The 60948-nt window shown below is 50.6% G+C and overlaps 1 protein-coding gene and 1 pseudogene across 3 annotated transcripts; one reads left to right on the forward strand and one right to left on the reverse strand.

Moving 5' to 3' along the window:
• Positions 1-16271: 16271 nt before the first annotated feature.
• On the reverse strand, positions 16272-20865 carry LOC132231824 (tropomodulin-2-like; annotated as a pseudogene).
• Positions 20790-60439, forward strand: B3GALT5 (beta-1,3-galactosyltransferase 5). Of its 3 annotated transcripts, none has more exons than XM_059686488.1 (3): positions 20790-21055; positions 49635-49791; positions 50884-60439. In XM_059686488.1, the coding sequence occupies exon 3, from the start codon at positions 50884-50886 to the stop codon at positions 51817-51819; it is 936 nt and encodes a 311-aa protein (XP_059542471.1). In that variant the 5' UTR covers positions 20790-21055; positions 49635-49791; the 3' UTR covers positions 51820-60439. The 3 variants fall into 3 exon arrangements, with proteins under 3 accessions (XP_059542471.1, XP_059542472.1, XP_059542473.1); XM_059686489.1 differs by lacking the exon at positions 20790-21055 and adding an exon at positions 36873-37133; XM_059686490.1 differs by lacking the exon at positions 20790-21055 and adding an exon at positions 49218-49393.
• Positions 60440-60948: the final 509 nt, after the last annotated feature.

Raw genomic sequence — 60948 nt, forward strand, 5'->3', positions numbered from 1 at the left:
CCCTGCCACCTTAGCTGGTTGTGCCCTCAGCTCCCTCCTCAGAAATGAAGTGGGGTGAAAAGGAGCACCTTTTTGGATGTTGAGATCAGATGATATGTATCTGAGGTTCCTTTACTTCTATGCATTTATTTTTCTTCCTGTGATTTGTTTGGCTAGGGAGAAGGCTGGTTTATCTTGCACAGCTTCCCTCTGTCTGGAGTGTCCTGTCTTTCTGTGTAGTCCTAGAAAAGTTCAACTAGCCCTAACTGGTTTGGCTCAGTGGATAGAGCGTCGGCCTGCGGACTGAAGGGTCCCAGGTTCGATTCCGGTCAAGGGCATGTACCTTGGTTGCAGGCACATCCCCAGTAGGGGGTTTGCAGGAGGCAGCTGATCGATGTTTCTTACTCTCTATTCCTCTCCCTTCCTCTCTGTAAAAAAATCAATAAAATATATTTTTTAAAAAAGTTTAACTATATTTCCTTTACATTTACTCAGTTTTGTGAGTTCTGAAGAATAAATTTTTGATTTTAATTTTTTGTTTCAGTCAATATTACCCTCTCTAACAGATATATCTATATCTATATCATATCTATATCTATATATCTATATGTGCACACACACATATATAAGACTTTATTTCAGTATATATGAGTTGTACACGTAGGGTTCATGCACTTTGCTGTTTGTATGTTATCCCTCAATAAACAGCAGTAAAAAATGATTGCCATCCATAAAGCCTCTCAGATCTGCCCATATAAAATTTCCTAACCAATTAAAGAAAAGTAGCACCTTTTTCATGATGCAATTTCCAAGGTTGTCCACTTTAGTCACAAGATTTATGGTGTTTATTGCCAACGAAGGTAATCTGTGTGTTACAAATTGAGGAGAAAATCGATTGCAAGTTAATGAAGTGTTCGGGATGGGGAGTGTTGAGCCTGAGCAGAGGTGTGTTTTGCACCCTAAGGACCGGAGTGCTTCACTTGGCAATCTTGGTGACAGTAAGATGTGTCTGAATTTTAGTTCACATTGATGTAGGACAATGACTGTGTCGGAAGTTATAATGGTAAAATCCTAGGCTTTGTGGTTGGATCTTGGTTTTCCTTTTTTTTTTTTGTATGTGTGTGTTTTTGTTGTTGTTGTTCATCCTCACACGAGGATATGGAAAAACCAAGGAGTTTTCAGAGAGAGTGGAAGGGAGGAAGTGTGTGTGTGGGGAGGGGAGAGAAACATCAATGTGAGAGAAACACATTGATTGGTTGCCTCCTGCATGTGGGGAGGGAACTACAAACCAGGTACATGCCCTTGACTGGAAATTGAACCCATGACCCTTCCCTGTGTGGGCTGACACTCTAACCACTGATCAACACTGGTCAGGGAAATGTGGGTTTTCTTATTTTTCAGGAGTGAGATTTTGGGTGAATTATTGAACCTCTTTTTAGGCGACTCTTGAGTTCTAAAATGGGGGTAAAAGTCACCCCCTGCCCCTGAATGCTGTAAGCAGTGACTGGGAGAATCCATGTGCTGTGCTTGGTACTGTGACTGTAGGGTTCAACACTGTTCATGACATCGGCGCAGGCTGAACGGCTCAGTTATAGCTAAGTTTGTCAGGTCATGGTGTATGTTTCTGGAAACTGTTAGGGTTTAGCATCTGGAATTTGCATAAATATGAAATAATAAAAGTATAGAATGCAGTGACAGAAGGGGACAATGAAAGTTGGCCTAATTCTTGGCTTGTGTTTGAACTTATTCAAGACATTGGCTTCAACTTCTGGACCTCATGAACCCCTGTAGGATAGGCTATGGGATGGGAAACCCATGGGGTCCAGTCTGGAAAGGGGACACTAAGGGAATGCCAAGGACAGGGAACTGCAAACCAGGGTCTTGTCTCATCTCCTCCTCAGAGCCTTGACCTGCGGCTATGAAAATCTGACAGCAGAGCACCCTATGGATCTTAGGCTCTGGGATAAAGAGTTGAAGGTCTGACTGGGTCTTCCATGGGGTGGCTTGGGTTTGGGGTCTTAGAGTCAGAGGCTGCTTGTGAGGTCACGGGCCTGGTCCAAGTGGGTCCGTTTATCATGTAGTGGGCAGATCACACCTAGAGAATTGTATGTATTTGTCTGGGTGACATTTTCAGAAAGAATGTCCAGTTGGACCTGACGGCCATTGGAAGCCATCACTATTCAGAACTGGTTAAAGGAATGAAGCACATTGAACTGAGGTGGAGACATTTGGAGGTGAGCTTGTTGCCAGAACGGCACCCCAGATCTGTGCCGGCCCATGAATGCAAATCCGCATGCAAATCCATGGAGGGATCAGAAAAACCGAGGACTCCCAGGACCCAACCGAAGGTCCTGGCCGCCCGCTTACGGGGCTGTTACAAGACAAGGGAGAAGTGTTTTCACAGGTCGTCGTTTAGAACAGGTATAACCCTTACGCGTATTTCTGCGGAGGACTCGCAGGGGCCCAGGTGGGAGAGGTGGAGGAAGCAGAGGGACTCAACTAGAAAAACCAAATCAACGAACAACCGGGTCCAGTGGCCCCAGGTGTGATGCGTGGATAGCCTTCCTCTGCCCTGGAGGCGTGGAGGCGGAGCTTGGATTACTGCGGTGCAATTAGGACAATTCCAGATTGGCTTGAAGCTTCTTTCATTCATTCAACAAATGTTTCAAGAGCACACAGTACAAGACACAGGGCTGGAGAAGAGCAGGCCATGCCTTCTCGGAGCTCACATTCTATGATTTAATGATTCCAGCAAAGCCCACACTTGGAGAATGCCAAAGTTGGAGGTGGAAATTACACGGAGGCCTGGCCGGAGTGGTTAAGTGGTTGAGCATCGACCTATGAACCAGGAGGTCAGGGTTCGATTCCCGGTCAGGGAACAATATGTCTAGGTTGCAAGCTCGATCCCTAGTGTGGGGCATGCAGGAGGCAGCTAATCAATGATTCTCTCTCATCATTGATGTTTCTCTCTCTCCCTTCCTCTCTGAAATCAATCTCTCTCTCTCTCTCTCTCTCTCTCTCTCTCTCTCTCTCTATATATATATATATATATATATATATATATATATGAAATTACATGGAGAAAAGTTAGATATGGATGCATTCCCATTTTCCCAGCAGAGAGTTCAGTTGAAAGAAAAGAAATAGGGAAAATGGAGTTTGAGTATGAATTTAGACCCAAACTGTTGGCAAGTATATTAACATTGATGTACATTTAATGAAATGAAATTATGATGCTTAATTAGCTCACAGATGGCAGATGGGCAGGTTGGTGGTCCTGGAAGTGAAACACATGGTCTGCTACTCACTGGCCTTGGTCGGGGGTTTCTGCAGGCTGTTACGTGTTTGGGAAAAGGATGCTGGCTCAGTGAGGGTTTTGGGCTTCCTTAGCGTGTCACTCAGAGGAAATTTAAATACAAACATTCCCTTGTTTCAATGATTAGCTTAGCGTTGTTATAAGAATAATTCAAATGCTATGATTTAAATAAGTAGCTCATGTCTCTAAAGAGCTCTTTGGTATTATTTTTGAATTTAATGTTAAATTTAAAACACTTTTAAAAATGCTCAGGTCAGGACTTGCGCTTCTGTCCCAGATGTGTTCCACATACACTGAAAACCCTCCTTCTGTTTAAACAGCTCTAGAAATAGTGGATAACACGCAACAGAGGTCCTTCTCAGTGCCAGGGTAAGCTCACAAGAAAGAGAGGTGATATCAAAGAAGTAATGGCTGAGAATTTTCTGATATCATGGAAGGACACAAATCCTCAGATTCAGGAAGCCTGAAGAAACCTAACTAGGACAAGTAAAAATAAATAACAGCCAGATACATGGAAATGAAACTGGAAAACACCAAAAACAAAGACCCTAAAGGTAACCAGGGAGCAAAGTCAGTCACATATAAATTAGATGCCATCAGATGTTCAACCACAGCAGTAATTTGAAGACAGTATGGTAACAATAAAATCATAGCTCATGTAGATGGCATTATTGTGTTGTAAGTGCTTTATATTCACCGTCTTACTCAGTCTTTTCAGCACTCTGTAAGGTAGGACTGGAGCTGTCCCCACGTCTCTGCCCACGAGGGAGCTGGGCCCAGAGTCTCCGAGTGACGGGCAAAGCCAGGACTGCACCCCAGGGGTTCTGAACACAGAGCCATGCCCACACCACACAGGGGCATTTCACATGGCTGAGAGCAAACAGCCTCAGCGTAGAATTCTACACCAGCCAGGAGTCATTGAAGACTGAGTGCAAAATGAGACATTGTCACACATATAAACTGGAGAAATTGGGTACACCCTCCCTGAAGAGGACTCCTAAAAATAAAGCACGAAATGAAAGAAAAGGAACGATGACTAGTGTGGGCTGTAAAAAAAGGGAAGGTGGGAAGCAGGATGACGTTGCCGTGCGGCCCGGGCCGGGGACTGGACCCTCTTGCCAGGTCTCCCTGCACTGTGGGAACAGAGAGCTGGTTACCTTTGGTCTTAGGTCAGGTATGCCTAGTCTAACTGTACGCTTCACCCCCAAAGCATAGGAAGAGAGAGCACAGTTTCCAAACTACAGTTGACGCTCAAACAATGCAGGTTTAGGGGGCTGCCCCCCACATAGTCAAAACTCCGCATTTAGCGTTGGTCTCCCCCAAACTTTACTAATAATCTACCTCCTGTGGACCAGAAGCCTTACCCATAACATAAGCAGTCAACACATATTTGGTATGTTATGTATATTCTTTACAGCATTTTTACAATAAAGTAAGCTAAAGAAAAAGAAATGTTATTAAGGAATCCATAAGAAAGAAAAAATACATTTGCTGTATTTATTGAAAAAAAAATCCACATATAAGTGAACCCATAGAGTTTAAACCAGTGTTCGTCAAGGGTCGACTGGATAGACAAAAAGGAATAGAGAAAACTCGACTTATCTCGATATAAAATATTCAGAGTCATACTGATCCTGCTTTGGGTTTTTGTTATTGGGTATGAATCTAAACGAGACTCCCAGGTTGGGAGGAAGGACACTAACTAACCTGCATTGAGTGACTGCTGTATGCTGGGTGTTTTGCTTACGTTGTCCGAGTTGATTTTCACAGTAAACCCAAAAGGGAATGAGGATTGCCCCCAATTTACAGATACAGAAACCAAGGCTCAGAGAGTTTATGTAACTCGCTCATGATTACAAGAAAGAGCTTTTGTGATAGTTTTGACTTAAGATCTGGAGATCTTAATATAACAAACAAACTCAGCTGTTTTTGTTGTATCTCCTTTCAGAAGGGGAAGGAGCCAATATTTGTGTTTGGCTGTCCAGGGAACCCAAAAGATATTTTAGGTGCCAAAGCCATCTTAGCAGCTTCATGGTGCTAAATTTGGGAAAACAATATTAAAATGACTTCTCAGAAAAGACTAGCCACAAAACAAAACATAGTTGTTGACATCCTCATTAGTAAAAGTGAAAATATGGCATTTAAAATGAACATGGGGCCGAAACCAGTTTGGCTCAGTGGATAGAGCGTCGGCCTGTGGACTGAAAGGTCCCGGGTTCGATTCCGGTCAAGGGCATGTACCTTGGTTGCGGGCACATCCCCAGTGGGAGATGTGCAAGAGGCAGCTGGTCAATGTTTCTCTCTCATCGATGTTTCTAACTCTCTATCTCTCTCTCTTCCTCTCTGTGAAAAATCAATAAAATATATTAAAAAAAAGTCACTTAAAAAAAATAAATAAAATGAACATGGGGAAACCAAGATGGCAGCATAGGTAAACACTGGAGTTTGCTGCCTCGAACAACCACTTCAAAAATACAACTAAAAGATGGAACGGACATCATCTAGAACCACAGGAAGGCTGGCTGAGTGGAAATTCTACAACTGGAAGGAAAGAGAAAAGCATACCGAGACTCAGAGGAGGTGCAGTGCAGAAGTAAAATACTAAGGTACAGAGGCGCACACGAGCGGGCTGGCGGCTGAGGGCACGGTTGTCTTTTTCAATCGGGAGGGAGTCTCAGGCTCTGAGCTCCAGTTCCAGGCGAGTCTCTGGGGACCCAGACTCATACAGAAGAAGCGGGACTGTCTGGCAGCGGTCGGAAATCGAGGGCAGCTTTCTCTCGGAGGGGTTTGCAGCGGTTGCCGAAACACTGAGAAGTGGAGCCTCTGAGAGCAGCCATAACTGCTAGCCCCGCACTGTTGATCCGTGGGACCCGCCCCACCCAAGCCCTGCAGGGAGGCTTTTGCTGGATAGCCTCAGGCAGAGGCTAGATTAGCACCTCCCTAGTGATCCAGGAGCCAGTGTACCCAGAGGTCAGAGTGGGACCATCCAGTTTACAGCTCCGTGGAACCATAAAGGACACACTCAGGGGTTAGACTCAGTGAGCACCAAAGCCCCATTGAAGCAAGTCTTGCCCCAGAGGGGTGTCTCCAGCACAGAAGTTCTCCCACTTCAGACACAGCTGATTCTCACAGCCAATTGGCCTGGAGGTCAATTCCTCCCAGTGATACCTACAACAATCAAGGCTTAACTACAACAAGACTGTGCACAAAGCCCACAAGGGGGTGCATCAAGAGTGTCCACCTCAGGTAATTGGGGAGGCTGAACCACTGGGCCCTAGAAGACACTTAGCACAGAAAACCACTTTTTCAACACAGGGAAGCATAAAAAATGCAGAGACAAAGAAAAAGGACACAAATGACAGAAATGGAGGAAAGCAAACTACTGGATATAGAGTTCAAAACCACACTTTTAAGGTTTTTCAAGAATTTTCTAGAAACTGCCGATAAACTTAATGAGACCTACAAGAAATCTAATGAGACCCTTGAGGTTGTGATAAAGGACTAGAAATTAAGCATACACTGACTGAAATAAAGAATATTATACAGACTCCCAACAGCAGACCAGAGGATCGCAAGAATCAAGTCAACGATTTGAAATACGAAGAAGCAAAAAACACCCAACTGGAAAAGCAAAATAAAAAAAGAATCCAAAAATACGAAGATAGTGTAAAGAGCCTCTGGGACAACTTCAAGCATACCAACATCCGAATTATAGGGGTGCCAGAAGAAGAGAGAGAGCAAGATATTGAAAACCTATTTGAAGAAATAATGACAGAAAACTTCCCCTACCTGGTGAAAGAAATAGACTTACAAGTCCAGGAAGCGCAGAGAACCCCAAACAAAAGGAATCCAAAGAGGACCACACCAAGATACAGCAGAATTAAAATGCCAAGAGCAAAAGACAAAGAGAGAATCTTAAAAGCAGCAAGAGAAAGAAAGTCAGTCACCTACAAGGGAGTACCCATACGACTGTCGGCTGATTTCTCAACAGAAACTTTGCAGGCCAGAAGGGAGTGGCAAGAAATATTCAAAGTGATGAATGCCAAGAACCTACAACCAAGATTACTTTATCCAGCAAAGCTATCATTCAGAATTGAAGGTCAGATAAAGAGCTTCACAGATAAGGAAAAGCTAAAGGAGTTCATCACCACCAAACCAGTATTATATGAAATGCTCAAAGGTATCCTTTAGGAAGAGGAAGAAGAAGAAAAAGGTAAAGATACAAATTATGAACAACAAATACACATCTATCAACAAGTGAATCTGAAAATCAAGTGAATAATCTGATGAACAGAATGAACTGGTGATTATAATAGAATCAGGGGCATAGAAAGGGAGTAGACTGACTATTCTTGGGGGGAAAGGGATGAGGGGGATGCGGGAAGAGACTGGACAAAAATCATGCACCTATGGATGAGGACAGTGGGTGGGGAGTGAGGGAGGAGGGTGGGGTGGGAACTGGGTGGAGGGGAGTTATGGGGGGAAAAAAGAGGAACAAATGTAATAATCTGAACAATAAAGATTTAATTAATAAAAAAATAAAATAAAATGAACATGGGGCGTGGGGGGAGCTAACATCCCAATAATTAAGAGTATTAATCCTTCCGAAGGAAGATTCCATATTGCTTCATCTAAAATGATGCCCGGCCGGCGTGGCTCAGTGGTTGAATGTTGACCTATGAACCAGGAGGTCACGGTTCGATTCCCGGTCAAGGGCACATGCCCGGGTGGCAGGCTTGATCCCCAGTGTGGAGTGTGCAGGAGGCAGCTGATCAATGATTCTCTCTCACTGATATTTCTATCTCTCTCTCCCTCTCCCTTCCTCTCTGAAATCAATACAAATGTATTTAAAAAAATTAAAGGACCTGAGACACCCACTTCTGGAGCTGGCCAGCCGGGAGTCAGCTTTTCTCGACCACAGACTGTGGCTAAAAATTCTGCCCAGAACACAGACAGCAATTACCGGGTGCCCCTGGGAAGTCAAATAAAGGCAGGTCCCGGGGAGGGGTCACAGCGCAGCCCACAGGGGTGAGCTTCCTGTTTGCTTTTTCTCCCATCCTTTCCTCTTCCAGCGTTGCCTGTGGGTTGTCCTAGTTGTGAAACTATGTAGTGAGTGTGGGCAGCAGGAACCTGAAGAGAAGCCCCATTCTTCTCATGTCTAGCGCTGCACCCGGCCCCAGTGCCTCCCTGTGGGTGGGTGTTGAGCGAAGGAACCAAGAAAAGAACCGCTTTCCGGTTTATGATTTTTATTTAAAATGCAGTTTGAGGGAACGACTGGCTGAGATGGCAAAGCCAGGAGGCACTTGTAGGGGGGATTTTAACACTCAGTTTGTTTTCAGCAGGGGCAGGTGACCTGGGGTGGGAGCTGAGTGACTGCAGAGGATGCCCAATGCGTTCAAAAGAAATGTTTTGAAGAGCTGTTGGGCAGGGCAGGCGGGAAGGCTGTGAGGGAGGTGGCCCTGTCCTTGTTTGTAGCACCTCCCAGGAAGGCCTGGCCTTGTAACTCGCCGAGTAGAAACTTCTTTTACCAACAGGGAGCTTTTCCAACGTCAGATCAGCTATTATTACCATTGAAAACATAGAAGGCAAGCCCGGCTGGTGGCTCAGTTGGTTGGAGCATTGTCTTGTGCACCAAAAGGTTTTGGGTTCGATCCCTGGTTGGGGAGCCTATGGGAGGCTCTCTCACATTGATCTCTCTCTCTCTCTCTCTCTCTCTCTCTCTCTCTCTCTCTCTCTCTCTCATCTCCCTTCCTCTCTCTCTTGAATCAATAAAAACATACCCTTGGATGAGGGTAAAAAGAAAAGAAAATAGAAGGGAAATTTATGATGCTTCATTTAGAAACTAGGCATTAAGCACAAACCATTTTTTACGAGCCCTTTTCCAAGATTAAAGCCCCTGATGTAGAAAATGCCTGCTATGGTCCCTGTTTGGAGTCCTGGGTGGATTCTGTGACCTCTCTGCCCCCGACAGAAGCTGAGGCACTGCAAAGCTCTACCCGCCCTTTATTTAAATAAATAAAAACTATTTCTTCAGTTTCCCCGGTTTTCTAAATGTATAAACTTAATACCAGTGGTTCGATTCATCCCCGAATTTTTTCAGTAACGGCATGACACCACCCTTTCGTACGTGAAGGGTGCTTTTGTGGTCCACGGTAACTGCCTGGAGGAACACATGAAAACCCATGTTCATCGCTCTGTGGGTGGGACTGGGCACGTGGCTCCCGATCGAAGCCGTGCTGCAATACCGATTATAGGGCGTTTCTGCCAATTCATCAGCTCAGATGATTCCCAAAGTCCTTTCCGTGTGACCAGGGCTGGCGGTAAGTGGCAGAATGAACAAAAACACTGTCCCCCAAGTACGGACCATGACAGAGTGAAAAGGTGGAGAGGCAGAGGCTCCCTCAGCTCTGCCTGTGCGTCATTTCACCCTACATGGTAACGCCATGCGAAGTTCGGCAGCAGAAAAACAAATGACATGAGCCCGGTTGGTGTGGCTCAGTGGTTGACTTTGATGTTGACCTTTGAACCAGGAGGTCACAGTTCAATTCCCCGTCAGGGCACATGCCTGGGTTGCAGGCTTGATTCTCAGTAGAGGGCGTGCAGGAGGCAGCAGATAGGTGATTCTCTCTCATCATTGCTGTTTCTAGCTCTCTCTCCCCCTTTCTCTCTGAAATCAATAAAAATCTATTTTAAAAAATGACATGAGGTCTCTGTCCCCAGTGTGATCCCACAGACAGCGGCCCCCGTGGGGCAGTGTGGCGAGGGCTGCTGCAGGGGCAGGGACAAACAGGGCAGGAGGATGAAGTCACTGACTCTGAGCAGGGGCGAGAAGGTGGCAGGCATTTGATGTGGGTTTTGATGGATGCATAGGAGTTTTCTAGGGCCCTGGGGGAGGGAAGAGAGGGCAGGAGAGGAGTAAATAATGGCAGAGCGGTGTGTGCCAAGTGGCAGACTGGTTGGTGAGAGGGGCTGGGCAGCGCCTGGCCAGGTGAGCAGCTGGGGCCAATGAACGGTCCTTGAGTGCCCATGCCTCTGACCAGGAGTGACCACGGCGTTCAAGCAGGGGCCCCATCTAATGCGGCGAGCGTCTCCTGGCAGTGGAGCTCAGGAGGCCAATCCTGCGTGCTTGAAAGTGCCAGCCAGAGATGGGGAGGCCTGGGCTGGGCTTGGGGAAGAGCTGGACGAGAGACAGGCTTAGGGGGAACTTATCAGATTCTGTGACTGAGAGAGGAGGGGCCTCGGGCTTCTGTCCTGGGTGTCAGGCTAGAAGTGACAGTCTTGTGAGCCATGGCAATTGTCAGAGAGCGAACAGGTGGAGGAGCTTACAGAGGGGCAGAGCGTGTCCCAGCCGCCCGGGCTCTGAGAGATGCAGCCTGGAGGGGGGGCCGTGGCCGGGCCGAGGCTGCCCACAGGTTTCTGTGCGGGGCAGGCATTGGGGCTGGCGTGGGCATTTCCATGCCTGGGCCTTCTGTAAACGGGTCGGTCCCTTGGCTGGGGCCTGGGTCTCATCCCAGTGAGTGGATTGGGAGTGTCCCGCTTTTCCACTTGCTTCTTTTTGGACAAGACCCGTGAGAACTCCCGCCTTCTGGGTGGGGTGGGGGTGGCAAGGCAGACAGTGCTGAGAAAGGCATGTTCTTATTAAAAAAATTTTTAAAATTGATTTCAGAGAGGAAGGGAGAGAGAGAGAAACATCAATGAGAAAGAATCATTGATTGGCCGCTCCCTGCATGCCCCTGAGCATGTGCCCTGACTGGGAATCAAATCTGCAACTCAGGCATATGCCCTGACCGGGAATCAAACCGTGACCTCCTGGTTCAGAAGTCAATGCTCAACCACTGAGCCATGCCAGCCGGGTGAAAGGCATGCTCTCTTGGCTCTGGGGAGAGAGGGACCCTACTTGAAAAACATTCCATAAACACTAGGCTTTTCTTAAAACATTCAAATTTGCTGCCAAGCACAGCAGTTAGTTGGTGCCCCGTGGACTTGGAGGACAGTGTGGTCTGGCTCTGCAAATATCAGAAATGCAAGTTCACTCCTCAGAGTGCCAACACAGGCTCCTTTCATCTGTGTGCATGAATCGAGACGTCTTGTTGCCAAGTGGGCATCGGATCACAGCAGAAGTAACAGAGGCATCCCATCCTGACTTGTTGCCCTTCGATTTATTTTGCCTTAATCGGGATCTGGGAACATCAGTCCTACAACACGCGCTTTGGAAAGATGGGTTGCATGATTAGACAGGCGAGGAAAAGGCTGCCTTCTGTATGCCCCTCTGGAACCTTCGCAAGTCAGATAAAGGTTCTGAGAAGTCCTGCACTAAAAACTATATAGTCATGTACAATAGGATGCCTATAGTTAACAGTGCTGTGCTGCATATTTGAAAGTTGCCAAGAGAATGGATCTTAAACATTCTCATCACAAGGAAACATTTTAACTATGTGAGGTGATGGGCGTTAACTAAACTTATTATTCTTTAAAAATATATTTGTATTGGTTTTTTACAGAGAGGAAGGGAGAGGGATGGAGAGTTAGATGTTTCTCTTGCATCGATGTTTCTATCAGCTGCCTCCCGCATGCCCCCTACTGGGGATCAAGCCTGCAACCAAGGTACATGCCCTCGACCAGAATCAAACCGGGGACCTTTCAGTCCACGGCCCAACCCTCTATCCACTGAGCGAAACTGATCAGGGCTTAACTAAATTTATTGAAAGCATTTCACAGTGTATACATATATCAGAGCATTATGTTCTACACTTTAAACTTATACAATGTTACACGACAATTATATCTCAGTAAAACTGGGAGAAACCGTACAGATAGGGTCTCCCATGGTTGTTAGTACATCGGATCCTGGAGTCTGTTTTTTGTTTTGTAAATGCCTATTTGACACCCAGGGGATGTTAAATGCCGCCCAGCACACAAACCATAAGAACTTTTAAAAGGCATGTTCTTGAGTCCACAGAAGAGGAAGGGAAGCGAAGAGCCGGAGGATGACTGCAGGGCTGTCCCCAGACCTCCGAGAGCATTGGTCTCCTTTTCCCTCGTCTCTGGATAATTTTCTATTGCTCTCCACCCTATTCCTGGGTGTTCTGCCTCAGACGAAAGTAGGGTAATTGGTTCCATATCTCCTTTTCACAGAAATCTCATCCAGCTTTCAGCCCAGGAGCTAAGTACGGCTTCATGGGTTTCTGCCTTTGAAATAAATCTCGGCTAACTTCCGCCAGCTCCCCATTGGCTTCAGGCTAAAGTGAGAAGCACTGTACCCTTAATCCCCCACCCCCCACTTTAGATTTTAGATTCACAATTTATATGATAAAAAGCAGGGGGAGGAATTAGGTGGGCTAACAAAGCAATGGACATATAACACCAGGTTATTTCTAGTGGGCAAGAAATTGCTTTACCTGGGCCAATTGACCTCTCTGTGGCTCAGTGATGCCATCTGTAAAATGGGCACAGAACACCACCTTATTTATTCACTGAGCATTGCTCGCCCTTTTTCCTCTATTTTGGACATCAGAAGCGCTTCTGTGGGCACTCAAACAACCTCACAAGGGACCATGGAAGGGCAAAGCTTGGGAAGGATCCACGGGGGGGTGTGGGGGCATGGGGAGGATCAGAGCCTGGGCCCTGGCCCTCCACCCCCACTTCCTAGAGATATGCTCCTGGGTCATTTTCCAAACCATCGGTGCTGGATGTCCCCAGGCTCCCTGTGCGCCAGGCAGCGTGCTCGGCCCCTCCCAGTTCTAACGCTCCCATCCTCAGTCTAGAGTCGAAGCAGCACTGGGCATGGTCCTAGGGGGCACGGTGGCATCTCTGGGTGATGGGAGCAAGAGGGTGCTGAGTGGGCTGGAGGCTCCTTCCCACGCCTCCCGCTCAACAGCGCTGGCCTGGCTCCTTTCGGGATGGTGGGGGCCCACACACCTTCCATCTGAGAGAAGGAGTCTCTAACGCTCAGGAAGAGATGGGACACAGCCCTTAAGTCCACCCCAGTCAGACCCGAGGCTCTTCCTCTTTACCCTCCCATTCTGGTAAACTTCTGCTACCTTCCTTGTCCTGGTCCAGCTCCTGACACGGCCAGTGACTGACAGCGGGTCTCTCTGGGAAGGTGTGGTCCCATCTACTCAGAGGGATGAGAGGCCGGCCATGCCCATCCCAACCGTAGGGCGTGACTGGTCACAACGTGGACTCCATTGTCCTGACTCCGGCCAATAGCTCCTCGGCCCCTCGAGGTGTCGGGAATACAATTATGTTCTGCAGCCCCCACCCCGTCGGGGGAAAGTGGGCCTCTTGGTGGGGGGTGGTGTCAGCCCAGGCGGGGCAGGCTTTTCTGGGCCATGTGGGCAGGCTGTCCCCCGATGGCCAGCCCTGTGCTTTGCTGGGGCCTCAGGACGGTCAGCCACACGGCCTGCGTGTGCACCAGACTCTAGGCTGCAGCCACGTCCTCTGAGTGTAGACTCAGCTCCCACAGCCCCCTGGCGCCACGCCAGCCTCCAGTCAGAGTCTTGGCCCCACGGCCCCTCGTGCCACGCCAGCTTTGTTTAACGGTTCAGAAACCTGCCGTGGGCCTGAGAAACCTTCCCGGCTCACTCAGGCTAATTAGCGCAGCGGCTGCCCTGGGAACCAACCCATTTTCAGGCCTCAGAGAACCTCTGACCGGCTCTCTAAGTTTGCACAGGGTCCCTGGGACTGTCTTGCTCGGAGGCTGCGTGCACCCAGGTTCTTCCGTTGGAGGTCCAAGGTTTCCGCGGAGACAGATGCATTTCTGACCTCAGAGACGGGGGAGGGTACAAACCCCCTCCCTCCGGGATCACCAGCCTGGATGAGGAGGGAGGGTCTCTCCCTGCCTCCACGACCCCTGAGACCCAACCAGGGGCATGACAGGGCTCCCTGCTCTCTCCGTTCCCGGGCCTCTGCACACATCTTGGTGGTTCGCTCGTTCATTCCCTCACTTATTTATTCAACAACTATTGTTAAGCAACCTTCTGCCCGGCCCAGCTGCTGCTGGGGACGTGGTGTGTGCCCTGAACCCTGCTCTGCCAGGGGCCACAGGGCACAGGCCAGGGAGCCAATGGATGCCAGGCAGCCCAGCGGAGCAAGGCGGGCCAGGGGCGAGGTGGTGAGGCCGAGGCTGTGTGCCCTAGTGTTCAGGGAAGGCCTGAGCGGAGCCAGGGTGAAGCAGGGAGAGTCCCATGAGTACCTGGCAGAGGAACATTCCAGAAGAGGGGAGAGGAGGCGCACAAAGCCTGTGATGGGAATGAGCTCAGCCCATCTGAGGAGCAAGGAGACTGGTGGGGCAGGACATTGGCCAGGAGCCCCATTAGGCGGTAAAATTCTCCAGTATCAGAAACTGCCCTATTCCGGGAGCTCTCCCTGATGAAGTGTGCCCTGCAGCTGTGGGCGCTGGGCGTGGGGGACATATGGGAATTGCCGAGAGCAGCAATTCTCAATCAGGGAATTTTGCTCCCCTCAGGCATGTGGCAATGACTGGAGATGTGTGTGTATGTGTGTGTGTGTGTGTGTGCACGCACTTCTGGCCTCTAATGGGTAGAGGCCAGGGATCCTGCTAAACACCCTACAACACAGAACTCAGTCCTCAACAAAGAACTAGTTGACCCCCGGGGTCAGTTGTGCTGAGGTCGGGACCCCTGTTTGGGGTCTCAGCACCTGGGAAGCTGGGCGCTGTGACTGGCGGTCTCGGTCCCGTGCTCGGGAGGACCTATGGGCGGGCGTGGGGGACATATGGGAAGAGGTGAAGCTGCTGTCAAGAGGAGCATTTGCATGGCCCACAGGTGAGAGCCAGCCATGGAGGAGGGGGCAGAGCAGGCCCTGCAACCCACAGCTCCTCCCGCTAATTATGAGGACTTTTCCTTACTCTGACCCTCTCAACCGGTACTGCATCTTGTTTTTTTAAAGTATCATTTTTGATTGTTGTCACCCACTAAGGTCTGCATATGCCCACCGGTGCAAGTTGCCAGAGGTGCCCATGAGCAAATGAAACAACGGTAGGTATTAAAATCCCCGATAAATAAATGGTGCTAGAAAAAAAGAAAAAAAAATTATTAGGTGTGTTAACAGAAATGAACAACCTTTTTTAAAAAATATATTTTTATTGACTTCAGAGAGGAAGGGAGAAGGGGAGAGAGAGAGAAACATCAATGATGAGAGAGAGTCATTGATTGGCTGCCTCCTGCACGCCCCACACTGGGGATCGAGCCCGCCACCCAAGCATGTGCCCTGACCGGGAGTCCAAGTGGTGACTTCTTGGTTCATGAGTTGATGCTCAACCACTGAGCCACACCAGCCAGGCTTAAAAGGAGGACCTTATTTTGGTGTTTCAAGAGAGTTACTGCAGCTTGGTTTGACATTTGTACTGTTTCTATCATTAGTAAAGTTATGGCTTCTTGTGGGGGAAAAAAATCTATCTATCTATCTATCTATCTATCTATCATCTATCTATCTATATATATATAGATATAGATAGATATAGATATATAGATATATATTTACATCCTTAAAGCCCAAATGGATCCATTGCTCAGGAGACAGATAAAGACAAGTGGCCTTGAAGACCAAATGGGTCCATCACTCAGAAAGATGGTCAAGGACAGGCCCTGTGTGAAAGGAGGTAGCGTCTTGGGGCTGATCTTTACAGCATTTCGGTGCTAATTTTACAAGGACCAGAAAGCAGACTGGGAACTCACGTAGCTGTTACGTGTAGTTTTTAGTTTATTCCTCCCACCTTCTAAGCCTGTATGCACAGCTAGCCTGGGAGGAGGTGTCAGGGCGATTTTTTCAAGGAGTTAGGCCTGTCGCCCTCTCTGATCGCCGGCCATGCGGACAATGAAATGCACCACAAAGATTCAACCGCGCTCTATTTATTGCCTCTGCACCCTCAGAGCCCCGGCCCTGCGCCCACACCTCCTTTGGTGTCGTCTCTCCCCACCAGGATCCCACCGGCACCAGACCCTTTGTTCCTGTTTCAGAAGAAGAGTTTTTGTTCCTTTTTAAATGGCCGCCGGGGTGAAACTTCGCCTCTTGTGGAAATTGACTCTTGGTCTCCTTCAACTCACTTTTCACAAACCAGGTCATTACTCTCTGTGAGGGCAGCCGCCTCCTTGCTCGTGGCCCTAGCTTGGTAAACCGATATCCAAATTCAAGGATCCCCGAATTCTCCGGGAGCATCTGGGCAATGTCCGTCTCTACGGCTGTTCCAACTGCTGTCCCCGGCTGTCCATCTTGGTTTGGGTCAAGGTGTCATTTCCTCTTAGTGCCTCTACCGGGCCGGGATCCGAGTTCCTGTTAGAAAATGGGGTTCTATGTTTGGGCTTTCCTAGGTCTCGTTTCCTTTCACAGTATCTGCAACAGTGATTGCCCGGGGGCCTTGCTGCGGGCTGCGAGTTACATGCATGTGGGTCTCGAGAGCATCTGCCAGTTCCTCGAGGGTCGGAACTGGAGTGTCCTGCTGCGGAGATTGGCTTCTTGGAGGCTGGGATGGCGGCTTCCACCTCTGTGAGGTTGGGTGGTTGCTCAAACACAGGCTTGACCTTTCACCTTTGACCACATGTCTCCCAGGCCCTTGATATGGGCTGTTTCTTCACCAAACTTTAGATTGTTGAGCACATTGTGTAGAGCTCAGTGTCGGGGGCTCTGGCCAAAGTTTCTCCCGGATCTGGATCCCGGGTCACGCTTTCTCCTTCGCCGCTTCCTCTGGTGAAGCAGTTTCTCTCTCTCTTTTTTCTCCGGGGAAGGGCAGGGTCTTCCCTGTCTCCCTAGTCCAAAGCCCCCTTGTCCAGGGACATGAGGAGGGAGGCGCTCAGGGTCAGATGGGCTGGTGGCTGCTCCCTGTCTGCTGTTTTTGTTGGAATCCAGCTGGTGGCAGGGCATTCGAGGCGGGCGGGGGGATCTAGGTCATCAGGGACATTTCCCAAGTGTTTCAGTTCCTCTTCGGAGAGTTTGCCAAGAATTCCATCTTCATCAATGTCCGTGTATTTCTCCAACTTTTTTTTTTTTTTTTAATTAATCCCCACCGGAAGATATTTTTTCCATTGATTTTTAGAGAGAGTGGATGGGAGGAAGGGGGGAGAGAGACACACATCCATTGGTTGCCTCCCATATGAGAGATCAAACCTGCAACCCAGGTAGGTAGGTGCTCTTGACCAGGAATCAAACCTGAGACCCTTCAGTGCCCAGGCAGATGCTCTAACCGCTGAGCCACAACGGCCAGGGCTCCACACTTTTTGAAAAGGGAGTGCCATGGTTTCTTACATGCCTTTCTCATGGAGTGAACATTTAAGTGGGCCAGCTTCCTGGGACCTCAGAATACTGTGTGCGTGCCTACCCCAAAGGTGGCAGTGTGAGCCACCAGTCTGTCCCCAGGGAGCAGGGCCCTGAGGTAGCCGGGACAAGAGCAGGGGCAGCACCAGACTCTGCATCTGTTGAGCTGTGGCACTCCACTTCCTTAAATATTCGGGGCTTCTTCCCCCGTCCCCCACATTAGCTCATTTCATCTTTGCCCAAGAAGGCTCACATGCTAGCCACAGGAACTCAGGCAAGGCATTGTTCTCAAGCGATTGGACATGTGAGAATAAGGAAAAGAAGTCTGATTCATTCTGTCTGCGGTAGAGCCTGAGCATTGGGGAGTTTCAAAATTTCCAGACAGGGTTGACATCCCTTGAATTAGACGATCCTGACTCTTAAAATATCCGTGCATATTTTTGTAGATAAGTATATGTATATTTTTTTCCTGCCAGAGAAAGCTGGAGTCCCAGTGGCATCATCTCATCGATCTGTGGACGAAAGGGCTGCATGCTGACCTGACAAGCTCAGGTGAGGCCTGCATGGCAGCCTTGCAAACTCAGAGACCTAAAGTAACCACAAAGGATGGTCTGAAATTATGTGTGATTTTTTTCTCCCAATTTTTTTCCTCCAAACTTCCTATTATTTTAAAATAAAGTAAAATTTTAAAAAATGTGGCATGGTTTTAGATTTGATAAAAACTTTGCTTTTCTATAAAATATAACATTCCAAGACAACAGTTTCTTGGTAAGTAAAAATCCCTGTAAAATGACATAGAGAATATAAAATTTGTATACCTTTAGATTCAATTATAATTTCAGCATATAAAGAATAAATAATGTAAGATTTTAAAATGAGGCACATGGCTTCTTGCAAGGAGTGTATTCAGCATGGAAAATGATTCATAAACTCCCAATCTGTGAAAAGCAAATACCTAGAGCATCACTGGCAGACGCCCCCACGGGGATCCTGACTCTTGGCTGCCCAGTGTCCCTGACTACCCCCCTGCGAGTTTCCTGTTTTCTTGGCTCTGAATCTCTGCAAGTTCCTTTCTGAAGCAGATGCCTTAACAACCCATGTGACCCATCCCTTGCTCTTGATTGGAGCTCAGGCGCATGGTCTTTCCTGATTGGCTAATTCAAAGGGAGGGTTGGCTTTTGCTGTTTCAAGAGGGTGGCCCCCAGGGGAGCAGCAAGCCATGTGGCCAACATGGTGGCTACCAAGTCAGGCAGCCCAAAATGGCATCTGTCTACACAGTTCCTAAAAGATAGACAGCCAACATTATACTGCAAACAAACAGAAATCTCACCAGCTGTTTCTGGGGCTGAACCCTGAGAGGGAGAGCAAGAAGAGACCCCAAGATCAAGAGTTCTTCTTGCAATCTCTCTCACGCTTTCAATCCCACCACACACAACTAGGCTTCCCCAAAGCGGAACTCGCCTCCTTTTTAAACAAATTAAACAACAACAAAGAGGCACAAAAACATCAACACTCTTATACGGGCGCGCAGAACACACTAAAAGTTTACACCAGAGAATGTCCAGCATTAAAAACTACCAAAGCAGTGTCTTTTGTCCCTGGTTCGGGAACTGCCCCTCTCTAGAATTTCAGGATATTCCCAATGGACTATTCAAAAAACAAACAAACAAACAAACAAAAAATGGGCTGAGGTCTTTTCTGGTTGCCTCTACCTCCCTTTGTCTGGGGGAATCTTCTATGAAGATAAATCAGAGGCACGCTTCCTACGGGGAAAAACAGGGTGTAGACATTTATTAACTTCAGAATGGACAGTCTCTAAAATTTTTTATTAATTTCCATCTTATTGGAAGAAATTTTTTCTATGCTTTTCCTTAGAAGCTTCTAATTTCCAAATCAAGATATGCTTCCCATGTACTCATTCAGTTTAATTTCAGAGCCGGCATTTTCTAATTTTTGCATGCAAAATATTAACAAAGGTACCCCAAACAAACTGCATTTTGGTCAAAGTCCAAGGGGTGGTCCTGGGTGAATTTCTTTGGAATCCTGCCAACTACGCCAAGTAATGTTAACGTAAAAACCACTGAAACCTGTAAAGAATTTTTGTGAGTTTATTTGAGCCAAACTGAGGACATATGCCGGGAAGCAGAACCTCAAGGAATCGAGATAATGCTCCGGAGAATGGCGGGATTACATTTGTATTTATACATTTGCAATCAAAGAAGGGAAGTAGGAGGGTTACATGAAATTCATTGGTGATAGATTAAGGAGGTGGGATAAAGCAAAGTAGGGGAAACCCCCGGGATTGGATAAAAAGTAAAATGATAGACACATACTTAGGTGGGTGCAGGATCAATTAACATGATAATGAAGGAATTTGTGGTGTCTGTCCTGGTGCCCAGCACATTTGGTTGTGCCCCAGGGGCTCCAGAAAAAGGGAAGTTACAAGTTACCCAGACATTTCAAAGGGTATGTTACCATAGATGCAAAAAGACAGATAGACTCAGTTAAAGGTTGACCTTGTCAGTGACGTAACTGCCCACCATAACTGCTTTTAAGGTTTAATTTCAGACCATCCTTTGTGGTTACTTTAGGTCTCTGAGTTTGCAAGACAACCATGCCGGCCTCCCCCTGAGCTTGTCAGGTTAGCATGTGGCCCCTTTCCTCCGCAGATCTCACTACTCATCATGCCTCCTAGCTTCTCTGTGCCTCAGTTTCCTCAGCTGTGAAACGGGAATTGGAAGAGTACCTACTCCATTCGGTTCTCTAAGGATTAGACAGCCCCCATAACTCCCCCTTCGCTCATCTGACCTTGACTCATTGCTACACACAAACCCTTTGCTATGAAAAAGCCTCTTTCCTCAAAGGGGGAGGGTGTTCTTTCCAGAGGCATCAGGGCTTGGGGAGCACAGGGCCGCGCTGCCTCCCGAGCACAGAGAGAGTTAGAAAGTTAAGTCTGGAACCGCCCCTGGGAGGGCAGGGGGTGCGCTCCAAGAACCCGCGAAGCCCCAAGGGACATGGGCAAATTCCAACACCGCCAGCGCCTGGCGCTCAGGGAAGGATGCCCTTCCCCGGAGGCCACGGAGGGGAACTTGGCAGACGGTTCCTGCCGCCTCCCGGGCGCTCGGAGCCGGGTCCTGCTTCTCTGAGCCCCGCGCGGGGGGTGGGCGGTGGAGGGGATGGGGGCGTCCCCCCACCCTCGCCCGCCCCAGAGTTGCAGGGCGCAGCGTGTGGCCCTCCACCGTCCCCCGCCCCTCGCCGTCATCGCCAGCCTCCTCACCTATCGGATTCAGGGTGCACATTGCCCGCTGGGCCTCCCGCCAGGTGCTGCGCGGAGGTGTGAGCGGCGCAGGGCCGGGGCGCAGGCCGGGACCCAGCTCCTCCCCGGACCCCCCAGGCCGGGCTCCGCTGCCCCACCGAGGGGCTCTGAGCTTCCTGCGCCTGCAGCCGGCGGACCGCAGAGGGAGTGCGGGCGCACCGCGAGCGCTGGAGGTGCAGGGCGCGGGGCCGGGGTGGGCGCGGGCATCGGGGCCGGAGGAGGTGGGGGCGCAGGGCCGGCTCTGAGGGTGCGGAGAGCGGGGGCGCGGGGGACGCAGGAGGTGGGGGCGCGCGGGGACTCGGCTCTGAGGGTGCAGGGACTCGGGGGCGCAGGGGACGCAGGAGGTGGGGGCGCGGGGGACGCAGGAGGTGGGGGCGTGGGGGCACTCGGGGGCGCGCGGGGACTGGGGGGAGGTGGGGGACGCAGGAGGTGGGGGCGCGCGGGGACTGGGGGGAGGTGGGGGACGCAGGAGGTGGGGGCGCGCTCGCCAGAGGAGGTGCGGGCATGGGGGCGCAGGGCCTCAGGGGTGGAAGGCAGGAGATTTAGGGGCCGGAGTTGCTGGTGGTGGGGATAGGGGGACGCCGGGGTCTCTCGGAGGTGGTGACCCTGGGACTCTGGCGAGGGTGGGGGCTGGCGTTGGCCGGCCTTGTGCGTTTTTTGACTTGGGAGCACTTCCGAGGACGTGTACTGCAGGCTTGTGGCCCTTTTATTCTTTTTATATTAAGGAAAAGAAAATGGTGACAGGCCAGATTTCTTCAAACTTGATCTACCAGTGTATTCATTTTTTCGTGTGTGTGTGTGTGTGTGTGTGTGTGTGTGTGTGTGTATGTGAGAGTGTGTGAGACAGAGAGAGAGAGAGAACATTCCAGTTCTACTCTCAGCACATTTCAGTTATACAACACAGGGTTGTAAATTGGTCCCATGTCCGGCCCAGGATCCTCAGAACCTCTGCGTATTTTCCCAGCCTCAGCCCCCTCTCCTCTGTTTCTATGAGTTTGACCTTTTTTTTTTTTTAATATATATTTTATTGATTTTTTACAGAGAGGAAGGGAGAGAGATAGAGAGCCAGAAACATCGATGAGAGAGAAACATCGATCAGCTGCCTCCTGCACATCCCCCACTGGGGAAGTGCCCGCAACCCAGGCACATGCCCTTGACCGGAACCGAACCTGGGACCCTTCAGTCCGCAGGCTGACGCTCTATCCGCTGAGCCAAACTGGCTTTGGCAGACTTTTTTTTTTTTTTTTTAATAATTTATTATTCCACATGTAAGTGGCACCATGGAGTAATGGAGTACTTGTCTTTGTATGTGCGGCTCATTTCACTTAGCGCGATGCCCTCCTGTCCATCCACGTGTCGGCAGCTGGCAAGGTTTCCGTCTTTGTTAAAGACTGAATAATAGTTCGTTGTAGATATACACACCATTTTCTTGATCTGTTCATTCATCCACGGACACGTAGGTTGTTCCTACACCTTGGCTGTTAGGAGTAATGCTGCAACGAACATGGGGGAGTACAGAAATCTCTTTGAGATGTTTTTGTTTTCTTTGAATTATATGCCCAGGAGTGGGGTTGCCGGCTCCTATGGTAGTTCTGCTTTTAATTTCTGAGGAGCCTCTGTACTGTTTTCTGTAGTGGCTGGGCCAGTTTACATTCCCATCATCAGCCCACAAGAGCTCCCTTTCCTCCACATCCTCTCCACCTGTTATCTCTGGTCGTTTTGATAGTAGACATCCTGGCAGGTGTGCAGTGACACCTCATTGGGGATTTACTTGCATCTCCCTGGTCATTGGTGCTGCTGAGCACCTTTTCATATACCTGTTGGCCATTTGCGTGTGTTCTCTGGGAAAATGTCTACTCAGGTCCTTCCCTCATTTTTATTGGATTATTTATGTATTTTTTTAAAATTGATAAATTGATACTGAGGTAGTCATTTATGAAGTGTTACCTTATCACCCCACACAGGAATGGGAAATACCTGTAATACTATCCTGTATAACAAAACCCTAATATGCAAATTGACCAAACGGTGGAACAACAGGAGGAAGTTGTGTTACTCAGTGGCACAGTACAAACATGAGGTTAGGGAATTAACGTCTCACAACAATGAATAATCCAACCTGAAAACAACAGCTCCCCAGCACCTGCACTGACAGGTCCCTGCAGAGGGTGGGGGTTGTGGGGGCTGGCGGCGATGGTGAAGTAACATCTCTTCACTAAGGAGTGACAGGAGGCATTTGGCTTTGTGGAGAAGACCAGAGGGGAGACTCTTTGGGTCATAATTAAATGCAGTAAGGTGCCTTCAGATTTTTTAAAAATAGATTTTTTTTATTGTTGACTAGAGGCCCAGTGAACAACATTCATGCACTGCGCTGGGGTGGGGGGTGGGGTGGGGGAGGGTCCCTCAGCCCGGCCTGTGCCCTCTCACAGTCCAGGATGCCTTGGGTTAGGCCCACTCAGGGGGACACCCCCGAGGGGTCCTAGTGCTGCCACGGAGGTGGGAGAGGCTCCTGTGCTTTCCACCCATCAGCCTGACCACCAGGGGGCAGCTCCTGCATCGAGCATCTGCCCCCTGGTGGTCAGTGTGCATCATAGCAACTGGTCATTCCACTGTTTGCATATTAGGGTTTTATTATATAGGATATTACAGGTATCTCCCATTCCCCCTTCTCCTTTCTCCCCTCCTCCTAGCCCCTAGCCTTCAGATTTTGTAATAACCATTTTTGGCAATATCTATACCAGTGTTTGTTTTGTGTGTGTGTGTGTGTGTGTGTGTGTGTGTGTGTGTGTGTGAGAGAGAGAGAGAGAGAGAGAGAGAGAAATATGCCCCGTAAATATTGCATTTTTAATTTTTAAAATATATTTCTATTGATTTCAGAGAGGAAAGGAGAGGGAAAGAAATAGAAACATCAATGATGAGAGAGAATTATGGATTCGCTGCCTCCCGCACACCCCACACTGGGGATCAAGCCTGCAGCCTGGGCATGTGCGCTGCCTGACCAGGAATCAAACCGTGACCTCCCCATTCAGAGGTCTATCCTCAACCACGGAGCCATGCTGACCGGGCTAATTATTTTTTTTATCCTGTTTTGGTTTCACTGTTTTGTGTTTAGGTTTCGGACTTTTTGGCGATAAATATAGCTTCCAGTAATAGAAAACCCTTCTTAAACCTCCCGTTAATCAGATGTTGTGAAGTCATTTTTCACTCTTTATATTAGCATGACGGACTTTTAAAAAATCACCTTTTGTAAATATGAACATCACCTCCCATCTTCGCGTCTCCCTCATTTATTACTTCTGCCCTTGTTTCGTGAGAAGGAGGAGCAGCATTTAATGAGGATAGAGGTCTGGAGAGGGTCATATTCCAGTGAGAGCTGGGGGTGGGGAAGGCTGCTGTTTTATAGACTTACATTAGCGGGGAAACGCACGTTGATTCTGCCCATCCTTACAAGCAATAAACTGCTTCGATAGGTTATGTAGTCTGACACTTACCCTCCTTTTATGGCGTTTCTTCTGAAACAGGCACATGTAACAGGCAGATCGCTTCAAAGGGAGAGCACGGTACCTTCCCTTCGGTGAATAAGTCAGACAGGAAGACAAGTACTGGAAATCTTACTTATATGTGGAGATTAGCAAGACAAGACAAAACTGAACTCACAGACACAGAGATAGATTGGTGGTTGCCAGAGGCAGGGGTTGGGGGTGGGCAAAATGGGTGAAGGGGTCAAAAGGTACAAGCTTCCAGCTGTAAGGGACATCCCTCCTGGGGATGTAATACAGCCTGGTAAAAAAAATATGTGTCTTCCTTTTAAGGAATGACTGCATAGCAATTACAGTTTGCATTTAATATTTTTCAATTACAGTTGACAGTCAGTATTTTGCATTGCTTTCAGGTGTATAGCACAGTGGTTACACAATCGTATACTTCTGTTTTCAAGTCAGTTCCTCTTAATCAGGTCCTTTGTTAGGTAAGTTAAAAAATAATTAAACCCAGATACGTGCAGCGAGGACCTCAATGTGAGGTCCGTTGATAATTTAGCTCCTGGAAATGCAACGCGGCGTGTACAGATATTCCCTAAGCCATCGCCTCAGCAAATCGACAAGGACAGGATTTTCTTTGCAAAGGTTTTTCCAGACACTGGGAACCCTTTCTTTTGTAGGGTTTCTAGGTAGGTACTTTGACCAAACAAGGACCGCCATTCATTTCTGATTTTATGAGATTCTGTATCCCTGGCCACACGGGTGACAGTCCCCATCCTTTCCCGGGTCAGGCACTACGCAACTGCAGACTCGGGCCAGCTCAGTCCAATGCTGGCCGGGCTTGAGGGTTGCACACCTCCTTCCTGGGCATGGCGTTGGCCTCGGGCTGCGAGCCAGGCCCCCGTGTCGCAGGGGAACCCTTGGCCTCCCCAGGATGCTTGTTTGTCTATTGGACTGGGCTTCTGATCAAATTTCTACTTGATTTTCTGCCAGGACTGCATCTTGGTTTCATGGCCACCATGAAACACTGCTTGGTCCTTGTCAGCCTCTCTCCCCGCCTCCCCCTCCCCCGTTGCCTGGGGAGAAATGTCTGTTCAAGTCCTTTGCTCATTTAAAAAAATCAGGTTGTTTGGTTTTTTGTCATTGGTGAACCCCAGCTTGTTAACAGATAAGATGCTCTTACTATCATGAACGTTAGTTCTGGGAAAGACGTTGAGTGGCATTTCTTTTTCCGTTTCTCCTTTCCACCGTAGTCCTCCACTGGTCATAACTTGTTGATATCCTAGTTTGTCCTGTTCTCAGGCTTGACTGAACAGCCCCCTTTCTTCCCACCCCTTCCCACACCTTTTTTTTTTTATATGCAACAAATATTCACTGAGTACCTGCCTACTTGCTCCCAGTGGAACCCTGAGGAGCACCAGTCTCTGACCATGAGGAGCTCATAGTCTAGTCAAGGAGTCAGCCACAAGGAAGTAAAATGCAGAATCAGCACTGCAATGGACGTTATAGGTGCTAAGGGAGTCCAGGGAAGAGGGGAATGATCAGTTCTGGGGAAGACAAGATGAGGCCGGAACGTACATAGAGTAGTGGTGCCTGAGCAGGGTTCTGAGGGGTGCATAGGAGTTCTCCAGCAGCCACATCCCACGTTTTGGATCCTTGTCTCTTTAGCTGCTGTATGGAAAGTTTTATTGAAGCCAGCTGCCTTCGGTCGCCTTCTTTATCTTCCCAAAGGATTGTCATTTGCTCTCTAACTTGAGCCATAATCACTCCAATGAAGTTGCCTTTTGGAATTTGGAGAGTTTCTGGCTCCACAGTTTTCTGTAGGATGGACACTGATGATGACCCCCTCCGTTGGTTCCTGGGACACTTCTCTGTGACACTGAGTAATCACATGAAAAGGACTCAGTACAGTAGCTGGGACACAGGAAGTGTAGGTCTTAACCACTATTGGGACATTCTTCTGGTTTTTCTCTTATGTATCCAATTGATCCCTTTTCACCTCCATTTTTCCCCTTCCTGACTCTTGTTTTCTAAATTCTGTTCTTTGCTTGTCATTGTTCTGTTCCTAGATGTTGTCTCACTGTTGCCATTTCAGTGTCTCCGTTTATGCAGACAGATTCTAAAGAGCTCACCTCTGTACATGTTAGTGGGAGACTTTTCTTAAAGCACACAACTATGTTGTAAGGACACAGTTTTTGGACACGTTTGACCCTTCTCAAGTCACTCCACATCACCTGCCTCCTCACCAGATCCTGCCATGTCAATTCCACGTCAAATTTGGAAGAATTTGACCTTTCAGCAATTTTTGTAAGTGGCATGATTTTGAAGACGAAATCGTGTTACCTTGCAAAGTGGACATAATGGGACCAAGTCAAGTGATTGTATCCAGAGCATATGTCAGAGGGGATTGTAGGACCTTGTGAACCAAGCAAACTAACGTCATAGAAGTCTTAGGAATGAGCGACTATTGCCTGAGAGCTTACTGGTTCCTGGTACCACGAAGCACTTACTTGACTTTCACAAGAACTTTAGGAGGAAGTTAGTATTGTTTTCTCATTTTAAAAGGTTTTCATTCTTCTTGTCTTAAGAAGGTAAGTATACCTACAGTCGCATAACTAACAAGTGTCAGACTTAGGATCTGACCCAGTTCCCTTGGATTCCAAGCACTGGACTCTTAACACCTTGCTTATCTTCTCTATGTAGCATTTCCCATGGTCAGTTCTCATTTTATTTTTCTTCTGCCCACTTTCTGTATTTATTGGATATGTTAGAGCTTAGCCCATTTTAAAGAGAGGGTATGTGCATATTTATCATCAATATTTTGTTTTAATGTTTAAATAAATTTAATCCAGCATTTAATTTTATTATTCATATTTTCTATAATTTTTTTTTGCTTCCAAAATTCTTTGAGGGATTGTTTTCTTTCTTTTCTTTAATAATAAAAATACTTAAGACTATGGATTTGCCTCTAAAAGCAGCTTTGAACACATCCTGAAAAGTTATATCTAGTGTTTTCACCTGTTTTATAAGTAATCTGTTATTGCATATTTAATATCTCCTTTGACCTCAAACGTTTCTTTATTTCTAAGTGGTTGAGATTTTTTTATGCTCTTAATCAAAAGTAGTGTTAATTCCTAGTTTTATTGATATATTAGAGGCCCGGTGCACAAAAATTTGTGCACTCGGGGGCGGGGGGAGTCCCCTCAGCCCAGCCTGTGCCCATTTGCAGTCCAGGAACCCTTGGGGGATGTCCACCTGTCGACTTAGCCCCACCCCTGGGGGATCAGGCCTAAGCTTGCAGTCAGACATCCTTCTGGCAGCCAGGGAGCCCTTGAGGGATGTCTGACTAAAGGCTTAGGCCCCCAAGGGAGCTGTGATGAGGAAGCTGGGGTGACAGAGGAGCCACGCTGTACCACCCTGCCGTCTCGGGTTGGGTCGCACACGGGACGCCCGCCGCCCCGAGTCGCAGATAGCAGGCCCGGATGGCGGCAGGGCAGGCAGGATGGCGCTGTCCCGCCCTACCTGCAGTATGCAAATTAGCCACCGTCTTTGTTGGCGGTTAATTTGCATATCATGCTGATTAGCCAATGGGAGGCGTAGCAAAGGTATGGTCAATTACCATGTTTGTCTATTATTAGATAGGATGGCCAGGATGATGGCTTATTGTTTTCCTCTTAAGTCTGTGGACAGCTACATTGCTATTCAGAAGTGCATGCAGTTAGCATAATGGAAATGCTGCTTTAAAAACAAAATGATGAGGGTTTGAAAGTGGTGCTTAGAAGTCACTTATTTTTGTCTAACTTTGACTTCTTGCTTCTCCAATTGATATGTTTTGTTCTTTTTATTGGTAAAATATATTCTCAATAAAATTCTTAGGGCTTGACAACTTTAGTTTTTATAGGAAAACCAGAGGCCCGATGCATGAAATTCGTGCAAGGGGCTCAGCCCTCGCAGCCCCACCTGCCTCAGCCGGCCCTTGCAGCCCTGGCGTTGTCCGGAAGGTCGTCTGGATGGTTGTTCTGCTGTTCAGTCTAATTAGCATATTATCTCTTTATTATATAGGATGGCCCCAGCTTGTTCTGTAACAGCTGCACTCAAAGCCAGATACCAGCGAAAAAATTGTTAAGTGCAACAGTGGGACTCTCTAACAAACCCACCAGCGATTAACCATTTTAATGAGTTTTTAAGAAGTGTCATATTTTCACTGTGAATCATTTAACATTAAAATCTGTGGTTTTCCTGCCAAAGCTGTCTTTAGTGAAAGCTGTGTACTCTTAGTCAGATTTGAGTGAAGTGAATGGGGGTGAGCTGGAAGCAGATTGCGCAGTGAACCCGGACACTGGAGGGGGAATGTTCTGAGCACCTGTGTCTTGGTTCTGTTCATATTCCCTGATGTGCCGATCCTAGCCACGGGGAGTGTGTGAGTCAGGAGGGTCTGCAGAGATTTAGCCGCTTCTGAGAGTCACGTCTGCTATTGGCAGGCGTGTGAATGGGAAGTCTGCCTGGACAGCTGTGCTTTTTGTTCTTGTATATGCACTGTTTTCTGAACAAAGATCATCTTCCGTCTTTTTTTTTTTTGGTTAATCCTAACCCGAGGATATTTTTCCATTGATTTTTAGAGAGAGAGGGAGAGAGAGGGAGACAGAGAGAAATATTGATGTGAGAGAAACACATAGATTGGTGTCCTGACCAGGGCCCGGGCCAGGGAGGAGCCTGCAACCAAGGTATGTGTTCTTGACCAGAATCAAACCTGGGACCCTTTGGTCCTCAGGCCGACACTCCAGCACTGAGCCACACCGGGGCCCATCCTCTTAACGTACCTACGTCCTGGGACCAACAGGCAAACGCTGGGATCAGTACTCTGCATGTACCCATAATTCTCTGTCTTCTTCTCTGCATGGCTGTGTATTCCCCTTCCCACCAGAGCAGCCTGGCTTGCATTTCTGAACTCTCTCGACAGTGGCCCATGCTTTGCCTCTAATAACCCACTGGCCTCCTCAGTGTGAACAGTGGGCGGAACTCTTGATGTTTTGATATTGCTTCCTCTTCCATTGAAATAAGCTGGGCTCTGTTTCTGCTGAGACATAATTAAAGTCTTATGAAATGTACATAAAGCAAAAATACCAAGTGCACGGAAAAGTTTGCACAGCAGTTCCATCCCGAGGCGAAGGCGTGTGAAGCAAGTCTTTGTTTTCCTGTGGGACAATGTATTCCCTTGCACAGACCCTGCTTCAGCCTCTGGAGATGCGGGCATCTCTGATGGGCTGTTCAGGGCTTTCCTTTGGGCTTCTAGCTGCCAAATTCCTGTGCGTCGGGACCCTACAATGGTGAACAGCACAGAAAAATGCCCTGTCCTCCGGGGTTATTGACCAGTGGGAAAAGTGGACGGTAGTCTACTAGTAAGGTTTGTACAAAGAAAGAATAAACTCTGATCCCATTAATGGAATTGATAAAACACCACACAGTGGGTGCAACGAGTAGTAGATAAATGGCTGGACAGGGAGGGGTAGGCTAGAGCTAGCTGAGCAGAAGTGGGGCAGGTGGCAGGGGGTAGGGGGGAAGAGAAGGAGACGTGAGGGACAGGTGCACAGGAAGGAAAGACCAGGTCTGCTCTGGGAGCTGAGAGGGAACCAGTGTGGCCTGAGGGTGGAGGCAGGGGTGGTCAGCGGACACAGATAAGTCAGGGCATGAGCTGATTCGTGAGGAGTTCGGTGAATGGGTCAGTTGCCATTTAAAGACCAGCTGGACTTGTTTGTCAAGCAATGACATTTCAGGCCATAGAGCTAACATGCATAGCAGGCAACACCTTCAACCTGAACTTCCCATGGCCTCTTGTTTAGGGACCTTCATATAATTGAAATCTGAGCAGATCATAATTTCCAGAATGATCACACTCCCCTGTTTCAGTTATTCCTCTTCCTTCTCTGCTCTGGTCCTGGGGTTTGAATTCCGATTACTCTCACATTCTTCACGGAGGCCAGTCAAGCTGCCTGGGTTCTGTGGCTCTACTGTTCGTGCCACAGTGTCCAGAATAACCGGGGAGAAGATGTGCTTTGAGAGAAAGTGCTTGTGTTTGTTTTCAAGGTGTTTGATATGGGGCTAAGGAGTATGTCCTTCCTGCCCTGGCCAGTGCTGCTCAGTGGTCAGAACGTTGGCCCTTGCACTGAAGGGTCGTGGGCTCCCTTATCGGTCAAGGGCACGAACCTCGATTGCAGGTTTGATACCTGGGCCTGGTCGGGGCATACGTGCAGGAGGCAACCAATCGGGTGTGTCTTTCACATGGATGTTTCTCTCTCTCTCTCTCTCTCTCTCTCTCTCTCTCTCTCTCTCTCTCTCTCTTTCTCCCTCCACCCCTCGCATCTGAGGACAGTGGGAGGTAGGCTGTGGCAAGCCAGGAAAAGGGCTGTCGCTGGAACCCCGCCATGCCGGCAGCCTGGTCTCCCAGTTCCAGCCTCCAGAACTGTGAGAAGATACAGTCTGCTGTGCAGCTGCCTAGTCTGTGGCATTTTGTTATGGCCGCCGAGCTGCCTAAAATGTCCATCCCAGAAATGCCTCCCTAAAGCTCTCCCTTACTGATCCTGAGACCCGTGATGATTGGGCCCCATCTCCTCGGTCGCTTGGTTTGATTGGAGATGCCGTGTTCAAGGAAATCAGGGGGCCCCTCTGTTGAATCATGGGTAGGGGAGAGAGGCCCCATGGGACCCCAACTCATGTCTGCAAAGCCCAGAGAAGGCTGTGGACCCCCTGACGTCTTCAGAAAAGGTCAGACTCCTCCTGTGTCTTCGAGGCCATGCTACGCCTACCTTGCCTGGTCTCCATCCCCACCTCCAAGCTCTCCCTCTGCACAGTCCCCTGTTTCTGGAACCCACTAGCCCACCCGGACCTCCCTAGAACAGCTCTCTTTTTTAAAATATATTTTTATTGACTTCAGAGAGGAAGGAGAGGGAGAGAGAAAAACATTAATGATGAGAGATAATCATTGACTAGCTGCCTCTTGCATGTCCCACACTGGGGATCAAGCCTGCAACCTGGGCATGTGCCCTGACCAGGAATCGAACTTTGACCTCCTGGTTCGTTGGTCAATGCTCAGCCACCGACCCATGCTGGCCGGGCTAGAGCAGCTCTCCGGAGCATCCCAGATGGGACCGCCGTTCTCGCCTCTGTCAAAGAAAGCCCAGCTGGACAGGGGAGAAAGGGCAAGACAGATTTTGTTCAGAAACGATTGCAATAGGGGAAGCAAGACCTCAGTATAGAGCTGGCTCAACGCAGAACACAGCAGGAGGGCAGGCTCCATGGTCGGGGCAGGCGGGTGAGGGGGGCAGTGACTCGTAGGGCAGGGTTCTGAGCTGACTCGGCAGGATTCTTGCAGAGGGCCGCCGGCCAGGCTGCCAGACACCAGGCCGGGGAGGGCATTTGATCAGATACTGCAGATGGGGAGTCTGGCTAGACCCACTCCGCAGGATAATGCTAACATTGGGCCACGAGTAATGGACACGCAAGTCAAAGGCGAGGAGGGGTTCAGAGGGGCCTGACCAGAGTTTGCTCGGGGAGAGGCTGCCAGGTTCACACTCCTCCTTGCTGTGTCAGCGTGGTCACTGCTCCGCTTGTCCTGTGGGCCGTGACCCCTCAAAGGCTCGTCTTCCTCACCGGTGAACCCCAAGCCCCGGCCCCTCGGCACCGAGATGGGGTTCTCTGGGGCTGGGATGAGGGCGCCCTGCCTGTTCTCTGACTACAGCTACCCTGGAAGCTCTTCCAACAGCAGGTGTCCTTGTCCCAGCGGGTCAGCCTCACGAGACTCGGGGATGCCCTGGGGCCATGCTGAGGGCACTGCCTGATACCATTCCCTAAGCCACAGCCAGTTCTGTTCTCGGCTCTTGGCTGAGCTGATGAGGTGACGTGAAAGGCAGAGGAGGAAGCCATCCTTCCCGGGCTGAGACACTTAATTCCCTTCTCACCCGAGAGGAGTCTCCAGGCGCCCTCTCCACCCGCGGCGTCCAGGGCAGCCCGAGTGCCTGGCCATCGCCAAAGGCTGCTCCTGCTGGGCCCTGGGAGCCACCCAGGGAGCCCCGGAGACAGTAGGACACTTCTCAGATGGGAGAGGGGCTAGGGGAGAGTGGGAAGTTTATTTTAAGTAGGAAAATTTTAAAAAGCTGTCAGCACTACCACCATTTCCCCCCATCAAATTAAAAACATATATTGTACCCAAAAGTGGTAAAATCATGCAGCTCACATGTCCCACTCTACTCCACCCCAACCCCGACTCCCAGTCCTCGCTCAGCCTTGGGCCGTCAGAAGGGCAGCGCAGATAAAAGTCACCACCGCCACCCACCTCAGGGTGACTGAAACGTGGGGGTGACCTCGGCCACGGCCTCGATGTCCACCGCTGTCTTCCCGCCCCTGGAATCGCTGCCGGTTTTGGAGTGTGAGCATCGGGTGAGGGGCCTGGAGAAGATGCCCAATACCAGGGCAGAGGAGTAACCCGGGTCTGACACCTTGGATGGGAAACAGTCTTACTTGGGAGCCTGTAACTGAGGTTTCCCACCTCTGCCATCACGACTGTGGGCACGTTTCCCGGGCTGCAGGGCGCCACCCACTGCGGGGCTTAGGCACCAGGTTTTCATTGCCTCACAGTCTGGAGGGTGGAGGTCCGAGACCAAGGTGTGGGCAGGGCTGGTTCCTCCAGAGGCTGTGAGGGAGCCTCTGTCCCATCCTCTCCCCCAGCTTCGGTGGTTGCTGGCCATCTTGGGGTTCCTTGGCTTGTGGGGGCATCGCCCCTATCTCAGCCTTCATCGTCACATGATGCTCTCCCCATCCGTGTCCAAATGTCCCCTTTTAATTAGGACACCAGTCATACCTAGATTAGGGCCACCCTCCTGACCTCCGTGTGACTTGGTCAATTTCTGATCTCCATATAAAGGTCTCATGTGGAGGTCCTGGGGTTCAGGGCTCCAACATATGAGCTCACGGGGGACACAGTCAGCCCATAACAGGCATGGGCCCACAAAGTAGTGGAAGAAGTCACCGGCATTTCACATCACAATAGTTGGGGGCGATTCTAAATGCGGACACAGCTCTTCTGCCTTCAAAACGCAGTAGAGACTAGACGTGGAGCTGGAGCTCATGGTTGGATACATGGGTACAGAAGTGCACTCCATCACAGAACATTCCCCCGGCGGACTTTGAAAACAACTTGATAGCTTTATGTCAGCGTAGTTGATTTTCTTTGTAATCCTATGTGTTTTGTTTTATGAACTGTGTTAAAAAGATCCATGATATAGCCCGGCCGGCATGGCTCATTGGTTGAGCATTGACTCATGTTCCAGGAGGTCACAGTTCGATTCCTGGTCAGGGCACATGCCCAGGTTACAGGCTTGATCTCCAGTAGGTGGGTGTGGGAAGCAGCTGATGCTCTCTCATCATTGATGTTCCTATCTCTCGCTCTCTCTTCCTTCCTCCTTGAAATCAATAAAAATATATTTAAAAATAATATCTATGATATAAAAATGTCTGTGTAGGGTTGGTGGTTCCTTAACTGCCTTTGAGGAGAAGTTACTTCCCCAGAAAACTGTAGGGGGGCCCGTCCTGTTCCTCTCGCTGCCTCTCCAAGAGGTCACGCACTGTTCTTCTCTGGTGGCCCCGGTCTGTGTTCCCTCTCCAGGTGCCCTTGGGCTCTCTGCAGGTGTGGCCTGGGTGTGAGCCACCAGCCAGGAAGAGGCTCTTGGGGCAACTTACCACGCTTCCTGCTCTCCTTGGGGTTCAGGTCACCCTGTGGACAGTGCACCCCGCTTGTCTGTGCCTGGAACCATGTGGGCAGAATGCTCTAGCAAGGTGGGACTTGAAGGGGAGAACCGAGTTCACATCACTGAGTGCCACCCATCCTACTAACAGGGCACAGTCTGGTAAGAAGTCAGACAGTAATTTTGTTGTTGTTAATCCTCACCCGAGGATACTTTCCCCTTGATTTTTAGAGAGATTTGAAGGGAGAGGGAGAGGCCGAGAGAAATATTGATGTGAGAGAGACACATTGATTGGTTGCCTCCTGCACGCACTCCGACCAAGGCTGGGGAACCTGCAACCAAGGTACGTGTCCTTGACCACAATTGAACCTGGGAACCTTCAGTGCGTGGGTCGATGCTCTATTCACAGAGCCAAACCGGCTAGGGCCAGACCGAGTAGTTACTGCCCGGCATCCGGTGCCTTCCAGCCCCCCTGTGAGGGAGGTGTGAATACCCAGTAGGAGATGAGGACACAGGTCCGGAGTGTTTGTGTACCTGGTGCCAAATCACACCACGACTGCCACCGAGCTGCCTGTGTCTTTCAATGTCATTGACCCCACTCAGCCCCTTTATAAAGTAAGACCTGGACACAGAACAGGTCTGGTCTGTGCTGTGATACATGGGCTCATGAAATGCATTGTGGGGAAAAAATCATCAAATGTGTACTCACACAAGTTGGGGCAATTCTACAGAAATATCACTTTTTTAGAGGTTTATTTTTTTATTTTTTTACATTTATTTTTATTGATTTCAGAGAGGAAGGGAGAGGGAGAGAGAGATAGAAACATCAATGATGAGAGAATCATTGATCGGCTGCCTCTTGCACATCCCCTACTGGGGATCAAGCCCACAACCCAGGCATGTGCCCTTGGCTGGAATCGAACCTGGGACCCTTCAGTTCGCAGGTCGACGCTCTAGCCACTGAGCCAAACCAGCTAGGGCTAGAGGTTTACTTTTAATTAAAATATTTTTTAAAAAATATCAGTGTGGTATAACTTACAGCAGAATGTACAGATCTTAGCTATATGGCTCAATAAATGCTAACATATGTCTACACCCACATGTAACATGTGACTACCACCCAGATCAAGAATCGAATATATCCAGCTCTCCACAAGGGTCCTTGCGCTCTTTCCTGGTTAATCCCCCACCAAAGGTCCCGGCTCTTCTGACGCCCGTCATCATTGATACTCTTTGCCTGGTTTTCAACTTCACTTAAGTGGCATTTTCCAGTACGGACTCCTTCGCGTCTGGCTCTTTTCACTCAACACATGTCTGTCAGAGGGATATGTGGTGGTAGGCCAACAGTTTTTGTTTTGTTGTTTTTATGGCTCTGGAACATTTCATTGGTCCATTCTGCTGTCGATGGAAATTTCTGGTTTATATTGGTGCAATTTCTCAATCGATTGCCTTTTAGCTCCGAATTCACTTTCTGACTACTCCGTGAAAATGGCTCTAGGCCCATAGGGACTTCTCTTCTGTCGGTGGGCCGTGCTGTGCCCTTGACAAGGAGGTCTGGACCTCGGCCCTGGCGAGGGTGCTTTCTCTGGGGCTTGAGCATTCATCCTCAGGGCGAGGGGCCGTGGCTTCCCCTCAGATCCGCCATTCCTGTATTTCGGGTTCTCTTTACTTCTGACTGCTAATCTCTTGCCCCCGAATCTCTTATTAAAGTGAATGATTCTTTATATTAAACGTTCCCTATTCAAATGACTGTGTGGTTTCTCTCTCCTGGTTGGACCAAAGCTGATACCATAGGTTGTCATTATTGTGAACAATGTGCTCTGAGCATTCTCCGTGAGCCTTGGTGGATGTAAGTGATCTCTTCGGTTGGGTTTGTGCCCAGGGGTGGTGTGCTGGCCACGTCTTTGGCTTTTTAGCTCTTGGGCAGGAGGGCTCTGAACCCTTTCCTAGTCTCCAGGGCCTTTAACCTTAGGTCAGCGGTCCTGCCCATCGGGCCTGGCGAGGGACCCGCCACATGACAGGGAGGAGGTTGGGACACTGACTTTCAGGTTCCTTTGGTCGGCGGTTGACCAGGTTATCTCTGGCCAGAGACAGCGCTCTGCGCCCCAGTTCTCATCTTGCTTTAGGAATGAATTCAAACAAGAGACAACAAATAACAGCAAAAGCCGGCGAGGATTTGCTTGTAGGAAAGCAACGCACTCAGGGAGGTCCTGAGCGGGCAGCTCAGCTGGCTGAGACTGAACTGAGTGCCCCGATATTTGGGAGTTTAGAGGATTTACACCCCTAGGTGGGAAGGACCCCCGGCAAGGAGCTAGTCGCCCCTCCCTCATGTCTCAAAAAATGTATCTTTAGGCTCCAGGGCTCCTTCATCTAGATGCGAGGCCACCATCTAGCTCAGTGGTCGGCAAACTCATTAGTCAACAGAGCCAAAAATCAACAGGACAACGATTGAAATTTCTTTTGAGAGCCACATTTTTTAAACTTAAACTATATAGGTAGGTACATTGTTATTACCTTAATTAGGGTACTCCTAAGGCTTAGGAAGAGCCACACTCAAGGGGCCAAAGAGCCGCATGTATTTCATGAGCCGCAGTTTGCCGACCACGGATCTAGACCAAACCCTGGAGGGCCCTGAACCTTCCAGCTCACATAGGGGCCTGCCTCCTCCCTTGTTTACTTGTAGTTTGTCATGTCTCACCGTTATTTCCTCCAAGCCCAGCTGCCTCTCCCAGCACATATCTTTCACCTGCCTTCTCCAACTCCAACACTGTGAGGGCCCTTGCTTTGTGCAATTATTTGTTTCACCGCAATTCAGACGTGCCCCATGTCTAACCAGTGCACAGCCTCTGGGGCGCCAGGAGGGGCACACCCATGGTCCTGGGGCAATCCAGCCCAGAAGGGCCCCGTGAACCCAGCCTGGAGCCGAAGCCGCAGCTGTGATGCCTGCAGAGGAGCTCACGGAGGGTGGGAGGCGGAGGAGAAGGGAGGAAGCACCTGCCACCTTCTGACTTGCCATCATCTATAATTCATGCACAGTGGGTATCTACTCCAGTTCCGAGGCGCTGTGCCTGCATCTGTAATGCTCACAGGTTAGAAGAGCAAAGCCTGGCATGCAGTGTTTGCTCAGTAAACTGCTGCTCCTTACTGCCCGGCCGGCTGGGCCACACAGCCTGGGCCACACAACCTGTCCTCACAGCCTGTCCTCACAGCCTGGGCCTCACAGCCTGAACCTCACAGCCTGTCCTCACAGCCTGTCCTCACAGCCTGGGCCTCACAGCCTGTCCACACAGCCTGTCCTCACAGCCTGGCCTCACAGCCTGTCCTCACAGCCTGTCCTCACAGCCTGGGCCTCACAGCCTGTCCTCACAGCCTGTCCTCACAGCCTGGGCCTCACAGCCTGTCCTCACAGCCTGGGCCTCACAGCCGGGGCTCACAGCCTGTCCTCACAGCCTGGGCCACACAACCTGGGCCTCACAGCCTGTCCTCACAGCCTGTCCTCACAGCCTGGGCCACACAACCTGGGCCTCACAGCCTGTCCTCACAGCCTGTCCTCACATCCTGTCCTCACAGCCTGGCCTCACAGCCTGTCCTCACAGCCTGGCCTCACAGCCTGTCCTCACAGCCTATCCTCACAGCCTGTCCACACAGCCTGTCCTCACGGCATGTCCTCACAGCCTGGGCCTCACAGCCTGTCCTCACAGCCTGGGCCTCAGAGCCTGTCCTCACAGCCTGTCCTCACAGCCTGGGCCTCACAGCCTGGGCCTCACAGCCTGTCCTCACAGCCTGGGCCTCACAGCCTGTCCTCACAGCCTGTCCTCACAGCCTGGGCCTCACAGCCTGTCCTCACGGCCTGTCCTCACGGCCTGTCCTCACAGCCTGTCCTCACAGCCTGTCCTCACAGCCTGTCCACACAGCCTGTCCTCACGGCCTGTCCTCACAGCCGTTCCTCACAGCCTGTCCTCACAGCCTGGGCCTCACAGCCTGTCCTCACAGCCTGTCCTCACAGCCTGGGCCTCACAGCCTGTCCATACAGCCTGTCCTCACAGCCTGTCCACACAGCCTGTCCTCACAGCCTGGGCCTCACAGCCTGGGCCTCACAGCCTGTCCTCACAGCCTGTCCTCACAGCCTGGGCCTCACAGCCTGTCCTCACAGCCTGTCCTCACAGCCTGGGCCTCACAGCCTGGGCCTCACAGCCTGTCCACACAGCCTGTCCTCACGGCATGTCCTCACAGCCTGGGCCTCACAGCCTGTCCTCACAGCCTGGGCCTCACAGCCTGTCCTCACAGCCTGTCCTCACAGCCTGTCCTCACAGCCTGGGCCTCACAGCCTGTCCTCACAGCCTGTCCACACAGCCTGTCCTCACAGCCTGTCCTCACGGCCTGTCCACACAGCCTGTCCTCACAGCCTGTCCTCACAGCCTGGGCCTCACAGCCTGTCCTCACAGCCTGTCCACACAGCCTGTCCTCACAGCCTGTCCTCACGGCCTGTCCACACAGCCTGTCCTCACGGCCTGTCCTCACAGCCTGTCCTCACGGCCTGTCCTCACAGCCGTTCCTCACAGCCTGTCCTCACAGCCTGGGCCTCACAGCCTGTCCTCACAGCCTGGGCCTCACAGCCTGGGCCTCACAACCTGTCCTTACAGCCTGTCCTCACAGCCTGTCCTCACAGCCTGGGCCTCACAGCCTGTCCTCACAGCCTGGGCCTCACAGCCTGGGCCTCACAGCCTGTCCTCACAGCCTGAGCCTCACAGCCTGGGCCTCCCACCCTGGGCCTCACAACCTGTCCTCACAGCCTGTCCTCACAGCCTGGGCCTCACAGCCTGTCCTCACAGCCTGGGCCTCCCAGCCTGGGCCTCACAACCTGTCCTCACAGCCTGTCCTCACAGCCTGGCCTCACAGCCTGGGCCTCACAGCCTGTCCTCACAGCCTGTCCCTCACACAGCCTGTCCTCACAGCCTGTCCTCACAGCCTGGGCCTCACAGCCTGGGCCTCACAGCCTGTCCCTCACACAGCCTGTCCCTCACACAGCCTGTCCCTCACACAGCCTGTCCTCACAGCCTGTCCTCACAGCCTGTCCTCACAGCCTGGGCCTCACAACCTGTCCTCACAGCCTGGGCCTCCCAGCCTGGGCCTCACAACCTGTCCTCACAGCCTGTCCTCACAGCCTGGCCTCACAGCCTGGGCCTCACAGCCTATCCTCACAGCCTGTCCCTCACACAGCCTGTCCTCACAGCCTGGGCCTCACAGCCTGTCCTCACAGCCTGTCCCTCACAGCCTGTCCTCACAACCTGTTCTCACAGCCTGTCCTCACAGCCTGGGCCTCACAGCCTGGGCCTCACAACCTGGGCCTCACAGCCTGTCCTCACAGCCTGTCCTCACAGCCTGGGCCTCACAGCCTGTCCTCACAACCTGTCCTCACAGCCTGTCCTCACAGCCTGGGCCTCACAGCCTGGCCTCACAGCCTGTCCTCACAGCCTGTCCCTCACACAGCCTGTCCTCACAGCCTGTCCCTCACAGCCTGTCCTCACAGCCTGTCCTCACAGCCTGGGCCTCACAGCCTGGCCTCACAGCCTGGGCCTCACAGCCTGTCCTCACAGCCTGTCCCTCACACAGCCTGTCCTCACAGCCTGTCCCTCACAGCCTGTCCTCACAGCCTGTCCTCACAGCCTGGGCCTCACAGCCTGGGCCTCACAACCTGGGCCTCACAGCCTGTCCTCACAGCCTGTCCTCACAGCCTGGGCCTCACAGCCTGTCCTCACAACCTGTCCTCACAGCCTGTCCTCACAGCCTGTCCTCACAGCCTGGGCCTCACAGCCTGGGCCTCACAACCTGTCCTCACAGCCTGTCCTCACAGCCTGGGCCTCACAGCCTGGGCCTCACAACCTGTCCTCACAGCCTGTCCTCACAGCCTGGGCCACACAACCTCGGCCTCACAGCCTGTCCTCACAGCCTGGGCCTCACAGCCTGGGCCTCACAACCTGTCCTCACAGCCTGTCCTCACAGCCTGGGCCTCACAGCCTGGGCCTCACAACCTGTCCTACAGCCTGTCCTCACAGCCTGGACCACACAACCTGGGCCTCACAGCCTGGGCCTCACAGCCTGTCCTCACAGCCTGTCCTCACAGCCTGGGCCACACAACCTGTCCTCACAGCCTGTCCTCACAGCCTGTCCTCACAGCCTGGGCCACACAACCTGGGCCTCACAGCCTGGGCCTCACAGCCTGGGCCTCACAGCCTGGGCCTCACAACCTGTCCTCACAGCCTGTCCTCACAGCCTGGGCCACACAACCTGGGCCTCACAGCCTGTCCTCACAGCCTGGGCCACACAACCTCGGCCTCACAGCCTGTCCTCACAGCCTGGGCCTCACAGCCTGTCCTCACAGCCTGGGCCTCCCAGCCTGGGCCTCACAACCTGTCCTCACAGCCTGTCCTCACAGCCTGTCCTCACAGCCTGGCCTCACAGCCTGGGCCTCACAGCCTGTCCTCACAGCCTGTCCCTCACACAGCCTGTCCTCACAGCCTGTCCTCACAGCCTGGGCCTCACAGCCTGGGCCTCACAGCCTGTCCCTCACACAGCCTGTCCCTCACACAGCCTGTCCCTCACACAGCCTGTCCTCACAGCCTGTCCTCACAGCCTGTCCTCACAGCCTGGGCCTCACAACCTGTCCTCACAGCCTGGGCCTCCCAGCCTGGGCCTCACAACCTGTCCTCACAGCCTGTCCTCACAGCCTGGCCTCACAGCCTGGGCCTCACAGCCTATCCTCACAGCCTGTCCCTCACACAGCCTGTCCTCACAGCCTGGGCCTCACAGCCTGTCCTCACAGCCTGTCCCTCACAGCCTGTCCTCACAACCTGTTCTCACAGCCTGTCCTCACAGCCTGGGCCTCACAGCCTGGGCCTCACAACCTGGGCCTCACAGCCTGTCCTCACAGCCTGTCCTCACAGCCTGTCCTCACAGCCTGGGCCTCACAGCCTGTCCTCACAACCTGTCCTCACAGCCTGTCCTCACAGCCTGGGCCTCACAGCCTGGCCTCACAGCCTGGGCCTCACAGCCTGTCCTCACAGCCTGTCCCTCACACAGCCTGTCCTCACAGCCTGTCCCTCACAGCCTGTCCTCACAGCCTGTCCTCACAGCCTGGGCCTCACAGCCTGGCCTCACAGCCTGGGCCTCACAGCCTGTCCTCACAGCCTGTCCCTCACACAGCCTGTCCTCACAGCCTGTCCCTCACAGCCTGTCCTCACAGCCTGTCCTCACAGCCTGGGCCTCACAGCCTGGGCCTCACAACCTGGGCCTCACAGCCTGTCCTCACAGCCTGTCCTCACAGCCTGGGCCTCACAGCCTGTCCTCACAACCTGTCCTCACAGCCTGTCCTCACAGCCTGTCCTCACAGCCTGGGCCTCACAACCTGTCCTCACAGCCTGTCCTCACAGCCTGGGCCTCACAGCCTGTCCTCACGGCCTGTCCTCACAGCCTGTCCTCACAGCCTGGGCCACACAACCTCGGCCTCACAGCCTGTCCTCACAGCCTGGGCCTCACAGCCTGGGCCTCACAACCTGTCCTCACAGCCTGTCCTCACAGCCTGGGCCTCACAGCCTGGGCCTCACAACCTGTCCTCACAGCCTGTCCTCACAGCCTGGGCCACACAACCTGGGCCTCACAGCCTGGGCCACACAACCTGGGCCTCACAGCCTGGGCCTCACAGCCTGTCCTCACAGCCTGTCCTCACAGCCTGGGCCACACAACCTGTCCTCACAGCCTGTCCTCACAGCCTGTCCTCACAGCCTGGGCCACACAACCTGGGCCTCACAGCCTGGGCCTCACAGCCTGGGCCTCACAGCCTGGGCCTCAAAACCTGTCCTCACAGCCTGTCCTCACAGCCTGTCCTCACAGCCTGGGCCACACAACCTGGGCCTCACAGCCTGGGCCTCACAGCCTGTCCTCACAGCCTGTCCTCACAGCCTGTCCTCACAGCCTGGGCCACACAACCTGGGCCTCACAGCCTGGGCCTCACAGCCTGGGCCTCACAACCTGTCCTCACAGCCTGTCCTCACAACCTGTCCTCACAGCCTGTCCTCACAGCCTGTCCTCACAGCCTGTGCCTCACAGCCTGTCCTCACAGCCTATCCTCACAGCCTGTCCTCACAGCCTGTCCTCAGAGCCAGGGCCACACAACCTGTCCTCACAGCCTGTCCTCACAGCCTGGGCCTCACAGCCTGTCCTCACAGCCTGTCCTCACAGCCTGGGCCTCACAGCCTGTGCCTCACAGCCTGTCCTCACAGCCTATCCTCACAGCCTGTCCTCACAGCCTGTCCTCAGAGCCAGGGCCACACAGCCTGTCCTCACAGCCTGTCCTCACAGCCTGGGCCTCACAGCCTGTCCTCACAGCCTGTCCTCACAGCCTGGGCCTCACAGCCTGTCCTCACAGCCTGTCCTCACAGCCTGTCCTCAGAGCCAGGGCCACACAACCTGTCCTCACAGCCTGTCCTCACAGCCTGGGCCTCACAGCCTGTCCTCACAGCCTGTCCTCACAGCCTGGGCCTCACAGCCTGTGCCTCACAGCCTGTCCTCACAACCTGTCCTCACAGCCTGTCCTCACAGCCTGTCCTCACAGCCTGTCCTCACAGCCTGGGCCTCACAGCCTGTGCCTCACAGCCTGTCCTCACAGCCTGTCCTCACAGCCTGTCCTCACAGCCTATCCTCACAGCCTGTCCTCACAGCCTGTCCTCAGAGCCAGGGCCACACAGCCTGTCCTCACAGCCTGTCCTCACAGCCTGGGCCTCACAGCCTGTCCTCACAGCCTGTCCTCACAGCCTGGGCCTCACAGCCTGTCCTCACAGCCTGTCCTCACAGCCTGGGCCTCACAGCCTGGGCCTCACAGCCTGTCCTCACAGCCTGGGCCTCACAGTCTGTCCTCACAGCCTGGGCCTCACAGCCAGGTCCAGGTGTGCATGGAAGATGGGGCTTCCATAGCTGAGACAGTACCTGTTCATGGCTCTGCCCCCGGGAAGGCGTAGCTGCTTTATGCTGCGGGCTCCTGCCTTCAGCGGGCCTGTGGGGGCCAGAACCCAGGGATACACACTTATCTCCCTAGAAACGTTCTGGTCAGGCTCTGTCCCCTGTTGGCTCTGTCCCCTGGTGGCTTTGTCCACTGGTGGCTCTGCCCCTATAAATATTTCTCTCTTTTCCGTGTCCAGCATGGCTAGAGAGCGGTCCGGTTCGTGAGTAGGAGCAGCTGCAGATTGAGAAAATGAAAGAAAGAGACAGACAGAGATAAAAGGAAAAAGCTGGGGCCGGGTGGGACAGCTGTCCTCTGATGGAGAGACAGGGACCCAGAGCCGATACAGGGCGTTTGTTTTATACAGTCTGATGAAAACAAGGGTAGATTAACATGTATACAAAGGTTCTTGTTTTGGCAACACTTGCTGCACCTCCCACAGCCCATTAGCTACTTAGGAAGGAGTTAGGGAGGGCTACAAGGGCAGGTTTAATTATGCTAGGAGAGCTCTGCCCTCCAGGCTGGGACTTGTTTGTGGCCCTGCCACAGGTCAGTCCAAGACTTAATCCTATAGCCCAGTGGTTCTCAACCTTCTGGCCCTTTAAATACAGTTCCTCATGTTGTGACCCAACCATAAAATTACTTTTGTTGCTACTTCATAACTGTCATGTTGCTACTGTTATGAGTCGTAATGTAAATATCTGATATGCAGGATGGTCTTAGGCGACCCCTGTGAAAGGGTTGTTTGACCGTCAAAGGGGTCGCGACCCACAGGTTGAGAACCCCTGCTATAGCCGCTCTCCTACATCTCCCCTTTCTTTTGTTTTTAAGCTAACATCAAGAACAAAGCTCTGACTATTAAAACAATAGCAAAACAATGCCAATGCAAAAACCAAACTACAGACATGTTAACATTTTAAAACTTGGACATCAAGAGCAAAACTCTAGCTATTAAAATAATAACAAAACAATGCCAATGCAACACAGCAATAAGAGAGAAATCAAACTACAGATATGTTAACATTTTTTAGCTACTAAATGAAAGTTTCTTTTGCTGCTGGTGTATATTTTCTGAGTCCTCAGATTTGGCTGCGCAAGACTTTGCAGAAGACCGGCAGCTGACCAACGCTAGCATAGCCAGAAACATGGTTGAGGGAGTAGCTTCCACTCCTTGCTTTTCTACCATCTGCTGGGCTTCAGTTGTTAACTCCTTCAGCTGACCCCATGTTGGCACCCCGGTCCCTTGCGTAGCATTCATTTTCTTCTTCCGCATCGCTGTCATCGGGGCAACTCTCAGTCTTTTGAACGAAGGGACAAGGAGCTTCTCTGGGCCCTTTGTGGTGACGCAGGTAACGCTCTGGCACCCAAATTGGCTGTGCTGCTCCTTCTGGAAAGATACAAACACAACCTCTTCCCCACATCGTTACTGAATCTGGTAAAACTCTTGTCTGGTTTGTGCATCCTTCCACCGGGCTAACCTGGCGGCGGCTATTGTACAGGAGGCCCGATGCCTTTCGGCTGCTGTAAGACCCTCTGCATCGCAATTCAAAAAATTTAAAGTATAAAGAGCATGACTGAGTTTGTTTTGAGGTGACACATAACATCCGCCTCCCCCTTTTTCTTTTAGCAATTGCATTTTAAGAGTACGATTGGCTCTTTCCACTATTGCTTGACCTTGAGGGTTGTAAGAAATACCAGTTTTATGACAAATTTGATATTGCTGACAAAGGTGCTGAAAAGAAGAACTAGCATATGCGGGTCCATTGTCTGTTTTTAGCTCTAAGGGAGGTCCTAGTATTGCAAAGGCGGCTAAGCAATGATTAATTATGTGCTTGGCGCTTTCCCCTGTTTGGGGAGTTGTAACGATAAAGCGGGAGCAGGTATCTGCATTAACATGTACCCGTCTGTGCTTACCAAACCCAGGGATGTGGGTGACATCCATCTGCCAGATTTGATTAGGTCTAAGACCCCTAGGATTAACCCCCAACGATTGTACAGGGCAATGAATTACACACTGAGGGCACTGCTTAACAATTGGACGAGCTTGCTCCCGAGAAATATGGAACTGTTTGCGCAAGGCAGCAGCATTTTGATGATGCAAAGCATGGGAGGACTGGGCAAGAGAAAATGGGGTAGCCATTTGCATTATAGCAAGGAGGTGGTCAATAGCTTCATTTACCAGGGAGACCTGAATGAGATCGGATATGACCAATAAAGCAGGGAAATTGTCGTTCTCTAGTGACCTTTTGAAGGCTGAAAAATAAATGAGAGTTCCTCCAAATTAGTGTGCCCTATAGTAGCTGTTTCAATAATTGTGGCCATACTTACAAATAAGCACTATCACTATATAGCAGTGGTTCTCAACCTACTGGCCCTTTAAATACAGTTCCTCATGCTGTGACCCAACCATAAAATTATTTTCGTTGCTACTTCATAACTGTAATGTTGTTACACTTATGAATCGTCATGTAAATATCTGATATGCAGGATGGTCTTAGGCGACCCCTGTGAAAGGGTCGTTCGACCGCCAAAGGGGTTGCGACCCACAGGTTGAGAACCGCTTCTATATAGGTTGATGGGCTCCGTAGCAAAATCTGGCATAAATAAGAGCTTGTATTTCTACCCGTTGTGCTAAAATATAAGGGGTTTGAAGGACCTTTATTCCCCTCCTGCATAGTATCCAGTCTTTCCAGAACTGGATCCATCTGTAAAAATGGTTAATGCCTGAAGGTAAAGGTAGTAACTGAGAGAAATTGTAAGACTTTATTTGCAGGATAATGGTTAGTATTAATTGTTTGTGCCGTTACTTTAATTTCTCCAGTATAGTCCTGATCTGTCACCCCAGGGAGGACTTGAAATCCTTTCAATGTCAAATTGCTCCTCCCTAACATTAATCCCATCATGACGGGGAAGGGGACCATACCCTCCTGTAGCAATGGCCTGCGGTCCCATCTCTGGGGTTAGTACATATCGGGAGGTGGGACTGAGGTCTGAACCTGCACTTCCTGGGTGGCATGGTAAAAGGTTTCCAAAGTTGGTTTTGGGACCAAGCCAGCTGGAAAGGCTGCAGTGCGGTTAAGGATAAGACCCTACTGTTTGGTGGGGCCGGGGCTGGCCCTGCTTGAAGTTTCCCTGCTTAGGGGGCATTAAATTATCATCATCAGTCCTGGAGGGGCATTCATTTTCCCAATGCTTTCCTCGCTGCATCTCGGACCTTTCCCTGAATGCAGGCTGGTCCAATATTAGCACAAACACAGATAAAATGCTTCCATGATAAGTAATCTCCAGGTGAGAGACTAGCCTCTGTGACAACATTAAACCTCCGGTAACCTTCCACGGTCTGTCTTAGTTCCCCTGCCACATACACTTATGTCAATTTAAATCAGTCTGAGATAAGGTTTGTTTTCTAACTTTATTTGTCCTAGGGTGTGGGCAGTAAATGACACTAACTGGATTTCTGCTATCAGTCTTTTTGAGTATATAGACATAAGCTTTGGTTAGGGAGGCAAAATTCGAATTATTTACTTTTAAGTGTCCTTGGTTTAGGGAAGACGGGGTTTTCTAGATGGCCCCAAACCGCTTGGCATTAATATTTTTTAGATGGTTGCAAACTGCTGTTACATGCAAGTCACGAAATTAGAAAATTGACTCTGTAGGTCTTTGCATACACTTAATAAAAACTTCCTTAGGATTCTAAGTATTGAATAAATTTGTCATTTCTCCTTAGAGAGTTTTAGATAAGGTCTTAACTAATTAATGTCCTCTAACAACCTTTACAAGTCATTGAAGGTCTTGAGGTAATCCTTTCGTAGTTATACCTTCTGAGGCCTAATACATTGTTTTTAAGTACAGTTCCTAGGTATCTGAAGGGCATTTCCCACTGTATTTTTTCCTAGAGGAAATCTCTAAGCCACATTTAGGGAGTTTCTTTTAAAAACCTTTACTTTCTTTTAAACAGAACAATCAACTTGGTTGCTTTTCAGAAAAACTAGTAAGAGAGAAACATGCTGGCCAATACTGCAATGCATACATCTCAAGTAAAAGTAACTTTCTTTTTCCTTATGGTGTCTCATTAATGGTGAGATTTAATGCCCGAATAATAACTTTTGGTTTACTTTGTAAATAGTAGTAGAAGAGATTTTAAAATTTCTCCTTTTTTAAATTTACTTTTAACCAGTATTCTTTTTGCAAATTTGACTGTGGACTTTGTTAGAACCAATTGCTTATAAGTATTTAAACAGAACACAGTTATTAATTTTTATTTGATAAAGCTTCCCACGTGATTTTGAGTATATTAGGTCGGCCTAATTTAGTTTAAAAATATTTCTTTTAAGAGGAGAAAATAAATCCTTGAATCATTCCAGGGCCCTTGAAATGTCCCAAAGCTATGTCTCAGTTAAAGTCTTGAAATTTAACTTAGAAACCTCTTTCCTGAAGCCCTGAATTATCCATGTTTTACACCCAGCTAATGCAACAATCAGATCCTTACCTTACTTCTTTAATTTGTTGCAGGGCACACTTCTCAGAGTGACCCCCTCCTCTGACTTTTGAGAGTTCCCCAGTACTCAGGTACCTGGATCCAGGAGCCAAATATAAATATTTCTCTCTTTTCCACGTCTAGCGCTGCTAGAGCACAGTCCAGTTCCTGAGTAGGGGTGGCTGGGGATTGAGAAAATGAAAGAAAGAGATAGACACAGAGATAGAAGGAAAAAGCTGGGGCCGGGTGGGACAGCTGTCCTCTGATGGAGAGACAGTGACCCAGAGCCGATACAGGGCATTTGTTTTATACAGTCTGATGAAAACAAGGGTGGATTAACATGTATACAAAGGTTCTTGTTTTGGCAACACTTGCTGCACCTCCCACAGCCCATTAGCTACTTAGGAAGGAGTTAGGGAGGGCTACAAGGGCAGGTTAATTATGCTAGGAGAGCTCTGTCCTCCAGGCTGGGACTTGTTTGTGGCCCTGCCACAGGTCAGTCCAAGGCTTAATCCTATAGCCGCTCCCTACATGCCCCCTGTGGTTCTGGGTGAGCTCCTGAACCTACCTCCACTGGAAGGTGGGATCAGGTCCTCATAGACTCATTCAAAGATGCTGATGCTTTGTAAATGGTTTGTGAGCTGTGATGTCTGCAGAGCGGTTTCTCAGCCACTGCACTGTCGGTAGGAAGAATGTTCCAATTCACATAAAAAACAATAACGCAGTGAGCTTTGGCCCATTGGGGCCCTGCCACCGGCTCTGCCTCCCGGGTGCCATTTGGCGTCCAGCAAGAGACCAGTGCAGCAGTGAGCCGCGCGTCCACCCGGGGGACTGAGGCCCTGGGGAAGGGCCCTGAGAAAGGGGGCACTGGGGCACAAGAGCTTAGGTTTACTACTGAGGCGGCCTCCTGGACGAGCAATGTGTCTGAGACAGGAAGCAGAATAGAGGAATATCACCTTTCTCTTGCATTTAAAAATATTTGATTTCAATATTTCAAGAAAGGAAGGGGGAAAGAGAGAGATAGAGACATCAATGATGAGAGAGAATCATTGATTGGCTGCCTCCTACCCCCACCCCCCCCGCCACACACACACACACACACACACACACACACACACATACACACACTGGGGATAGAACCCTCAACCTGGGCATGTGCCCTGACCGAGAATTGAACCATGACCTGGTTCATAGGGTGATGCTCAACCACTGAGCCAGGCTGGCTCGGCTGCATTGGGTTTTCATGTTTCTCTCTAAAACACATCCTAGGCCTGCAAATAGATACGCTCACAAAGGAAGAAAGAGGGAATAGAATTCTTAGCATCCTGCGAAGGCCGGCTCAGACTCCTCCTCCTCTCGGGCAGCGATTCCTCTGACAGCGTGGGGGCTCTGGCTGGAGGGGAGTCCTGGGGGGCAGGTGGGGGGAGGTGAGAAGAACAGGAACTGGACCACGTCGGCCTCCTGAGAGTTAGCTGCTTCTGGAAAGCTCCCTCATGGTTCCACTTCTTTTCTGAACATACTTGGATATATTTGGAACAAAACTTTAACTGAATAAAAGTTTGAGGTCCTCATTCGCTACCAATACAACCAACCCTTTCTTCATTTCACTCGGTTATTTTCTTTTCTTCCCGGCCCCTCTCACCTAGGAGGACGTTTTGAAGACACGGACCCTGAATGGAGAATTGATGGATTTCTTCCCTCTGTGAAGTGTGTTAAGCATCAGCCACACTCTGTAGAGCAGTTCGATATCAACATGAGAAGTTGGACTGTAACTGACTTGGTCTCCTTACAGAGCTCCGGGTGCTGTCCTAAACGATGCTCGGGTACTTGCATGATGTTATTGTTGTTGACAGGTGAACCGTGTGGTGGAATTTGTCTCCATTGGACCCATTTTACAGATGAGAAAAGTGAGCCTGGGGTCGGGCTCTAACATTCTCCCAAGGTTATATAGGCAGGTGGGAAGGTCACACTAGAGCAAACCCTGAGCACAGCAGCTGGTGAAGAGCTGCCCATGAGGCACGTGTGATTTGAATGACGCTGTTTCTCCCCCCTCCCCCCTTATAGTGATTCCTGGGAAAGAGGACCATTTTGGGTAAAGAAACAAGCCAGGACCTGAGAGTGGAGAACGGCCTATGCTGACCACAGTTTGTAACGAATTTCCTCTTGGAATCTACCCTGTGGCTTAGCTTTCAAACCACAGGTTCATCTTATCCAGGAAAACGTGAGTTATTTGCTTTCTTAATGTTGACATTAGCATAGATCATCCTGGATTTGTTGAGAACACACAGAGATGGATGGGCAAAAGATGACAGAATCAGACAGGTGCCTTTATAAAGTACCCTAGAACAGCCCGGCCGGTGTGACTCGGGTTGAGCATCGACCTATGAACCAGGAGGTCACAGTTCGATTCCCTGTCAGGGCACATGCCCAGGTTGCAGGCTCGACCCCCAGTGCGGGGCGTGCAGGTCGTAGCCGATCAGTGATTCTCTCTCACCATTGATGTTTCTATCTCCCTTTTCTTTCCTCTCTGAAATCAATAAAAATACGTTTTAAAAAAAGTAACCTGGAACAATAAAATAACAACCACCTCTGGTAGGGTGTGGCGTTTCAAGGTAGTTGTGCAAATCAGAAGACCGGTCTTTTTATTTCTGGGAGGATAACATGGTGCTTAAATCCAGCAGAGAAGAAGGGTGGTCCAGGTGTTTAGATCGGGAGCACGTGGCCTCCGTCCTTGCAGGCTCTGCAGCTGCACTTCCCGTGGCTCAGAGAAGGGCAGAACTGGAGGGAGCTGGTGAGCTATGTGGCCGCATGTCCTTCTAGATGAGAACTCCGAGACCCTCACGTGAAGGGCTGGCTGGCCTGGGGGCCAGGACCAGTGTCCGCTCCCTGGTCCTCATCACTTACTGTGAGCGAATGACCCCGCAGCCGTCTGTGTGTCGCTATTGAGGCCCGGCTTCTGTCCTGTGTGCGGCGAGATTCCAGAGCTTCTAAAACACCAACCTGTCCCCCGCCCCAGCCTCCTGGGTAAAGTGAACGTGCCCTCCTGCTCCCGAGGTCTGACCATTTAATTAAAAAACATTTTTTTTGATTGATTTCAGAGAGGAGGGGAGAGGGAGAGAGAGAGAGAAACATCAATGATGAGAGAGAATCATCGTCCAGCTGCCTCCTGCAAGCCCCCTACTGGGGATGGAGCCCACAACCTGGGCATGTACCCTTGACTGGAAATCGAACGGTGACCTCCAGGTTCATAGGTCGATGCTCTACCACTGAGCCACGCCGGCCGGGCCTGACGGTTTGACTTTGTGCCTTTCAGATGGCCTCGGCGAAGCTGAGGTGGCTGTACATGGCGCTGGTGGTGCTGGGCGCCCTCTGCCTGTACTTCAGCATGCACGACCTGGCCCTGTTTAGAGGAGGGCCATTCATTTTCAAGAAGGAGAGCGGGAGGTTCCTCCAGCTCCCCGCCGTGGACTGCCGGCGGGACCCCCCCTTCCTGGTCCTGCTGGTGACGTCCTCCCACGAGCAGCTGTCTGCGCGCACGGCCATCCGGAAGACGTGGGGCAGGGAGAGGGTCGTGCGTGGGAAACGGACCGAGACGGTCTTCCTCCTGGGCACCACCCCCAGCGAGGCCGCGGCCCTGGCGGTGGCCCAGGAGGGCCGGCGGCACCGCGACATCATCCAGAAGGACTTCCTGGACGTGTACCTGAACTTGACCCTGAAGACCATGATGGGCATCGAGTGGGTCCACCACTTCTGCCCGCAGGCGGCCTTCGTGATGAAGACGGACTCCGACATGTTCGTGAACGTCTCCTACCTGGTGGAGCTGCTGCTGCGGAAGAACCGCACGGCCCGGTTCGTCACCGGCTTCCTGAAGCTGCACGACCTGCCCATCCGCGAGAAGCGCAGCAAGTGGTTCGTCAGCCGGCACGAGTACCCGTGGGACAGGTACCCGCCCTTCTGCTCGGGCACCGCCTACGTGCTCTCGGGCGACGTGGCGAGCCAGGTGTACGACGTCTCGGACAGCGTCCCCTTCCTCAAGCTGGAGGACGTGTTCGTGGGGCTCTGCCTGGCCAAGCTGCGCATCGGCCTGGAGCAGCTGCACTCGGAGCAGACCTTCTTCCCGGGCGGCCTGCGCTTCTCCACCTGCCGCTTCCGGCGGGTCGTGGCCTGCCACCACGTGCAGCCCCAGGAGATGCTGATCTACTGGAAGGCCCTGGAGGCCTCCACGGGAGAGGCGTGTCCAGCCGAGTGAGCCGCGCATCTGGGCCCGCAGCCGACAACCCGCGGGGATGTTTGAGAACCATCCCTGGGCGGGCCTCGCGGAGGACGGTCAGGGGCTCGGGAGGGGCGAGGCACAGAGGGCCAGGAAGGAGAGGGGAGGGGAGCCGGGAGGGGAACTGTGACTCCAGTCGTTTTCCAAATCTGAACTAGAACGCAAGCTCGAATGAAACGGCCGATTCATTTCGAGTTAGTGCCCGAGCCATAGCAGATTCCACCTCCTGCGTCCCTACACCCTTGCACCTGGTGATCCATGAGCACCTCTGTCTTCTCAGGTTGCGGGCCAGCATCCAGGCGAGGCGGGGCTGCTGCCATTCCCATTGACACCGGAGGAAACGGTGGCTTAGGGAGGTACGGGAACTTGCCCTCGGGCTCACGGCCAAAGCACACTGGAGCAGGGAGGAAACTCGAAGGCCATCAGAATCCAGTCCCTCCTGCCCCCCTCCTGTGCGACCCAGCCCTCCCTTGGGAGAGGATGCGGTGAGGAGGCTCGGAGCGCAGCCTCGCTGATGGCACCCTCTGTCCATGTCGGAGTGTCTCCTCCTCATCTCCTGACCCGTGTGCTCTGTAGTGCTAATGCTGGGGTGAACACCCTCTGCCCCCCAGCTGTCTTCTGGGCGAGTCCCTGTTAGCAGCCTGGCACCCAGCTCATCCCGGATGCTGGCCTGCAGTGGCTGCAGCTCAGGCCCCGAGAAATGGCCGCTCCGGACACATCAGTGTGCACACATTTTACTCAGACATCACCGCAGGGCCTGGCCCATGTGCAGACCTGGCCACACGGCTGACCTCCCCAGGCGCATGACACGTGCCCTGAGCCACGGGTGGCGTCCTGTCTGCTCCAGACGCACTCTATCTGCACGTTAGGTCTCTAGGTTCAAACGGGAGGCCAGTGGGCGCGAGGCTTGGCCAGGGAAGGGTGCTGGAGCTTTTCTGGGAATCCAGGTGCATTTGGGTTAAGTTGCTTTCCAGGACCCCGCGGGACACTGGTTGCTGGATGAGCCCTGGTCCGGGGGGGCGGTCTCCCCGTGTCTGTTCCCCAAGCCTGACCCAAGCTCATCTTCTTCGAATTTCTCGTGTGGCCAAGAAGCAGCTGTTTTGTGGTGTGGAGTTCAACCTGCAGCGTCCTTCTCCCCGGAGGACTGTGCGGCCTGCTCTTCAGGTGGCGTGAAAGCGAGGCACTTCTCTGCAGCGGTCTCTGCCCATTCAGCCACCGCCACGTGACGTGCAAGGCCGTCTTGCTGCTGGTCGCAGGATGAACGGTTCCTCCTGTTGACTTTCTTGGACTTGACTTTGCCAGCACTCAAAGCAAAGGCCTCACGTGTCTGCGTAACAAGCACGTTGGACTAAGCTCTGGCCCGAACTCAGAGCAGGTGTTTGCTGCAAGACGGTCACGGCCGTGTTAAATTGCAAAGCGAGGTCTGCGCCCTATTTTCACAACATTTGGGTGTGTGGGGACCGGCTGCTTCTTGCAGACGTGTTCCCTTATCCCGGCTGCTCTGACGTGCCGGGTCATGTTCAGAAAAGCGTCCTTCTCAGCTGGGAATCCAGGGATTGAGCACGGTTCCTGAAGCCCAGCTGTTGCCAGGGCCACGTACCGCCGTCCAGCAGCCTGGGCTGCCCCTGAGCCCCAAGATGAGGGTGGCGTCCGAGGGTAAATGGGTTGGTTGGGCCGTAGGGCTGGGTCTGTGCTTAGATGCCCACCTCGTCTGGTGTGTGTGTCCGTGTGGCCAGGGGGCTCGGTGGGTGAGGCGTGGCTGAGGCCAGTCCGGCCAGCTGCCTCTGCACGCTGATGGTCAGGCATTACTTAATCTTCTTTTTATCTCAGTTTTCTCATCTGAATAATGGGACAGTAGTGGTTCCCACCTCACAGGGCTATTGTGCCGGTTGAGGCAGTGTGTGTAGATTGCTCCGTATCGTGGAGCAGTAAGAAGAGCAAGGCGACGTTTGCTTCTGCAGGTGCCCCCAGCGTTCTCAGCTGCTGGGTGGGAGCGTGGAGCTTGAGCGCTCACTTGTACTCGCCTTTGCACAATCAGCTGCACACGTATTACACAAGCATGCGCCACATGCTGCGTGGGGTGTGGTGGAAACACCTTTGCGTGGGTTTGCAGGCCGCAAGGGGGAGGCCAGGTGGTGCCTGCGGGCTCCCCACTAGCACCGGGTGGCTCTGTGATGGACTGAGCGCTTCACACGTGTGGTTTCCTTTCGTGGCTGCCATGGCTCCTGGGAACAATGAGAAGGTATTTCCCTCCCACTTGGCAGTACTTGTTTTCTCGTGACATTTTTAAAGAATTCATTTTCAGCGTTTGCCCCATCAGCGCTGGCTTTTTAGCTCTTTTCCTGGAGGTGGTAACGATCGGTCAGGCCTCCTCTCTCTGTCCAGGTCCCTGGTGTGGTGCCCGGAGGGAGGAGATAGGAGAAACGGATCCATTGGGTTAAAGGTGGTCTCACTAAGGGGTGTCCGGCGGAAGGCTGGGCTGGAGACGAGGATTAAGTGAATGTAACCCCCTCAGACACCAGCTCCGGAGCCTCTTAGAGATTGTCATTGCCGCTTATTTTTATTTCTGTTTTGGTTGCACACGATCCACAAGTCCGTATGTGAACATTAGGAAACTTTTTCATGGGCTGAGGTGTTTTTGAAGCAAACTCTCAGTTCTGTCCCTGGGAGAGAACGCTGCTTACGTCCTCCGTGTGACGGTAAATGGAAGGATCTGTGGCTGTGGGAACTTAGATTCGAGAGTTCCTCTCCGTTTTCCTGCTTTTCAGGGGTGACACCAGGAAAGGACCGCTGCTCTCCGAATGGCCCTGAAACTGAGCGGAGAGCCGCTCCCCCCCCCCCCCCCCCCCCCCCGCGTGGGGCACAGAGCCACAAAGGGCTGCTGGGCACACGCCAATCTGAATACGGACAAACAAAAAATTAGTTTTAAATTAATTTTAGAAATGATTTTTACTTACCAGACCTAATCAACCTTAAATATAAGTGGAAAAATGAATTCACAGCCAAATGTTTTTGGTATCACATGGTGGTTGGTTTTCTTTTCTTTTGTTTTTTGGAAGGAATGGTAAAAATTTAAATTTTTCCAGGAGTAAGTACAACAGTGAGAAAACACTCAGGCTTCCTGGCTGACCATGGTGGAGGGAGGAGGAAGAGAGCGGAGTTAAGGTCGGCTCTGAGAGCTCTGGCCTGGCTGGAGATGAGGTTGGGGTTCCTGCCGCAGAAGAGAAGCGGAGATGAGATGCAGAGAGTGAGTCAGAGACCTGTGGAGAAATAGAACCAATAGGAAGTGGAGATGAGCACCATTGATTTTAAGGAATTGTCTCCAATAAGGGCTGATGTTGCATTCTTTTAAAAAATATATACTTTTTATTGACTTCAGAGAGAGGAAGAGATAGAAACATCAATGATGAGAGAGAATCATTGATCGGCTGCCTCCTGCACACCCCCTACTGGGGATCAAGCCCACAACCCAGGCTTGTGCCCTGACTGGGAATTGCCCTCCCGGTTCACATAGGTCGATGCTCAACCACTGAGCCACGCCAGCTGGGCTGATGTTGCGTTCTTGAGTGTGAAGGCAGGAACTTCAGGCTGAGTTTCTATGTTGTAGTTCTGAGAACAATTCCGTCTTCAGGAAAACTCACTCTGTGCTCTGAAGCCTTCAACGGGTTAGATGAGGCCCATCCATGTTATAAAGGGTAAGCTGCTCGACTCGACGTCTACTCACTTAAATGTCACTCTTTACTGAAGGCTACTGCTTTTCTGTTTACCGCATGTTTAAATTACCTTCACAGCAACATGCAGGCTGATGTGGACCCAACACCTGGGTCCCACAGCCTCGCCTCGCTGACCTTCACCGTGAACCATCACTGTGAGCTTGTCATACGTGCCAAGTGTGCAGGGCTGGCCAGACAGCCCAGTGGCTGTCCACGAGGCCATGTCTCTGTAGGAAGGGGCCGGGCCATTGGCTTGTCGGCAGGAGCTTTGCAAAGGCCAGAGTGTCCATCTTGGTTTCCCTTCTCTTCCCATGACCTTGCCAGGTCCCTGAGGCCTCGGAGGGGCTTTTTTCTCCCCACCGTTATGGGTGTTGTTAGGATCCTTAGCACGGGGGTGCCCTGGCTGGCTCCCAGGGAGAATTTCTATCTTCCTCACACACTCCTGTTTCTTTTAATTGGATGCAGAGTCCCTGGTCTTCTCTCCCCAGATAGACACTGGCGTGTGGCCTGGGCTGGTTAAGTGGCTCAGAGATGAATTGGCCCTAGCATGGCTGATGCTGGTTCTTTCTGGCTGCTCCATGGAGATGTTTGCCTCTAAGAAGATTCCGGAGGCGCTTGTGCCTACCGCTAATCAGAAGTGGGGGTGCCCGAGAATCACAGGGGGTCCCAGTCTTGCCTCTGCCAATGATGTGCCCGGTGGCCGCAGACCACTCTTTCCTGATCTCTGGCTTTGAGTTCCCCTGCAGACCTGGCTAGGCGTCAAGCTCTAATATTTCTACCTACTGAGCCCTCAGGGTGGGTCATTTCTGTCAGACGCTCTGTCAGAAGCTCATGCACATGGGATCTGGCCTGGGTCAGTGTGTGTGACCATCTGCTCAAGGACTTACGGGCACAGGTGACAGGCTGTCAGGCACAATCAACCTTAAATCTGAGTGGAAAAATCAATTCCAGAGCCAAGTGTATCTGGTGTCACACTGTTTTGTATGATTGGTTTGTTCTACTACCTCCCTTCTCTGGGTTAAGAAGTTAGTGCCCGATGTGTGCAGAGTGTAGACGGCCAGTGTGGCATTTACACAGCCCGGCCCAGAGACCCTGCCACGCACATGCTCCCGGGAAGTCAGTGTAAGGCCAGGGTCTCAAGGGTCCCGTCCTTTAGTCCCCACACAGAGAGAGAAACCAAAGAGGTGATGAGACCCTTAGTTAAGTTGTGCTTTGGAAAATACCAGATTGGGGAGAATTGGCTTAGTTTATACCTGGTCAAATAAGAAAGCAAGGAAAATCCAGCATGATTAGAAATCAGTTAATGTCAACCAAGGGGATGTTGTGGTCAGATTTTGTATTTCCTAAGAGACAGTAAATAAAAGTAAATTTTTATGTTATTGAATGATACTTGAAAATATTGTTTCCCTGTATTTCAGAAGGATCTACTAAACTCTTATGTCATATTTTGGGAGTAGGCATAAGTATTTATGATTTATTAATAATGGTACACATTTAATAAACATTAAATTACTAAAACAGCATAATGTTCTTACATTGGTTAGTTTTAAGTTATAGCTAGATGTGATAAACTTGTGCTCTTCCTGAAAATTTGGCAATGTATGGACTAAACTGGACAATATTATTATTTTTTACATGATGTTTTCTTTTTTATTTATTTTAAAAAATCTTTATTGTTGAAAGAATTACAGATATCCTTCTTTTTCCCTCCCATTGCCCCCTTCCACCCAGTTCCTGCCCTACCCCAGGCCTTCATCACCCTATTGTCTGTGTCCATAGGTAATGCATATGTGCATATAAGGTCTTTGGTTAATCTCTCCGCCGCCCCCCCTCCCTTCTGAGATTCGTCAGTCTGTTCCATGTTTCCATGTCTCTGATTCTATATTATTTATCAGTTCATCTTGTTCATTAGATTTCTTGTTCATTTATTTTGATTGTTAGATTCAATTGTTGATAGATATATATTTATTGCCATTTTATTGTTCATATTTTTTATCTCTTCCCTCCTCCTCCTCCTCCTCCTCCTCCTCCTCCTCCTCCTCCTCCTCCTCCTCCTCAAAGAATACCCTTCAAATTTCATGTAATACTGGTTTGGTGGTGATGAACTCCTTTAGCTTTTTTTTTTGTCTATGAAGCTCTTTAGCTGACCTTCAATTCTAAATGATAGCTTTGCTGGGTAAAGTAATCATGGTTGTAAGTCACTTTGGATATTTCTTGCCACTCCCTTCTGACCTGCAAAGTTTTTGTTAAGAAATCAGCTGACAGTCATATGGGCACTTCCTTGTAGGTAACTAACTGCTTTTCTATTGCTACTTCTTTTAAGATTCTCTCTTTGTCTTTAACCATTGGCATCTTAATTATTATGTATCTTGGTGTGGGCCTCTTTGGGTTCCTCTTATTTGGGACTTCTGTGCTTCCTGGACTTGTAAGTCTATTTCTTTAAAACTTCCCAGATAAGGGAAGTTTTCTGTCATTATTTCTTCAAATAGGTTTTCAATATCTTGCTCTCTCTCTTCTCCTTCTGGCACTCCCATAATGTGAATGTTGGTACATTTGAAGTTGTCCCAGAGGCTCCTTACACTGTCTTCATATTTTTGAATTCTTTTTTCTTTTTGCTCTTCTGATTGGGTGTTTTTTGCTTCTTCATATTCCAAATCCTTGATTTGATTCTCAGAATTCTCTACTCTACTGTTGAATCCCTGTAAATTATTCTTTATTTCAGTTAGTGTGTGCTTAATTTCTGACTGGTCTTTTTTATGTCTTTGACATTCTCACTAAGATCCTTGAAAGTCTCAGTAAGTCCCATGAAGCTCTCATTGTCCTTTGATGTTCTCATTAAGATCCTTGAGTAATCTTATAACCGTTGTTTTGAACTTTGTGTCCAATAGCTTGCTTGCTTCCATTTCTTTCATTTGTAACATGTTTCTTTGTCTCCACATTTTGGCTGCTTCCCTATGTTTGTTTCTATGTATTAGATAGAGCTGTTATGTCTCCTGGAATCTGTAGAGTAGCCTTGTATGATAGGAGTACTGAAGGGCCCAGTGGCTCAGCCTCCCCAGTCACCTGAGCTGGACACTCTAGGTGTGACCCTGTGTGGGCTGGGTGCACAGTCTTGTTGTAGTTGAGCCTTGAATGGCATCACTGGGAGGAATTGGACTCCAGGAAAATTGGATGTGAGAACCAGCTGCATCTACAATGGAAGAGCTTCTGTGCAGGAGACACCCCTATGGAACAGGACTTGCTTCAGTGGGGCTTTGGTGCTCAATGAGTCTTTCCCTTGAGTGTGTCCCTTGTGGATGTGTAGAGTTGTAATCTGCTATGGTCTGAAGCTGTCCACCAGGTGACTGGCTCTGGGACCTTCCAGGAGGTGCAAAGTCAGCCACTGCCTGGGGCCACCCGTCAGGAGATACAGAGAGATGGCTGTTATTTATATTGGGTTAAGAAGTGCTCAGGTGAGGTCCAGCTGTGAGGCAAGGCAGGCTGGTGCTAGTGCTGAGGGTGTTGGGTCTTTTATTGATAGGTTTGGGGCACACTGACTCCAGCTGCTGCTTGTTTAAGAGATTTTAGCAAATTCTGAAGCCTTAGCCAGGACAGGCCATTCGTATGGAAAAGTAGCTGCAAACAGGTTGGGTGGGGCTGAAAATTGGATGGGATGGGGTCTCAGGGAATCACAAGGGTAGAGAAAACAGTGTGGAAAACACTGGTGGAAACTCAGATATGGCTGCCAGTCAGCTCTGCGACAGGGGAGGTCCCAGCACAGAAACAATGATCTCTGAAAGCACCCCTGTCTGGGAGAAAGCCACCCTGAGTTCCTGCCCCAATGCCAGACAGCCCAGTTCCTCCCTGTATGTCCCCAAAACCACCGCCCGGTGCTGGAGCTCAGAGGAAGCTGAACTGTGTAAGTTCTCGTGCTGGCCCTTTAAGAGGAACACCTGGGACTCCAGCAGCTTCCATTTCACTCAGCCACAATCCCCACTGGTTTTTACAGCCTGAAGTTATGGGGACTTCCCTTCCCAGCTTTGGAACCCTGGACTGGGGGTCTGGTGTGGGGCTGGGATCTCTGCTTCTCATGGGAGGCCTTGGAGATATCCCTCCTGATTCAAGATACGCCACACGTGCGTGTTGGATCAGCCCGTTTTGTGCCTCTACCCCTCCTACCAGTCTCAATGCACTTTCTTCTTTACTTCTCTAGTTGTAGGACTTCCATTCAGCCAGGTTTCAGGTGGTTCTGAATGGTGGTTGTTCTGTATTTTAGTTATAATTTTGATGTGGTTGTGGGAGGTGGCCAGTACTTGTGTTTACCTTTGCCGCCTTCTTGGTTCTCCTAAATGATGTTTTCTATACTTATTTTGTGTCTGGGAAAATATTTTTAACATTCGACTTTGATATGTTTAGGAAAATATGTTGAGCAACCTTGACATACTTCCTTTGTAAGAGACAGAAATTTCTTGTTTCACTTGGACTTTCAAAGTAAAGTCCATCTCTTGGAGGGTCTTTAAGGGTCAGGGCCAGGGGGCAGTAGTGGGAGGGGAGAGGCATCCTGCGGGAATTATACACCCAGGGCATTATGCTGCAGGCATTCTTTGGCATTTTCTTTCTCTCAGGTATATTTATATTTTTGAGAAACTATTATTTCAGTTTAAGGAATCAAGCCTTGTGGACAGATATGATTGTACCTTTAGAATCTTCATGCTGACTTATCTCTGAGGCATAGATTGGATCCCTGATCTTTCAAAGTGTCATGAAAATGAAAATAAAATGATTGATTGACACAGGTGTGTTTTCTTTGACTTCAGCTTGTATTTGCCACAGTGCTTGTGTTGCTGTGAACCTGGAAATCACCGTTCACCCACACTCCCTGCAGGTTGCATCCCCAGACTGTCTCAAACAAAACAAAAGTTGGGGGGCAGCGGGGGGATGCAGGGCTGTGTGTGTGTGTGTGTGGGGGGGGAGGGCATGGGATGCCTGGAGGTGAGTAGAGAAGGGAATGTCTTCTCAGGACGAGGGACCTGCTCCTCCCTACCCTGCAGCCAGGCCTTGTCCCCTCAGAGGCCCATCCTGCCCCACCTGTCCTTTCCACTTCCCCTCTCAGACTCCCCTTCCACCACTCTCTTCCTCCATCCCATCTGCAGCTCTAGTCTAGAACATTCTAGAGCATTCTCACAGCACCCCGGCATACTCTCACCTTCCAGTCAGAGACAACTTTCTAGACGCTCCTCCTTTGCCAGTACCGTCCTCTTCTTTTTCCCCTTAATACTAAAACTTCCCAAAAGACAGCCTTCCCACCAGCACCCAGAGGGGCAGGAGGAGACCAGAGTCCTGTGTCACGGAGGCCACGGAGAGAGAGCAAAAAGAGGGAGAAAGTGGCTAGCAGAGCAAACGTGTCTGACGTTCA

Source organism: Myotis daubentonii, chromosome 3, assembly GCF_963259705.1.
Source record: "Myotis daubentonii chromosome 3, mMyoDau2.1, whole genome shotgun sequence".
In the NCBI taxonomy this organism is placed as follows: Eukaryota; Metazoa; Chordata; class Mammalia; order Chiroptera; family Vespertilionidae; genus Myotis; species Myotis daubentonii.

What these genes read in the sequence shown, in the direction of transcription:
- B3GALT5 (XM_059686488.1), top strand. Translation starts at nt 50,884, where the DNA reads ATGGCCTCGGCGAAGCTGAGGTGGCTGTACATGGCGCTGGTGGTGCTG.